The following is a 72,089-nucleotide window of genomic DNA, read 5'->3' as shown; positions in this document are numbered from 1 at the left end:
ACGATAGGCATTGTGAACCCACAACAAAGGACAAGATAGATGACTTCCCTTTTTGTCTACTGGAAAAAATAGCCAGGGAGGATGAACACAATTAATGAGATGAAAAATTAAGTAGTAAGCATTAAAAATAGAGTAGACTATATGGAGAAGAGGATTAGTGAGATCAAAGATAGAAACATAGCAGCGATTCACATGGAACAAGAGAGAAAAATAAGATTTTAAATAAATGAAGAAATTCTTTGGGAGATATCTGTCTCAGTTAAGAAAAATAACATAAGGATTATAGGTATCCCAGAAGTAGAAGACAGGAAGAAAGGGGCAGGGAGCTTATTCAAAGAAATAATAGTCAAGAAATTCACAAACCTGAGAAAGGACCTGGATGTGTAAGTACATAAAGCTAATAGAACTTCTAATTGCCTCAATGCCAAAAGACTTTCTCCAAGGCATGTAATATTAAAACTGTAAAATGTCAATGACAAAGAACAAATATCAAGGGCAGCAAGAGAGAAGACAATAACCTACAATAGAACCTCCATGAGACTTTTGGCAGATTTCTCAGCAGAAACCTTAAAGCCTAGGAGGCTGTGGAATGATGTATTCAAAATGCTGAAAGACAAAAACCATCAGCCAGGAATACTCTTTCCAGTGAAATTCTCCTTCAGATAAGATGGAGAAATATAAGTTTTCCCAGATAAACAAAAGCTGAGGAAGTTCATCACCACTATACCTTCCTTACAAGAAATGATGAAAGGAGCATCCTACCTGAAATAAAAAGACAAAGGTTTAAGAAGCTTTAAGAAGGGAGATAAATAGACAGAATCATAAAATTGCAGCTCTATATCAGAATAGGTTAGGAAACATTTATTTATAACATAATGACTAGAGGGAAAGAAAGTATCAAAAATAATATAGCTACTTCAATTTGGTTATAAACTCAAAACACAAGTGACAACAAATACGTAGAAGGGGAAGAGGAAAAGGATGGAACCTGAATAGAATAATAGAGATGAGAGGCTATCAGAAAAAAGACTATTTCATCTAGGAGATCTTTCATACAAACTTCATGGTACCCACAAAACAAAAAACCAGAGCAGAGTAACAAATCACAAGTAAAGAGAAAACTGAGAAAAACATCACAAAAGATCACTGAGCTAAAATGGCAGACAGAAATACAAGGAAAAAGAAAGAGTTGGAATACAAAACAATCAGAAAAAAACAGATAAAATGACAGCATTAAGCCCTTATATATTAATAATCACTCTAAATGTCAATGGATTGATATCCCCATCAAAAGACACAGAGTGGCTGGATGGGTTAAAAAACAAGACTGAAGAATATGCTGCCTCCAGGACACCTATCTCAGCTCTAAAGATAAACAGAGGCTCAGAGTGAAGGAATGGAGGATGATACTCCAATCAAACGGCAACCAAAAGAAAATAGGTGCATATGTCCTTATATCAGAGAAAATACACTTCAAGACAAAAAGATAAGAGACAAAGATGGAGATTATATAGTTATGAAAGGGGCATTCCATCAAGAAGAGGTAACACATTAATATATATGCACCTAACACAGGACTACCGTAGTATATAAACCAACTATTAACAGACCTACAGGGAGAAATTGAAAGCAACAGAATAATAGAAGGGGATCCTAACAACCCACTTCTGTGAATGGGTTGATCATCCAGACAGTCAACAAGAAAACATTGGCCTAAGTGAAACACTAAAATAGATGGACTTAATAGATATTTATAGAATATTCCATCCAAAACCAGCAGAATGCACATTTATCTCAAGTGCATGTGGGACATTCTCAAAGATAGACAATATGTTGGAAAACAAGGCAAGCCTCAATAAATTTAAGAAGATTGAAATCATATCAAGCATCTTTTCCAACCACAATGGTATGAAACTGGAAATCAACTACAAAAAATAGCTGGAAAAGTCACAAATATGTGGAGATCAAACAACATGCTACCGAACACTATTGGATCAATGAAGAAATCAAAGGAGAAATTAAAAAATACTAGAGACAAAGGAAAATGAAAGCACAACTTACCAAAACTTATGGATGCAGCAAAAATGATACTAAAAGGGAAATTTATAGCAATACAGGCCTACCTCAAGAAACAAAAAATCTCAAATAAACAATCTTACACTATACCTGAAAGAATTAGAAAAGAAGAACAAGCAAAACACAAAGTCAGTAGAGGGAATGAAATAAAAATAAGAGCAGAAATAAAGAAAATAGTGACTGAAAAGCAATCAACAGGATCCATGAAACAAAGACCTGATTCTTTGAGAAGATAAATAAAATTGATAAACTATTAGCCAGACACTAAGAAAAAAAGAGAGGAGACTCAAATGGATAAAATTTAGAAATGAAAGAGGAGAAATTAAAACGGACATCACAGAAATACAAAGGATTACAGACTACTATGAAAAGCTGTACACTAAAAAATTGGGTGACCTAGAATAAATGGATAAATTCTTAGAATCATACAGCCTCCCAAAACTGAATGGAGAAGAAATAGATAATCTGAATAGACAAATCACAAGTAGAGAGACTGAAATAGTAATCAGAAACTTCCCCAAAATCAAAAGTCCAGGACTAGATAGTTTCTCTGGTGAATTCTACCTAACAGTCAAAGGGGATTTAATACCTATCCTCAAACTCTTCCAAAAAATTGAAAAGGATGGGAAACTTCCAAACTCATTTTATGAGGCCAACATTAACTGATACCAAAACCAGACAAGGACAACATAAAAAAAGGAAATTGCAGACAATATTGCTGATGAATATAGATGCAAAAATCCTCAAGAAAATATTTGCAAATTGAATACAACAATACATTAAAAGGATCATACACCACGATTAAGTGGGACTTTTTCCAAGGATAGAGGGATGGTTCAACATCTGCAAATTAATCAATATGATACACCACACTTATAAAACGAAGAATGAAAATCACATGATCATCCCAATACATGCAGAGAAATCATTCAACAAGATTCAATATCCATTTATGATGAAAATTCTCAATAAAATGGTTATAGAAGGAAAGTACCTCCACATAATAAAGGCCATACATGACAAACACACTGTCAACATCACACTCAACGGTGAAAACCTGAACGTTATTCTTATGAGAACAGGAACAAGACAAGGACACACTCTCGCCACTCTTATCCAACATAGCACTGAAAATTTTAGTCATAGCAATTAGGCCAGAAAAAGATATGAAAGGGGTCCAAATTGGAAAGGAAGAAGTAAAACTGTCACTATTTGCAGATGACATGTTTCTATAGACAGAAACCCCCAAATAACCCACAAAAAAGCTGCTGGAAATAATCAGTAAGTACAATAAAGCTGCAGGATACAAATCAACATACAAAAATCAGTTGCATCTATACACTAATAACAAACTTGCAGACAGACAAACCAAGGATACAATTCCACACAGAATTGCAGAAGTAAGAATAAAATATCTAAGAATAAATTTAACCAAGGCGGGGAAAGACCTATACACAGAAAGCTATAAGATGTTATTGAAAGAAATCAAAGGAGAAAGAAAAGAAAGTATTCCATGTTCATGGATTGGAAGAATAAATATAGTTAAAATGTCCATATTACATAAAGCAATCTACAGATTCGATGCAATCTCCATCAGAATTCCAATGTCATTCTTCATGCAAACAGAACAAAGAATCTTTAAATTTACGTGGAACTAACAAAAGACCCCAAATAAGCAAAGGAATCCTGAGAAGAAAGATCAAAGTTGGAGGTATCACACACCTTGAATTCAAAATATACTGCAAAGCTATGGAATCAATATGGTGGAGAAAGGAAAGTCTCCTCGATAAATTGTGTTTGGAAAACTGGGCAGCCACATGAAAAAGAATGAAAGTAGACCATTATCTTACACCACACACAAAACTTAACTCAAAATGGATTAAATATTTGAATGTAAGACCTGAAGTCATAAAACTTCTTGAATAAAACATAGGCAGTTCACTCTTCGACATCAGTTTTAGCAGTAGCTTTTGGAATATCATATCTACTCAGGCAGGGGAAAGAAAAGAAAAAATAAATAAATGAGACTACATCAGATTAAAAAGCTTCTGCATGGCAAAGGAAACCATCAACAAAACAAGAAGACAATCCAACATCTGAAAGAAAATATTTGCCAATCGTATAGCATACAAGGGGTTACTTTCCAAAATATATAAAAAACTCATACAGCCCAACCAAAAAATGAACAACCAAATCAAAAACTGGGTTTAGGGGCTAGCCTAGTGGTGTAGCACTTAAGTTTGCACACTCCACTTTGGCAGCCCAGGGATCGCCGGGTCAGACCCCAGGTGCGGACCTACGCACCACTTAACAAGCCACATTGTGGCAGGCGTCCCACATATACAGTAGAGGCAGATGGGCCCAGATGTTAGCTCAGGGCCAGTCTTCCTTAGCAAAAAAGAGAAGGATTAGCAGCAGATGTTAGCTCAGGGCTAATCTTCCTCAAAAATAAAAAACACAAAAAAACTGCATTTATTTGGTGCTGTCTCCAGCTCCTCCTGCATGGTGGACCTCAAAACCTTCAACAACAACAGCAAACTGTTTAGTTGTCACAAAACGGTCGACATTGTGAAGCCCCCAATAGAGGGCAAGATAGATAACTTACCTTTCTGTCCACTGGAAAATATAGCCATGGAAGATGCAATGACAGGTATAAAAGTGGTGTGAAAGGTAAATTAGGGAGTTAAGAGGGCCTGTGGCAAATTTTACAATGACAAGGACGTTTTAACATGAGACTCAATTTGGCTGCAGGACATCAAAATGGGTGTGTAGGTTAGAGATTTAGATCAGGAAGGGGACTAAATGAAGAATTGCTTGGATTATAGTTCAAAGCTTCATTTATACCAGAGGGGCATGAAAGGTCTGGCAACTGAGCTTGGTTCTCAGCTGGCTTCTCTTAATAGAAAAATAGGGTTTTTTTTTTCAGGAAGGAGAGTAATTTTCTGAGAGCCTTTATTCTGGTTCTTCGGCCAGCCTCTTTCAGAGAAATCTTGGAATATGTTGTGCTTCCATGAATGAGATGCCTAAAATTAAATCTGAGGACAAATTTAGGGGAGATCTTGATGTTGTATGATTTATACCCAGACTCTACAACCCGGCATTATACAATGGCTCTGCCACATGCTAGTCATATGCCTTGTGGAAGGAAACAGGACATATCTAAATCTCAATCTCCTTGTTATTAAAAAGTTGAATAAGGATAAGAAGATGTGGCAACCTAGCAAACGGAGAAGATATTTGCAAATCATATGTCTGATAAGGAGTTAATATCTAAAATATATACAGAACTCATACACCTCAATAGCAAAAACCAAACTATATGATTAAAATGGGAAGAGGATACAAACAGACATTTTTCCAGAAGACATACAGAAGGCCAACAGGTACATGAAAAGGCGCTCAACATCACTAATCATCAAGGAAATGCAAATCAGAACTACGATGAGATATCGCCTCACACCTGTTAGCATGGCTGTCCTCAAAAAGACAAGAAATAACAAGTGTTGGTGAGTATGTGGAGAAAAAGGAACCGTTGTGCATTAGGGGTGGGAATGTAAATTAGTGCAGCCACTATGGGAAACAGTATGGAAGTTCCTCAAAAAATTAAAAATAGAACTTCCATATGATCCAGCAATTCCACTTCTGGGTATTTATCTGAAGAAAATGAAAACACTAACTTCAAAAGATACATACTCCCCTATGAGCATTGCATTAGTATTTACAACAGCCAAGACATGGGAACAACCTAAGTGTCCATCAATGGATGGATAAAGAAAATATGGTATGTATGCATATATAGATACAATGGAATATTATTTAGTGATAAAAAAATATCTTTCCATTTGAGATAACATGGATGGACTTTGAGGACATTATATTGAATGAAACACAAGTCAGAAAGAGAAAGGCAAATACCATGTGATCTCATTTATATGTAATCTAAAAAAAAAAAAATACTACAACACCAAGCTCATAGATACGAGGAACAGATTAGTGGTTGCCAGAGGTGGGTGTTGGGGGAGTGGGAAAAATGGATGAATGGAGTTAAAAGGTACAAACTTCCAGTTATAAAATATATAAGACATGGGGACATAGTCTACAACATGGTGACTATAGTTAATAATACTGTACTTTATATTTGAAAGTTGCTAAGAGATCTTAAAAGTTCTCATCACAAGAAAAATTAATTTTGTAGCTAGGTATGCTGACAGATAACTAGAATTATTGTGGTGATCATTTTACAATATTGACAAATATTGAATTGTTATATTGTACACTGAAACTAATATAATGTTATATGTCAATTATACCTCAAAAAAATAGAAGAAAATGTAACAGAATTAGGATCAAGAGAAGAAGAAGTAGGAGGAGAAAAAAATAATGCCTCTCTCACAAGGATTTCCAAGGCATGCATGAGGTCACAAATGTACATATGGAATTATGTCTAGCACAGATCAGGCAATTATTGATTTATTAATTATTCAAGTAATATTAGCTCCAATCTCTTCTCATCTCTACGAATGAAACAATACCATGAAGCTCATTAGAGAAAATTCAAAGATGAAGAGAATTCAGAGAAATGAAAGGCCACCCTTCCTGGACATCTGGGGGAATCAACAGATTGATATTGACATAACGTGGGGCAGCTTTAAGTTAGAACCGTCTGGAGCAGATGTGTTTGGCAATCCATCAGATGGAGATTTAAACAGGACTAAGACAACAAGTTTCCGAATTATCTTACAAAATAAAAGAAAATCAAATGATGGCTTCTTAGCTACTGATTCATGAATTTCAAGTTAAACCACATTTTAACTGCTACTCGTGTGTCATGCTTTCTTTCTTCTCCCTGGCACTGAGGTGATTGTCAGCTGCCATTCACCTTGATTATGCTTTTTTTTTTTTAATTTCAGCTGGTATCATTACTTTTGTATCTGCCTGGCCCCTGTAAGTATTTACGCTCTCCTTCGTGGATTGGGGCAATCTGGTAGGCAAAATACTAGGTATGTGCTTGGAATCAGATAACTCCTGAGAAGTTAGTTGGTCCAAAAGAATTTTATATAATTTAGGTACATATTGACACAGTAGAAGTGCCATCAAGTTCCACCTAAATTTCAAGGTTCACCCCCATCCTTTTTTTTTAACATAATCAAATGTTTTCCCCATCATATCAGGGACACTCATGCCATTGTGTAATTGCTTCATCTCTGGGGAAGACTTCATTTCTCTCCACCATCTTCACTGGGATCTAAATTCTCAAGAGCATTATTCGAAATCTTCTAAAGGACTTCTGCTCTTTTCTGGAACTATAAGAACTTCCATCAGATGTGCCATTGTATATGTTTCCAGAAATCTTCTATTCCTCCTTTTTGAATGGCTACCTTCTAATCTTCTCCTTTATCAATTAAAAGAGAGTAGTTTTTTTCCCTTATATCCATTAGCATTCTTTACATTCTCTTATCATTTTAAATATTTGGATTTAAAAATGTCTATGAATTTATCTCTCATATGAATGTGGAAGCTCTTTGAATGCTGGGAGTCTAACTTATTCTGTCATTCACAATCTAGCACAACACATGGTACAATATAATTTTCCAGTAAGTACTTCATATATGTGCATGACATGAAGAATGATTTAACTGGTTATGCACAGCAATATTTGCCTTTGATATCTGGGATGAAAAATAAGAGGTAAAAAGTATTCTCTGAGGTATTTCCACTCAGTCATGCTCTTGGAAGTTGTAATAATGAGAATGTAAACTCCACATGAGTTTGGACTGTTGTGGTCACTGCCGTGTTTCCAGGTTTAGAACAAAACCTGCCACAGGTCAGCACTCACTAAATATACCACGAACGAAAGTGCGTGGGTGAATGAACAAATGGGAGAACCTCTTTATGCTCCGTTCTGCATGGTCACTAATCCTTCTACTGGCCTTACTGTTCTGAAAAATGGTCAGAATTGGAAGGGAATGGATTACTTTTTGCTACTTTCTCTTATACAGAGTGAGACCAGTATACAATGTTTTTAAAAGAATACTTTTTATTTAATTAATTTTTGAGGTAACATTGGTTTATAATATTATATGAATTTGGGGTGAACATCACTATATTTTGACTTCTGTGTAGACCACATTGTGTTCACTACCCAAAGTCTGTCATCCATCACCATACCCATGGGCCCTTTTACTCATTTTGCCTTCCCCCTGCCCGCCTTCCCTGCTGGTAACTACCAAACTATTCTCTGTGTCTATGTGTTTGTTTGTGGTTCTTGTTTTTGTATCTTCTACGTATGAGTGAAAACATATAGCATTTGGCTTTCTTCATCTGAGTTATTTCACTTAATGCCCTCAAAGTCCATCCATGTTGTCCCAAATGGCCAGATTTCATATTTTTTTGTGACTGAGTGGTATTCCATTGTACATTAATATTCCATAAATATATATGTAGAGTAGCATTAGTAGTATACTTTAGTGTATAGTGTATATATATATTTATATTTATACCACATCTTCTTCATCCATTCATCCCTTTATGGGCATTTAGTTTGCCTCCAAGTCTTGGTTACTGTGAATACTGTGCTGCAATGAACATCAGGGTGCATATATCTTTTTTTCGTGTTCTTTGGATAAATATTCAGAATTGGAATAACTGGTTCATATAGTAGTTCTATTCTTAATTTTTGAGAAATCTCCATACTGTTTTCAATAGTGACTGTACCAGTTTACATACCCACCAGCAATGTGTGAGAGTTCCTTTTTCCTCACATCCCCTGCAACACTTGTTATTTCTCATCTTTTTAGTAACAGCCATTCTGATGGGTGTGAAGTAATTTCTCATTGTATTTTAATTTGCATTTCCCTAATAATTAGTGATATTGAACATCTTTTCATGTGCCTCATGGCCATCTGTATATCTTATTAGGAAAATTATCTGTTTATGTCCTCTGCTCCTTTTTTAATTGGGTTGTTGGTTTTTTTGTTGCTGAGTTGTATGAGATTTTTGTATATTTTGGATATTAACTCCTTATCAGATATAGGATTTGCAAATATCTTCTCCAAGTTGTTAGTCTGTCCTTACATTTTGGTTATGATTCACTTTACTGTGCAGAAGACTTTTAGTTTGATGTAGTCCCATTTGTTTACTTTTTCTTTTTGTTTCCCTGCCTGAGGAGACTTGATATTCAAAAAGATATTGCTAAGACTGATGTCAAAGAGTGTACTGCCTATGTTTTCTTGTAGGTGTTTTAAGGTTTCAGGTCTTAAACATTAAGTTTTTAATCCATTTTGAGTTAATTTTTGTGTATGGTGTAAGATAGTGGTCTACATTCATTCTTTTCACGTGGCTGACCATTTATTAAGGAGATTTTTCCTTTCTCTATGGTATGGTCTTGGCACCTTTGTCAAAAATTAGGTGTTCATAGATGTGTGGGTTTATTTCTGGGATCTTGATTCTGTTCCATTGATCTGTGTGTGTGTGTTTTTCTGCCACTATCACGCTGTTTCAATTACTATAGCTTTGTAGTATATTTTTGAAATCAGGGAGTTTGATACCTCCAGCTTTGTTTTATCTCAAGATTGCTTTGGCTATTGGGAGTCTTTTGGTGTTTCATGTAAATTTTAGGATTCTTTGTTCTATTTCTATGAAAGATGTCATTGGGACTTTGGCAGGCATTGCATTGAATCTGTTGATTTCCCTAGGAAGAACGAATATTTTAAGTCTAATTCTTCCAATTTATGAGCACGGAATATCTTTTCATTTCTTGTCTTCGAATTCTTTCAACGTTTTATAGGTTTCAGGTTATAGGTCTTTCACATCCCTGGTTAAATTTATTCCTAGGTATTTTATTCTTTTTGTTGTGATTATAAATGAAACTGTATTCTTGATTTCTCTTTCTGGAACTTCATTCTTAGTGTACAGAAACACAACTGATTTTTGTATGTGGATTTTGTACTCTGCAACTTTACTCTATTATTTTATCATTTCTTATAGTTTGTTGGTGCATTCTTTAGGGTTTTATACAATATTTAAAAAGTTATCTGTTGAGATACTTTCCTTTTAAACCCTTTTATTTAAGGTTTTATCATAAATAGATGCTGTATCTTGTTAAATGCTTTGTTGGCATCTATTCAGATGACCATGTGATTTTTGTTCTTCATTTTGTTAATGTGGTGTATCACATTGATCAATTTTTAGATGTTGAAGCATCCTTGCACCCCTGGAATAAATCTGGCTTGATCATGGTCTATGATCGTTTTAATGTGTTGTTATATTCAATTTGCTAATATTTTGTTGACGATTTTTGCATCTTTGTTCACCAGTAACATTGGCCTGTAATTTTCTTTTTTGTTTTTTTTTAAAGATTGGCACCTGAGCTAACAACTGTTGCCAACCTTTTTTTTTTCTTTTTGCTTTTTCTCCCCAAATCCCCCCAATACACAGTTGTACATCCTAGTTGTGGGTCCTTCTAGTTGTGGCATGTGGGACGCTGCCTCAACATGGCCTGATGAGTGGTGCCATGTCTGTGCCCAGGATCTGAACTGGTGAAACCCTGGGCCACTGAAGCGGAGCACATGAAGTTAACCACTGGGCCAGGGAGCCAGCCCCTGTAATTTTCTTTTTTGTGCTCTCCTTCTCTTGTTTTGGTATCTGGGTAATGTTTGCCTAATGTTGGCCTAGATGGAGTTAGGAAGCATCTCTTCCTCTTCAAATTTTTGGAAGATTGAGTGAGATAGGTATTAAATCTTCTTTGAATATAACTTCTTTGAATAATGTAATTTACCAGAGAAGCTATGACTTTTGTTTTTTAGAAGGTTTATGATAACTGTTTGGATCTCCTTACTAGTTATCTGTCTATTCAGATTCTCTATTCTTCTTCATTCAGTTTTGGAAGATTGCATAATTCTAAGAATTTATCCTTTTCTTCTAGACTATCTAATTTGTTGGCATATAGGTTTTCATAGCTTCTTCTATAATCCTTTGTATTCTATGTATTGCAATTTCTCATTTTTTCTAACTTTACTTACTTGAGATTTCTCTTTTTCTTTGTGAGTCTGCAGTTTTTATAATTGTTAGTACTCAGTCCTTCCTGCCTCCATTGAGTAAAATTCGTGTCAAATACTTTCAGTAACAATATGCCCTTTTCTAATGTTAACCCAAATGATGTTGACACTCAACTAATAACAAGAACAGTGAGGTCAGAAGACCCATAACCACTCCTAAGACCTTACCTTGCTTGGATACTGACTAATGTAGATGTCAAGTCATGTGTTCTCTACAACCCATAACCAGCTCCCATCCTTCTCACCTCCAGGGTTAGGGTGTCTTTGATATTCTTCTTTCCATTTCTGTGTGCAGCTTTTCTGAGTTCCCTTAAGCCCTCCTGAGGCTTGTTGGTGATAATCAGCCACCGAGCAGACTCCATCAGCCAACTGATCAAAGGACAGAACAGAGGTGCCGTTAACTCTCATTTTCCCATTTTTCATGTTATCTTTGTCCAGAAATGGGAAGCAGCTCTGAACATGCCACCCAAAATACGCTGCTTTAACACATTGATTATTTGAGCTGAAGGAACTTGGGAAACAGCAGATGCAGGAAGATCTCTCTGTCTTCCCTTTCTACCTAAGAGAGTTGTAAAATTTACCATGAAAAGATGCCCTTCTTGTGCCAGGAAGAAAAGAACATTCTAATCATCAGAGACTGGGAGTTGACATCAAAAAGAACCTATACAAACAAACTTACCAAAATAACTGTTACTTTCCCTTAGTTTCCCCATATATTTCTTAGTCTTGGTCCCACAAATTCCCACCCCTAGTCCAGGCCAATGTGTCTTATCGCATCTACACAATTTATAGTTTTCATTGTGTATAAAAATGTAAATAAGCTTTTGGGCCTAATGGCTTCTTTGGGTCTTAATTTTTCTTCTGAAGACGTATACATATAAAATATTAAATAAATTTCTGTGCATTTCTCCTGTTAATTGTCTTGTGTCAGTTTAATTCTTAGGCCATCCACAGGACCTACGAGGGTAGAAGGAAATTTTCCTCCCCTGCTTATGCCTTTCAACTCTAATGTAATATCCACCACTGTTTGGTTATACCAGAAAATATAAACTTACTTTCTCTTATATTATAACTAGGAAAATATGAGGATGACACCTTAATGCAGTACACTTTCACTACTTGGAACACAGACTTGGAATCATATTGGCTTCACTCTTATTCAGGGGAAATGCCAATATTAGTAACTATAAATAAAGTGTGCCTAATTAAATTTGTATTCAAATAAACAGTGAATAACTCTTCAGTATAACTATGTTCCATGCAATATTTGGGGCACACTTGTACTAAAATATTGTTTTCTATTTACCCAAAATTTGAATTTAATGGAACATTCTGTATTTTTCTACTTAGCACATGAAAATACAGACCACTCAGATAAATAGAAATTTCACAAAAATGAAGAATTTTCAGTGTAATTGTGTGCCATTTAACCTTTGGGATATTATTATACAAAAATATTTGTTGTTTATCTGAAATTAAACATAATTTCATTTCCATGATATAATCTGGCAATGGTGTCTGTTGAGCTTCTGGAATTACACAGATTAGTAGAGTACATGCTCAAGTGTTGACCAAGGATCACAGAGAATTCACGTCTCTTGATTCCATGCATCTCTCATTCCAGGATCCTCTAAGACTAGAGAGAGCTTGTACCTTGAAGACAGAAAGATGACAAATACCGGCACAGAAACCACCAGCTGGAGGGTGCGCCAGTCTCGAATGGCATAAGCCAGTCCTCCTGATATTATCTGTCCAATACTATGAGAACAGAATGCAAGTGTTGTTCCCATGGCTTGGAATCGGGGCACTGTCCATTCTACAACTGAAAGAAAACACAAACAGGATTTTGATTTTAAACAACGGTGGAATGTCTACATCAAAGTCAAGGCTTAGAAAATGTACAAGATCAAAAGTGTTGACTTACTGAGCATGGTGCTATTTAACATGATGGTCATGACAGAAAAGCCAGCCAAGAAGCGTAGTGAGCAGTAAATGAGGAAGGTGGGAGCAAAGGCTGCACAGGTGTCAGCAATGGCGAACTGGAGCAAACACCATCTGAGTATCAACCTCCTCCCAAACCTGAGAAAGAGGTACAGGTTAGATCAAGGAACAAGAACTACCCAGTGTAAAAATAACTATGAGAATGTAGCCACGTTTTGAAATTTAGGGAATGTTTTTGCAAGTGTCAGTGCCCTCTTTGTGCTGCTTGTGCCTCCGAGGATGCTGGTGCCTTGCTGTTTAAAATGTTGCTTCAGTTTTGGGTGTTGCCTCCTGGGTCACCAGGCTGTAAGCATCATTGCTGATTCTGGGGTCACCTGGGTCTCCTGCTCCCTCACTGACTTTCTGTGGGTTTTCCACAGCCTCAGGTGCTGATGCCCCCTGCAAGACCGGTGTTGCTTTCTCCTAGGTCATCTGGGGCTGTAGGCAGCACCACTGCTGGGGGCTGAGTCATGGGTGTTGCTGCCACTGCCAGGGAGTCTTGTATATGTCACCTGTTACTGATAAGGCCGGTGTCAGAGGTATTGCCACTGGGGGTTGGGTCAAAGGTTGTATTGTGATTTGTGAAGCCTCAGGTCACAAGTGCTACCTGCCACTGCTGGGGAGGGGTAGGGCTCAGCCACAGCACTGCTGCTTCTCCTGCAGACTCTGTCTCCAGCACTGGTGCACTTTTTGAAACCTCAGGTCAGGGCACCATTGCCTCTGCTAGAGGTATTCACATTTTGGATTGCCACCACTGAGGGAGGGGGCGGAGCTGGGCCACAAGCACCAGTGTGTTTCTGGAATCATCAGATCATGGGTGCCCTCTGCCACCACTGAAAGAGGGAAAGGGGTAAACCTAGAGTGTTTTTGCTGCTTTTGCAGCCTTGGTCTCTGGTGCCATTGTCTTTTTTGAAATCTCAGATCAGGGCACCACCACCAAATGCTGGGGGTATCTGCCTTTTGGATCACTGCCGTCACTGGAGGGGTAGGGGGCTGCTCACCTAGTTCCACCACCTCCTAGAAGTCCAGTCCACCCACCTTCAGATGTACAGATGCATGGATCTCTCAGACATTCTGATGTGCTGTGCAGGGAGTCCTTTGACGGCCAATGGATGCCGTACATCTTGCAACTTAGAGGGGAGAGACAAAGGAGACAACTGACCCTGCCACGATGCTGATGTCACTCCTCTAGTTTTCTTCTCTTGCAGTGTCTTTTTCTGGCTTTGGTATCAGGGTAATGCTGGTCTCATAAAATGACTTTGGAACTTCTCCCTCTGATTTTTTCGGAAGAGTTTGAGAAGGATTAGTGTTAATTATTCTTTAAATGTTTGATAAAATTCAGCAGAGGAGCCATCTGGTTCTGGGCTTTTCTTTGTTCAGAGATTATTGATTACTGATTCAATCTCCTTGCTAGTAATTGGTCTGTTCAGATTTTCTGTTTCTTCCTGATTCAGTCTGGGTAGGTTGTTTCTAGAATTGTTTTCATTTTATCTTGATTGCCCGGTTTGTTGCAATACAGTTGTTTATAGTGGCCTCTTGTCTTTCTGTGGTATCAGTTGTAATGACTCCTCTTTCATTTATAATTTTGTTGATTTGGGTCCTCTCTTTTTTTACCTGTTACTCTAGCTAAAGATTTGCCAATTTTGTTTATCTTTTCAAAGAGCCAATACTTAGTTTTTTTAATCTTTTTTGTTGTTTTCCTGTTCTCTATTTCATTTATTATTTCCTTTCTTCTGCTAAGTTTGGGCTAAATTTGTTTTTTGGTTTCTAGTTCCTTGAGGCATTGAGTTAAGTTTTTTATTTGAGGTCTTTTTTGTCTCTTAATGTAGGCATTTACTACTATGAACTTTTCTCAGAAATGCTTTTGTTGCATCCCATAAATTTGGGTATGTTGTGTTCCCGTTTTCATTTTCTCAAGATACTTTTTAATTTCACCTTTAATTTTTTGCTGGATCCATTTGTTGTTCTGGAGAGTGTTGTTTAATTTGCATTTTTTTGTGAGTTCTCCAGTTTTTCTCCTGTTGTTGTTTTCTTGTTTCATACCACTGTGGTCAGAGAAGATATTTGGTATCCTTTCAATCTTCTTTAATCTGCTGAGATTTGCTTTCTGGCCTAACATATGATCTATCCTAGAAAATGTTCCATGTGTACTTGAGAATAATGTATATTCTGCTGTTGTTGGATAGAATGTTCTGAATATATCTCTTAGGTCTGTTTGTCCTCAGTGTTGTTCAAATGCTCTGTTTTCTTATTGATTGTTTTTCTGGATGATCTATCCACTGTTGAGGGTAGGGTATTAAATTCCCCAACTATTATCATATTGATGTTTGTTTCTCCTTTTAGCTCTGTTAGTTTTTGCTTTATATATTTAGGTTCTCTGATGTTGGGTGCATAAATATTTACAATTGTTGTATCTTCTTGATGTATTAACCACTCTGTCATGCTGTCATGACTTTCTTTGTCTCTTTTTACCCTCTTTAGTTTAAAGTCTATTTTGTCTGATACAAGTATTTCTACCCCTGCTTTTTTTGTTGTTTATCATTTGCTTGAAATATCTTTTTCCAGGCCATCATCCCAGTCAGTTGTGTCTTTAAGGCTAAAGTGAGTCTCTAGTAGGCAGCATATCAATGGATTGTTCATCTTGTTTTATTGTTGGATTTTTTTTATCAATTCAACCATTCTGTCTTTTGATTAGAGAATTTAATCAATTTACATTTAAAGTAATAATTGATAGGTAAGGACTTACTATTGCCATTTTGTTAATTGTTTTCTGACTTTTTTGTAGACCTTTTCTTCCTTGTTATCATGTTCTTCTTATCATGTTCTCTTTTTGTGTTTTGATGTTTTGGTATCAATATGCTTTAACATCTTCATCATGTTCATTTGTGTAATCACTATAGGTTATTCTCTGGTTACCAGGGAAAAAGCTGAACTCATAGAAACAGAGAGTAGAATGGTGGTTTCCAGGGCTGGAGGATTTGTGGAAATGAGGAGATGTGGGACAAAGGGTACAATCTTTCAGTTATAAGATGAATAAGTTCTAGGGATCTAATATGTCTTGGAGACTATAGTTAACAATATTCTTGAAAGTCATTAAGGAAGTAGATCTAAATGTTCTCACCACACACACAAATGGTAATTATGTGAGGTGATGGAGATGTTAACTAACCCTATATTGGTAATCATTTCACAATATATATCTGTATAAATCATCGTATTGTACACCTTAAACTTACATAATGGTATATGTTAATTATGTCTCAATTAACCTGGAAAAAGGAATATGAAGCATTCTAATAGCAAAACAAACCTGATGTAAAAGCAACATCTGTGAAAAAATATACCAAAGTTAATGAAAGTTTGCATAAGAACTATTCTCTGCTGAGTGTGGGTTTGCAGATATTGGACAACATGCTTCCTCTTAAGCATGGTAGAAGAGAGCCACAATACAGACAGAGAAACTCATAGAAAGTTCTCAGAGGAAAGAAATTATGTAAGATGGAGAATGAATAACTAGAATACAGTAAGGTTAAAAAAATAAAAGGGAAAGAGAATTCTATGTTTCACAGATTTCTGGAAAAAGGTGTCTTTCTGTGGAATAAGGCCCCTGTGCTGATTCTATATGACCATTAATATTAACAAATGGACAAAAATTGGACTGGGCAACTGTTCTATAATCTTTACTTCACTCACACTATACTTATAATACAACTGTCAAATATTTTATAGTCTGAGTTATTATACAATATATACTTTATTCTTATATTTGTGTTTCAATTCAGAATGGTATGGAATCTATATAAAGAAGTGCTATGATTAAGGAAATTATGTAGTGGTGATTATTGGAAAGCCTGGTCAGTCAAAACAAAAAGTAGTTATATATAATGATATATAATGTACTCAAAGGAAATGGTCACAGGTAAGTTTTTTAAATGTAGGGAAATTTGTGGTATCAGGTCTTTGGAGGCAATCTGGCTATCCTTTCCCAAAAGAGGGGTTAAGAACAGTGTGATGGAACCACAATGTGCAGCAATATTTAGCAACTAGGAAAATAAACTAGAAGTATACATAAGAATGTGTATGTATCTAAAAAACATAGTGGTGATTGTACAAACAAAAAATAATGAGAAAATATATTTACATAATATGTAAATTACCATATATGTAAATGAAACAATGTCACTTGTTTTGTGAAAACACACATAATTTTAAAATGGTGTAATCCACACACTATAATAATCCCTACATTTGGAGGAGAGAAATGGGAGTAGAGCATGGAGAAAAAGTGAAACAGATATATACATATGCATATGAGGGGATTTCAAGACCAAATTAATGAGAACACTGTCTTATGTAATGAGGAGTATGATAATTCAACCATCTCTTCTTGACATCCAAAAAAAGGGAAATCTGTGTTGTGCAAAATATAAACATTGTTTCATTATCAATTATTGTGTGAACTGGCTAGATGCTCACCATTGCTTCTCTTTTTTTCTGGACACGGAGGAAGACTATACTTCCCAGTCTTGTAATTAAGTATGGTCCATTCACCTTTGTGTTGACCATGGGCTGTGGACAGAAATGACGTAGACCACTTCCAGCTCTGTCCATATGAAATCAATCTTGATTCTACCTATTCCATCTGACAACATGGCTGGAAACAAAAACTGCTTGATGAAAATTCACATGATGGAAGGAATTGTTTCCTTAGTCATTGTCTAGAAGATGGGGGCCTGGATCCCTACTTAATCCACACCAAACTATGACATGAATGAGAATCACTCTTTTATTCAGGTAACCAACTAGGATTCTGGATTTTTTACTGCAACCAGTTATCTTGAGTAATATAGTAATGCTGTGATTACAACGATGTTTAATGAAGATAAGTGGAGAATCTTTGTGTGTATTTCTTTTTGTCTTTGTTACAAAATTTATTTGAAAAAGTATTTTATTTGAAAAGAAAATGTGATATATATCTATAAACAAATATGTCAAAAGAGGTTACACAATTGTACATAACATCACATATATCCCAACTTTACTTAAAACATATGTTTGTGATATATGTAAATATAACAAGATGATGTTAATGTTGGCTCTCATTTGGGTGGATTTATTCCCAACTACTCTTTATTTTGAAAGTTTTCAAACATGAAAGACAGTTTAAATGAATACTGTAGCGAATCCTGGTATAAACCTCAATCAGGCTCACTATGAGATATCATTTTGCTGCATTGGCTTTATTTCTTTGCATGTATGTGAACACACACACACACAAACACACACTTTTTTGTTGAATCATTTGAAAGGCAGTTACAAACCATATGACACATCACTCCTGAAGTTTTTACCATACTTGAGTTAAGAATAAGGACAGTTTCCAATCTATTATAATTCCATTATCACACCCAAGAACACTAATTCCATCCTATCAGCTATTAGACTATATTCAAATTGTTGCAAAGGTCCTCAGACTCTCTTTCTAGCTGTTATTTTTATTTATTCCATCTATAATGTAGTTGGAGTTTACAGACTGCATTTTGTTCTTACATTTTGTTAGGGTTTTTTTGAATCTAGAATGATTACTCCACTTATTTTTTGCATGACATTCCTTTTTTGAAAAGTCCAGGTCAGCTGTCTTATAGAAAGTGAATTAAGGACAATTTAAAATGTTTTTTGGGTGATGGCCCAGTGGCATGGCAGTTAAGGTCGCATGCTCCACTTTGGTGGCCCTGGGTTCACTGGTTAATATCCCAGGCGTGGACCTACACACCACTCATCAAGCCATGCTGTGGTGGCATCCCACATACAAAACAGAGGAAGATGGGCACAGATGTTAACTTAGTGACAATCTTCCTCAAGCAAAAACAGGAAGATTGGCAACAGATGTCAGTTCAGAGCCAATCTTCCTCACTAAAAAAAGAAAATTCTATTTGGTTCCATTTTAATAATTTATATCACTTTGTAGATATTCTCATTTTGTTCACGTAGTATTTTCCTGAGTTATTTTAGTTCTTTTTCCATGCTTTATTTCATCTTTTTGAACATATTTAAGACAGTTGTTTTAAAGTCTTTGGATGTCTGACTTCCAAGCTTACTCATGAATAGTCTCTATCAGGGTTTTTCCTCTTTTTTTTTTTTTTTAAAGATTTTTTATTTTTCTCCTTTTTCTCCCCAAAGCCCCCCGGTACATAGTTGTATATTTCGTTGTGGGTCTTTCTAGCTGTGGCATGTGGGACGCTGCCTCAGCATGGTCTGATGAGCAGTGCCATGTCCACGCCCAGGATTCGAACCAACGAAACACTGGGCCGCCTGCAGCGGAGCACGCGAACTTAACCACTCGGCCACGGGGCCAGCCCCAGGGTTTTTCCTCTTTTTAAAGGGTCGTGTTTCCCTGTTTCTTTGCATGCCTTCTGATATTTTTGTTGTTGTTGCAAATTGGGCATTTCACTACTATATGTTGTAACTCTGGAAGTCAGATTTTCCCTCTTCCCCATTGTTGCTCGTTCTTTTTTTAATAGCTGAAGGGTTAAGTAGTCTATTTTTCTGAGACTTTTCCAAACTGTTTTGCAAAACTATTAGTTCATGTTCAGCTAAGTTTTGACAGACATTTCCTTGAGTGTCTGGAGATCTCCCAGTGTTTGCGGATTGCATCTGTTTCAGGGCACTCCTTAAAGCCTTAGCCAGGTTTGTGCTAGGGTAGGCATCAACCTGAGGCAAAAACTTTATATGTTCTCATGTGTTTTCTGAGCATGTGTGTTGCCTGGCCTCTTGCATGGCTTTCTGAATTACACCTTATGTATGGCTGCTTTTGAATGTCTTAATCTCCAAAAAAATCTGAACTAGGCTTCTCCTTCAAGTATTAGATGGTCTATAGTATGTCTTCAATAGCACTTACTATCTTTCCAAATAAAATATTCAGGAAACCAGAAACAGAAGAAAACTTCTTAAAACTCATTAAAAGTATCTACCATTATCCTCTATCCCATATTATACTCAAGAGTGAAAGGGTCAGTGCATTCTACCTAAGGTCAGATGAGGCAAGATTATCATCTCTCACCAATTGCATTAAGCATGATACTGAATGTTCTAGCTATTGATAGAAAAAGAGTAAAAAGCAAAAGAAATGAAAATAATAAGTAAAGCTATCTTTACTGGCAGATGAAAAGATAGAGTAGTAGGAAACTTCAAGGAATTCACAATAAATCTACCAGTAGTAATAAATAAATTTATCAGGATGGCAGTTGGTAGAATCAATATATAAAAATCAGTTGCATTTCTACGTATGTGCAATGAATGATTAGAAATTAAAGTTACGAAAAACAACTTCATAGCCTCATAAACCAAGTTAAATAGAAGTAAATTTTATGGAAAAAAATGCACGACTCTTCCCACAAACCATGAACACTGAAAAAGGAAATTTAAAAATATCTAAATTAATAGCTCCATAATATTCTCAGATCACAAAAATCAGTATGTTAAAAATGACAATCTAACCCAAACTGCTCTATAGTTTCAAGACAATCACAGTAAAATTCTAAAGAGAGCCAATTTTCCGACTTCCAACAACTTAGTATAGCTTGCCTGTTTTTGACTCTACCTAAAAGTATAATTGTCTGATATGTAATCATTTGTATTTTGCTTGTTCTGCACAACTGCATGATTCTTATATTCATTTGTGTTACTGCACAGAGTAGTTTGTTCACTCCCTTTACTGTAGATGAATTTATTATATGAATATCCTGCATCTTATTTTATCATTGATAGACTTCTAGATTGCTTCCGGTATTGCAATATTATGAATAGTTGAGAGTGTTATTTAAAAAGTATCAATTTGTTCATGCCCCTTTCCTACACATAAACTTTTAGTTTTTCCTCTTAGCTTGCTGATGAAGTTCAAAATCCTTGGATTTTTCAAACTACCTCAATTTCAGCTAGTCCTCCACTGTTATCTGCTACTAAGCCTTTTCCATCCCTTGCCTCTACTACCATGTAATCCATAAAAATTGATATATCTATAATTTATCATGACACTGTCACAGGAGGCCATGTTACTGGACTGTTGAAAATGAAAACTCTGGCTCTGAACTCTTTTCTATGTTACATTTACTGTGATATATTTAGCGTTCACATTTCTCAGCTGAGACAACAGTAAATATTATGCAGGTGAATGGTAAGGGGCACCTCATGTGCTCCACCTCCCTCAGGAGAGACATGGTTGAGTGTTGGCAAAGATTTCAGAGTTAAGTCTATATGAGAAGAGGTACTGTCAGGCACAGAATTCCCCAAACTTCTCACATGAAAAATGTGACAGCAGTTATTCTTAGATTAATTACTTTAAACGATTGCAAAACTTACCTTTAAAAACCTGTTTGTGCAAAACCAAAAACTAAGGTTACTGGCATAATTTTTTAACACACCACCAATGATGCACTGCTCTATACCACACAGGTTTTATAAGAAAATCTATCCATCACAGTAGGGCAACTAGAACCTGATGATCATTTTCTGGGAAGCCACAATTCAGCTCACAACGTCCAGAAACATGACACCCCTGGACAAGGCCAGCAAAGCAATTTTCTATATCTGAGTCTTCAAACAGGCCAAATCTCATGCCATGAAATATTTTCCTCTCCATTCCCATAGGTATCGCTTTCTCATGTTTCTAAACTACAAGTTATAGCACCTCTTTTCTGTATCCTGTCCTAATATGCTTCCAGATTAGATGGAAATGCCATTACTGAGTCCTGTACACAAAGCTCAATGCTGAAAAAAACAGCACTCAGCACAATGATTAATTCTCTATTTGTATTTCTAGAACACTGGAGACAAAGGCAGCTCCAGAGGACTGTAATTTGCAATGTTTATTTCCTAATGATGGAATGATTCATGAAATCATGAAAATACCCAGGAGTAAAGGGAGCTGTGATCCAAAGACACTCACCTGTCTGATAAATGGCCATATATGATGTTTCCCACCAGCATTCCAGCTATGACTAAGAATTTAGACACTGAGATCAGTGACTGAAATTCACATACCAGGTCCCACTGCAAGAGAAGGAAACTTGCAAAAGAGAGCTCCACAGCAGTTTATAACCCCTCATTGGAAACAGCTTAACATTACTTGCAAATTTTAGTATATTGGACTCCTATCTTCCTTTCCAGCTTCCCTTTCTAAATTAGCTGATCTTCTCATTCCGATCTCAGCTTATACATAACTTTTTTTGGAAGCCTCCTTTAAAATTGTAAGTTTTGGTAATGCTCTGTTTTACTCCATGCTAACTGGCCATAGAGTTCAATTATTTGAGTTTTAAAATTTTTTCATGACTGAATTTCATCACAGACCTTCTTATAGTATTTCTCTGGGGTACAGTCTGAGCATGGAGGTTTTCATCAATCTCCCAAAAATTTATAATTTGCAACCAAAAGGTAAGCATTACTGACTTACAATAACATTTCTAACACATTACATAAATTACTTGTTTAAACTCTGGTCCTTCCAAGAATAAAAGCACTGTGATAGCAGGGTTCACATCCATTATTGAATTCATTAGTCTTATTATTTATTTAAAAGTGAAGCATTTAATAGAGAAGCAATTAATATCTACTGAAAGAATGAAGAGTGGTTACCTATGTAGTGACTAAAGGCTGGAAGCATCTTCATTATTTTTCTACCTTTAATACCCACACCATGTACTCACGAAAGGTGAATGGGGCCTCTTACCTCAGACACAATGGTGGAGGAGTAGGAGATTCGGTCATAGACCCAGCCATCGACACAGGGTTCTGTGTCTGGTTCACTCGTGTTAGGGAAGGTGCCATTCAGGTGAAGGAGCTGCCACTGGGGATGGACGTAGCGATGACACTTCTCTGGCTTCAGGTTTGAATCCAGTGGGATAGAGATTCTCAGGAAAGCATCTTGGCTGAGGATACCAGTGCCATTAGAAGAGACAGTGTCATTGTCAAGGATTTGGACCCAACAGCGGTGACCAGGGACAGCTGCAGTGAAGTTCTCCAATAGAACATGAGGGTATGCTATCATGGTGCAGATACAAAGGAAAGCTGTCTGAAGGATCTGGAATCTCCCCAGGCCTCCAACTTGATCCAGGAGGTCCTTAAAGGCCATGGAGGCTGAAGAGGTGATCCCCGAGATAAGGCAAAATGACTGTATATAGAAAAGTTCAAGCGGAGAAAATGCTTCCTTCCACACTAAGTGTGTGATGAACACAATTTCTCCTCAATTAGCCCTGTCTCACCTCCAAAGCAGGGCCCATAGAAGCTGTTTCTCCAAATTTTTTAGGGTCAAGTAGGTAGCCGTTTTCCTTAGTTACAGAAAGAAATATTTTGCTGAGTTACTTCCAGCAGTTGACAAACCAGTTAAAGGTGTACTTTGTAAAAATTCTTGTCCTCAGCAGCACATCAAAGTCAACATTGGACTTTGATCTACAGAATCTGAGTAAACAATCTAATATAAACCTGCTACATTGTTTGCAGTTCTTTGCAGAAAATCTACTTGGGGAGGCTCATAAGTGAAATGCTTTTTGATTTTCCTTTGAAAAGAAGAGAAAGCATTTTGCTTGGTTAGTGCTGAATTTTGATTAAAAAAGTAATGAAAACAATCCTGAGTTAAACTAAAGCAAGTGAAATATGGCGCAATCATCCCCTTTCGGTAAGTGACATTCTGCTTCAGTTCAACTCATACCACAAATTCACACTGAAAATGAGTTACCTGAAATGGGGGCAGAGTGGGAAGTGATGGAGGCCAGAAGGGTAAACCGGTGGTAAGCTCCTATAGAGGTTTATATTTATTGGTTTATTGATTCATCCAGATAACATTTGTGGGAACCCTTTCTACGCTAGTTCTAGGAATATAGCACTATGTCAGACAAGGTCTTCATGACTCTAAAGTCCAGTGAGTAAGGGAGGAATAAGTAACTAATTACACTCAGATCTCATAAAATTGCTCTCTGGTACATGCACAATATGCCAGGGAAGAAATGAAGAGAAAATATGGGATAAAATGTCATAGCATTATTAATTTGCACAAAACATCTATTAAAAATTTCTTTTTACGGCTTTAGTGAGATATAATTCACATACCATCTGTTAAAAAGCAAAATTCAACTGAGTAAATATGAGGATGTAATTGGCTTTCTTAAGCAATTCATGAATCAAGCAGCGTCCCATCCAGCTGATAGAAGGGCACTATGAGGAGGCATACAAGATGGAAAGTTTTTATAGGAAGGAGGGTGAGGTCAGGAAGTAACTAGCAAAAGAAAAGATAGGGTTATTTTCAGCCAGAACATCTTTATTGGGGGAAAGGGAATTGGCATGGATTTTATCATGCAGGTTACCTAACTTGTGCAACTCAGGAAATTTCAGATTGACTGTTTAAAGGTCACATCCTGGGAGGCCTGAAACTGCAATTAATTCTTGGTTTGCTGTCATGGGAGCCATTTGGGGATTGTTATTTCTTTGTTTTAACAATCCCTTCCATTTGATTAAAACTCTCAGCCAAGCTGAGAGATGTGATTAAAAAAAATTTCTGCATTAGCATCACTCAGTCAGTCCTCCATAGTTCTTAGGGCTTTTCATGGTCTTCTGAGTGATACTTGCAGGTCGTGATTGTTTTGCTCAATCCCTGTTTTACTCACAGGCCGTGTCTTCTGGTTCACATTCTTTCAGTTGGTCATTCTTTGTTCCCTTTCCGACATTCCAGTCTCAGGGAGATTACTTCGCTATTCGGAGCTAAAAATATGCAATTAAACTTTTTGCAAGAACACAACATGCCAGAAAGATTATTATAATTATAATACGGAGGATAATTCCCAATGTTTGAACTGCACTTCAGAGCCACGGTCCCTAAGACTCAAACCCATGAAAGAAAGATCTCGTTGAAGGAGTAAAACCTTTAAAGCCAGACTGCTTACTCAATGATCTAATGTAACTGAGTTTCAACTTCTCTAGGAGTGTTAGTCTAGGTACGACAGGTGGTGTTGCCCACCGCACAGACAGCTCTTTGCTCAGCTGGAAGAAAATCAAGGGCTATCCTACTATCAAGAGCAACCAGAAAGTCTAAGGAGTTTTCTTGGGCAGCTATTGCTTTAGCATTGGATTCTCAATATTTTTAAGAGCTAAGGAGAGGTTTCTGATCATAGCCTCATTACTGTTTACTCCTAACTGAGGAAATAGGGATCTGAAAGTGAGTTAATTTTGAATTTATAAATGCCTCCTGGTAGGTCCTTTCTAGAGCAGTGAGGGACACAGTTAGATAACCTAAGAGGCATTGCCAGCTGTGTGCCAGCCATCTAGGCATTCATAAGTCCAAGGAAAATTATAACCAGACAAAGATAAACCCTGTTGGGGCACAAATACATCCACCGAGGTGGCACTATTAATCGATTCATTCACAGGAATTGTCGTATTTGACTTTTTAAGCCAAGAGTCAGTTAGATTTTCTCCTAGCCTGATATAAAAAGTTGTTTTAAATTCCATAGTTTACCTACCTTAGCAATCACCTGGGAGGTAGAGATGAGGGCATTATTTTTATAGGTCAATGTCAGAATAAAGGAAAGAAAGAAATGAAGAAAAAGATTTCATGTTTAATTAAAATAGGAAGGTTTTTTCTGCTGTCTTGGGTAGAAGCAGTCTACACCAATGTCAGCTACTTCTCTTCCTAGTCAATTTGATATGGAGGTCTCCAGCATTTGTACAGAATACATGTTATCCTATACAATGCCTTCCAGTTTTGCCCTTCCAATGGGCCTCAAGGGCTCTCTTTCTCTGATGATGCTTCCAGAATGCCCCGTCATCAGGCTCTAGACGGTGACAAACAGGATCCTTTAAAATCAGATCCTTGGAAAGCTTCTTTAACCTGTTGATGATAGGCTTGAGCATAAGATATTAGAGACTTACAGTAACTGGTCATACTAGCATGAAACAACAAGGGATCAGCAGAAAGTGAAATACCGATAAACATTTGTCTGCCAGTGACTATCTTGTGTCTGCCAGTGACTATCTTGTGTAGAGTGTGTTTGTTTTCCTGAGGGGCTACTGAGAGCAGTCAGCAAGAAGCAAGAACAATGACAATACCTTAGGCCAGGGGAGCCCAGTCTACAGGTTAATTACAAAACCTCAGAGAAAATTAACAGGCCTAGAATCTAATATCTTCAAAGTTGCAAACATAATTTTTCTCTCTGCAATTACTTCCATCCTTTACAAAAGATAAGCACGGTAAAATTTTTTTTATCTTAACACTTGGCCTGATTATTTATATAATTGAAACAATACTGACTGTCTCTGAATTCTGAGAGATCAGATAGACAGAAAAGGTAAATGTTTTATGTGTTTTCACAAGCGTGTATCTTACCAAATTGCTAATATGTTAAATGAAAAGATTTGTTTGAATGTGGAAAAACATTAAAGCCATTAGTTCTCTTGACCTTGCCTGATAATTGAAAGGGACAACAGTGATAATTCTAAAAGTTTGCAAGGTTTTCATTAAGGCTTGTATGATTTTCCCAGCGATGTGGGTGCCTCGATCACTGGAGATTGTCAAAGGTATACCCTAAGTGGAATAGATACTTTCTAACAGTTTCTTTGCCACTGTGAAGGCATCAGCCTTGTGGCATGAGAAGGCTTCAAACCATACAGTAAACATTATATGATAACAAAAACATATTGGTAACCCATGCTAAGTGGCACTTGAATGAAGTCCAGATGCAGGTATTCAAAGAGTACAGAAAGAGGAGGTCTGAAGCCTCCGGGGACAAAAGTAATTTTTCTTAAATCCAGTATGGTGGGTGAAAGAATGTAAAAGCTGAAAAATGAGGTTGCCAGGGAGCTGGGAAGAATGGAGGGGTCATCTTGTGTTTCCCACAGCCCTGACTGTTTAATTTACAGCCATTGTTTACCCATCTTAATTTCTCTGATTCAGACGCAGACTGCTGCCGTGTTAGAAGGACATCAGGCTGGCAAAAGCCTGGCAATGAGGGTTCAATTTTTGCAGAAGCAGAATGGACTTCATCCACATGTGCCACTATTTTTTTAGATTTTGTTGCTGCTGCCTTTGTCTGAAAGTCAGCTGGGGTGTTTTCCTGATACTCAGATTCAGTCCTTTTAGTGTGGACCTCGATTTTGATGACAGTAATTTCAGAAGGTAAGAGAATGGCACTAAGAAGATCATTTACTTGTCGCCCCTTTTTGATTGAGCTCCCAGAGGATGTCCTACAACATTTAAGATAATGGCTAGAATTACAAGAATTACAACATCACACCAGGGCATATCAGATTTCCAGAAATTTCACACAATTTCTGGAACCCTTATATACCTATGCAAATACAACAGAAAAAAGGCAGAGTACGACTTCTTATTTGACAGTGCTTCCTATGCAATTTAACAAATCAAATAAGCATAATTGGTTTAATAGATCTTTAAAAATGTTCCAAGTGTTCTCTGGAAAAGTCTCGGTTTCTTCCAGGTCAAAAAGATTTCAGTTTTAGATTTTGATTTTGGAAGTTTGTCAGGGTATAAAAAGGTCTGGCCGCTTGACTAAATAGGATCAGAAATCAACATGAAACAATATTTAATTACCTATTAGCAAAACAATTCTTTTAATATTAAGAAGACTGTTTTACCTATGTAATTAAAGACCTGATAAAGCACATAAAATTATTTTGATAAAACACTAAATCTTTGCTTTTCTTTTATAATCTCTTATCAGGAGAGGACATAACAGTCCGAGAAAACTGTGTCCTTTAGCAGGTAAAAGAAAATTAAGGTCTAGTTTTACACAAGTATGCTATTGGTATTAAAGGTTAATTTTTAAACCGTTATAAGTTTCTAATTTTTGTCAGTCTGATCACACAATAAAAAATCCTCTTTCTCTCTTTCTTGCTATGTACATTTAGTTTGTCCTTCATTTTTCTCCTTCTCATTCTGAGACAAAATTATTCTCATTTCCCTTAACAAATGCATCTTCATATTAGAAATTTTAACCTTTAGAAACCTTAATTTCTCAGAGAAAAACAAGACAATAAACAATTATGAGCTGTCTCTTATTTTTCGCATTCTGAGGATTGGCAGATTTATAAATATTTTTATAATTTTCAGAAACACATGCTTTTTCATAGAAAATTTCTCAGTGTGACATAAAACATGTTTACTAATATACTCAAATTTATCTTTTGTTTCTGCATAATAGGAAGCCAACAGTTGATAAACCTATTTTCAATAATTAATGTTTCATTATTTTCATCTTATTTGAAAATGATCTATATATTTAATAAATTTCTCATCACTTAATTTAACTTAGCAAACTCTAAAGTTTCAAGTTTCCAGAAAAATGTTGGATGGTATTTTTAAGTACATATGCTGTAAAATGTGATTGTTGCTAAAAAGCTTATCTATAAACTTTTATCATAATTACATCTATCTAAACTATTTATCCCCATCAATTACATTTAGATTACTCACAAAAACTTTAGGAGACATTGGACAAAATCAGCCGTTATTTTATGTTATTTTTTGCCGATAAGTTTTGCAATAGAGATAACATAAATTTCACTAGGAAACATGCGTGGGATAAAAGTTGTTTATGTGCATTGTTTTCAACGTTGGTAACTTTAAAGTATTTTTTTAATTAAACCACCCAACTTAAGCTAATTTTTATACCTAACATTTCCCCAGACCACTTGAAGTTGAAAAGAATTTGGGTTAGCTTGAAATATATTTCTGAAAACTTTAAAATGCCCAATCCTTACAAGTGCTTGGCCTTTAACCCAATTAAATAGAGCTCTTTTGCTAATTTATTTTAGCAGTGCCATCCGGAGGTAGAAAATATCACAAATCTACAATATATACATATATAGATGTACAGACAGACATACAGAGAGACTCAAAAAGACCTTATAGTTACTCATTTTTGTGGAGAAGATTTGTAAGATTGCTCATTAGTCCAATTTCAAAATACTTTCTCTTTCCTTTTATTTTGTTCTGATGAGAGACATTGCATCTTAAGAAATGACTCTCAGGTCATAGTGAAGTTAGGGGTAGAAAATCTACATCACAAAGGCACAGAGAATATATCCAAGTGTTATTCATGAAGTTTTTGAAGCATATTTAGAGGACAAATCTATTTCTAATATCCCAATATCTATAAGTATTTTTTCTTTGGTGGAGAAGATTAGCCCTGAGCTAACATCTGTGGTCAATCTTCCTCATTTTGCTTGAGGAAGGTTGTCACTGAACTAACATCTGTGCTAATCTTCCTCTATTTTGTATGTAGGGCACTGCCACAGCATGGTTTAATGAGTGGTGTGTAGGTTCATACCCAGGATCCAAACCTGTGAACTCTGGGTTGCCAAAGCAGAGCATGTGAACTTAACCACTGTGCAACAGGGCTGGTCCCTACAAGTATTTTGAGATGAATAGGGAAAGTGTTGGGATTGGCAAAATGGACTGATACATCCATCCACCTATTGTTGGAATGTTTCTTTCCCTCTGGGTACATAGTTTCATTTTTACTTAGGGGAAGAGGCCTACAAAAAATTCCTATCAGGCTCTAAATATCTGTTTTCAATTTGGCAAATTTCTGGTCATAAATTTATTAAATCCTTGTAAATATCATGTCAGGTTTCAGCTAAACGGTAAATATAACTGGCAATATTGGACAACTATACTAACTATAATTTTAGTTTCTGCTTGGCTGTTTATGGGAACAAGATAGCAGTTTACCAGGAATCTCTCAGAGTACTGCCAACATTGGTAGGAACCTATATGGGGGTCCTTTTTCAAAGGTAGATATAGGGTGTCTGTAAGGTCAGTAACTTAGCCAGCCTGAGTTTATGGTCATATTGTCTTTTCAGAGCAAGTCAGACAGATTACTAATATACGTATTCAAGTAGAGGAGGCAGTAAGTGGTATGTCAGTGTTACATCAGTCTTAAAGTCTTTTGTTTTAGGTACCTCTTACCTCTTTAATTTTTTATGAGTTTTTTGCAGTGAATCTTTCAATGCTTAATTTTGATACTTTTCTAAGATTCTGCATTGATTTTATCTAATTGGACTATTCCCTAGAATGACTATTATAATTCTCAGTTGTTTCTAGTCAAATTTTGCCCTTTTTTTTTTTTGCAGATATCTACCACTGGTCTTAGGTATAAAATAAACAGATGTGCTAGAAGGTGGTGCATTCAATTCTTTGAAACTTGAGGATCTCATTTTTTTAGCCATGTCTTCGGATTTCTCTGAACCAAACTAATACCTACGAGGGACTTGCCATAGGGTTGGGAGGTGGCAAGTGGTTTAACAGCATTTAAATGTTTGACCCAGGCACACCAATTATGTGGCATTTTTTCCTTCATAGATTCCCATTACCAATTAGCCCTTATTTAATATTCACCTGAAGCCTCCAAGTGGACTCAGTCCAGCTTAAATCGGACCCAGTCCAAACCCAGACTCCACGTGGTTCCTAAATCAGACCCAGCCCAACTCTGGCTGGTAACCACCAACAATTCCCAGGGAACTTTGTGCTGGGGAAAAGTATTGAGCCAGCAAACCAGAAACAATGGACACTGTGGACTGATTATAAACAAAACGGACAACTGCGGCTGTCACCAACAGTTCCCAGTATGGGATCTGGAGACTGATTGGAAACAAATGGGGAATTGCAGACTAAACCATCAGTCGGTCCCAACATGGGAATCTGGAGTTGGTGTATTTGCCTCCCCCAGGTCAGATAAGGCTTTGGTTATGTAGTTTGTCTTGAGATCTGGCTTTGCTTACAGAGAATAGAGCCAAGAGCAGATGCTCTTGCTCTGGGAATGTTTCTAAATAGTTACATTGCCCCTCTTCCTAACGGAATAAAGAGAGGATTTTCCTCGGATCTTCACAGTAAGAACCTACCGAGCCTCCAAAAAAGCATGCTGTCCCCCTAAGACTGCCTCCTCCTTGAGTTTTTAACTCTCAAGTTAGCCCACCCTGAGTCTCCAGTAATTTTTCAATTACATTCTAAGTGGACCCTCCTTAGTTCCACGGTCTCCTGGAAGAACAGTCCACCCATCTTCAGTAGTATAGATGTATGGATCTCTCAGCCATTCTGACGTGCTGTGCAGGAAGTCTTCGGTTGGTCAATGGATGTCATACTGGTTGTAACTTAGAGGGGAGAGACAAAGGTAAGAACTCACTCCACCATGATGCTGGCAACACCCTCATGAACTTATTTTTAAAACGAATGTGTAGCTGGGTCCACAGATGCCTGGGACCAACTGTGTAACTAGAGTTCTCCAAATCAATGTCCATGTAGAATTTATATTCAATAAATAAGTAACCAAAATGTGTTAATTTGAAGCCTACAGATATATTATTAAAACTTAACAGTAACCACATCAATTGTTTAGAACTTAGACCAACAAAATATTTTTATGAGTTGGTAGGAAGATTTTATCACTTACATTATTTAATATCACTGAGGCCTGGTGATAACAAAACAGAGACTGTTAGTAAGTTTTATTATTCTTTTCATATTTTCTACATAAATGCACCTCATTATACCCTTGGTTTTCTACTGAGTGAGAGAGTCCGTTCTCTCCATTTTGAATAGTGGGGCACATATCCTTATCAGATTTCTTCACCAGTTTCTACCCTCTTTTTATTTTCTCTCAGATACTCCTTCCCCAGCTCAGAAGATCTTTAGCTAGTGTTGGGGTTGATAGAATGGCATGGAGGACAGGACTAGGGAAATAAGCTGTCTTCCTAAATCATTTTTACATTTGGACAAAGATTTTTTAACTCAAAGTAAAGATTTGCTTGCTTCATTTGACAATTTCCCTCCTATGACATGATGACTTGACTTGTGATTAGGTTTAGTGATTCATTTCTGCTATTTGCCATGAAAAGAAAAGCCTTAGGTAGGATCATAAAAATGAAACAGAAGCACTTTTGGTAATGAAAGTGGACACTCAATAATTCTGCCAACATAAACAGTGTAAACTGAGGCCGTCCTTGGAAACCAGGATGTATGATCACACTAGTGCATAAGTGAAGAAATTAAATAAAAGGTCCTATGTGTGTGTTTGGGGTGGAGAAAACATAAATCACATTTGGTATTACTGAAAAATATTGTCTTGTTCTGCATACAAAAATATGATATAACACTGCTAAATACCCCAGGCCTTTTGGATACATTTTGATGATATAATTCTAGCATTTCACATATCATTTTAAGTTATGTTCTTTCTCTTTGCATTAAATATAGACTCTTCTGGCTTAAGCCAAAGTATCACCTAACGTCAACAAAAAAGACTTCTAGTTTTTGAGAATTCCAGATGATTTTCTTCTTTTCTTCAGCAATAACTTTCTGAGACTCTATGTTTCTTTTTTACTACGTACCAGCATTTTTATTGTTATGTTTTCCACTCACTCAAGAAAATCGTTTGCTGGCTTTCCCAGCATTGCTCAAGAAAGTCATTAACCATTTTTAGTAAATAAGTCCCTGATTTTACTTAAGCTGAAGCTCCCAACCAGGATTTGCCCTGTGAAAAGCAGCCGGATTTCAAATTCCAACACTTGTCATTCAGAGCATTTGTTTTCCTGCCTTTCAAACTGAGATTACAGTCATGCATTGAATAATGATGTTTTGGTCAAAAATGGACAACATATACAATGGTGGTCCCTTAGATTAGTACTACATAGACTCAGTGTGTAGTAGGCTCTGCCGTCTTGGTTTGTGTAAGTACACTCTGTGATGTTTGCATAATCATTAAATAGCCTAACATTTCTCAGAATGTATCCCCATCGTTCAGCAATTGTATTCATGACTGTATACTTTCAGTTATACTTGAAATCACATTGTTTTCTCTGTCTTTGGGTTCCTTTGGGCTTCAGATCCTACTGCTTTAGAGAGTGAGACGGCCCGTGGCTTTGAGATGCTTCAAAGGTCTACCAAAGAAAATTTTGGACCTCTAAATTGTCTATATTTTAAGTCAGACCATTCCCCAAATAAATTCCAAATAAATTCCAAATTTAATAGAATCAATCCATCAGTTTTGTGTGATGTTTTTATACACAGACAGAAGGTAGCTTTTATTTATATAGATAAAAGTATTTCAAAAATGTCAAATATAAGTGCAGAAGGTGCCTATATAGATAAAGATGATGATGCTGTCAAAATGGAACTGTTAGTCTGGTGGGCAATATAACAATTGTTAGACATCTCAGAATGTTCATCCATTGGTATTTGAACTGCAGCATGTAAAAGTGACTTGGGTCATTAAAGTAATAATACATAAGATGCAGATTGTATAAAACTCAAGTATATGAAAGACAAAGCTGTTCCCTTCATCATAATAGCTACCTAGAAATACGTTATTCTTCTTATATACAGGAGTGACAGAATGGCATTTATGCAGAGAAGAGTCAGTTCCATTTATCCTTGGCCATCTATGAGTAAACTTGAGTGAAATGGACATATCTCTGCCCTTGGATGAATCATTCATGGCTGGGGAGGCAGGGATGGGACACACACAAGGTTGCTGGAGAATCATTCTGAGTGAACAACTCTCTCCTGAGAATTTGAAACTTGCCTGAAAAGATGCAGAGAAAGGAAATTGTTGTGGCTGAGTCATTTTAACATCTTCAGACAGAAGGTTGCAGGTTCCTGCTGCCCAGGCTCCAGCAATTCCCCTGTCACTGTTTTCCTGAGACCTCCAGGTCTTCTTTTGATTTTCTAAGCTGCCCCAATATCCTTTCACAATACTCTCCTTTTTTGTATAAGCTAGCTGGCTCTGTTGCTTGCAGTTTAAAGAACCCAAACAAGCATAAACCACATTTGGTTTTCAGGAATTCTTTTTCAGGCCAAGATGAATCAAAAGTCAGTGAGACTCCAATTCCTTACTTCTGGTCAGAAAAATTGTAGCCTGTGACACACGGTGATGAATCAGTTTGTGGTTGTCTGTTCTATGTTTTCTTTGAGAAGGAAGGAGTTATGTAGACCCACTGTAAAGAGGATGAAGGAGATCCTCTGGGTTGGAGTAGTGGATTCTAGCTTCTTTGCGTACCTAATAATGAGAGATTAAGAGAGTCAAGCCTTGATGTGATAAGTCCATGGAACAACATGAAACTCAGGGCCATTATGCAATCCCATTGAAGTGTCTCTTAATTACCATCAGATAATTGAAAAGAGGAGAACTTCGTGTTGTGTATCAGGATTCTCCTCTCACTTATTAAGAGCCAGAATTTTAATTACCACAAGCTCCCTCACTAAACTTCAAGCTCTCCAGAAATACCCAGGGCTCAGGGAGATGGGGCAGGATCAATGATACTGTTGCCCACCACAGAGAGGGAACCCTCTCTTTGTCCATTGCTGGCCCTCCAATTGGTTGTCCCTTCTGGTCTAACAGCACTTAAAATGTGGAAGAGACATTGGAAAAGTGTGCAAACAACTCATCTTCATTTGGTCATCTCTATTGTGTTATAATTTACATAAATACAAGTTAGCAATTTTAAGTCTATCATTTGATGAGTTTTGACAAATGTATTCTGTCATGTAACCATAATCACAATCAAGATAGATCACATTTCCAGCACCCAAAAAATTCCCTGTTTTTTCAGTTCTTATTAATGTGCAGAGTACTTACCACACTCCTTGGTAGTTACTACCTGCTCAATAAATGGCTGCTGAATTCATGAGTGTTTATTTCATAGCTCTCGGTAAGATGCCAAACTGTGTTTTTAGCAGCTCTCTAACATGAATTATTTTATAATTCCGTCATCAATCAATGAGTTTCTATTTAAAGTGAACTCTCACCAACCTTGACTTGAGCACACTTTAATTAAGTTGGTCTTTCATTTGAGTTTCTGTGTCTTTAATTTCTAGTGGATGTGTACAGGTTTTCATAAATTTATGACCTATGTGACTTTTTCTCTTGAAAATGACACGTTCTGCTTTTTACTCTTTTTCTACTGATTTATTATCTTTGGGGTAGATATGATGAGAATTCTACATATTAAAAGTATATTTTTAAAACTTTATTTTGTCATTTGCTCTTTCATTTTTGACATCTTATAATATTTGAAAATTTGACATATTCTTTGTTTAAGCTTTGAATACAGAAACTTACAAAGAAGAAAGTAACAATCACTTAAAAGTCCACCAGCAAAGGTTAACTGCTTTTATCATTTTGGTAAATATTTTTCTAGTTTTCTTTGACAAGTTATTAGGATTTAGCCCAACAGAGACTTTAGATGGGTATTATTCAAATCCACCTGCCTTTAAATTTCTGACATTTGCTTTACTATTCAAACCCTTTTTATCCCAATACTTTGTATCCAAATTTTATAATGAAAAGTTTAGTTTTTTTATTCCATTTAACATTTATTAAAGCAGAATATTTTTCGATGTAGAGTATGAAGTCACATCATTAGTCATTTGTTTTTAAATGTTATTTACGCTATTTGTTGCATAATCCTGTCTTTTGCCCTGTGACTTATGATGCCAAAATTATATATTCAGTGTTACATTTACTATAGTCTGTTTCTGGATTTCCTTTTATATGTAAATGGATCTGCTACTACTATTTTGACTACTGCATTTATAATAAAGTCCAGCATATGCTACCCTATATGATAGCCAGCCTCCTCTCATTCCATAGTCCTCTTTTTAGGAATCACTTTATTGTAATTTCTAGATAAACCTATAACTATTTTTTAAATTCTTCTGAAAGTATGTAGTTTTTCATTATAATTACATCAATTATTATACCAATTAATTAGGGGAAAAATTGTTACTTTTAGTACTAATCAATCTTCCTATCCAGAAATATGCTGGTTATCCACAATTATACAAACGTTCTCAGTTTTTTGAAAATGTTATGATTTTCTTCACATTTCTTATTATGATTAATTATAGGTATTTTATCCTTAGTAATTGAATATTGCAATTAGAAAAAAAACCATTTTTCCATTAAATATTTTTATTTACTTATTTTACAAATTTTCCCTTGTGATAAATTATTTCATTTTTCCCATTTATTTTGCACTTCAATCAGCAGTTAGTTAGCTCCGGGAATTCCTTAAAATGGTGTCACTTTCATGGAAATTTCTTCCTGTTTTGCTTTCCTCCAGTCTTTTCTCCTGGTAAAAATACAAGGAAACAAACAAACATAAAAAATGAAAAGATGTGGAATAAACACAGATGCCCTGCATTCTTTAGAGCAAGCTTATCCTTCACCAACTAGCGTTACTATAAACCATGAACCCTGCCCCAGGGGTTTGAGTAAATCTTGTAAAGAGAAAGACCCAGGTCCCAAGCAGGATCTGGGAAAGCAGCTTTCATAGTTTCTACTGTCACCCTTGGACACCATGGCATTGGAAAGAAGGGTTTTAGAAGAGGAAAGGGAAGCACAGAAAAGTTTTAGAATCCTTTCCCAATCTCTATCATTTTAAAATCTCTATTCTCAACACTTTCATTCCCAGTGAAAACCAGTTGGTCTGAATCTCACAGGCAGCACAACAGGACACTTTTCCCTGAGAAATGTTGTCAGCTGTGGGAGGGGCTCTTGTCCTCTCCCTGACCTCCCTCAGATTCGTCAGTGACCAGGGCAGGACTCAGGTCTTGTGATGGTGAATCTTGTATGTCAACTTGGCTAGGCAATAGTGCCAAGACATTGAGTCAAACACCAGTCTAGATGTTTCCGTGAAGGTATTTTTTAGATGTTGTTAGTACTTAAACCAGTAGACTGTCAGCAAAGCACATCACTCTCCATAATGTGAGAGGGGCCTCAGCCAAGCATTTGAAGGCCTTAAGGGAAAAAGACAGGTCCCGCAGAGGAAGAATGAATTCTGCCTCGAGATTGCCTTTAGAATGGAGAACACTTTTCTTCCTTCAGCTCTTCCCTAGGTCTCCAGGCTCCTCCCTGTTTACAGATTTCAGACTTGCCAGCTCCCACAATACTGTGAGCCAATTCCTTAAAATAATTCTGTCTCACTGTATATATATGCATCGTATTGGTTCTGTTTCTCCGGAGAATCAGAATCAAATTATACAGGCCTACAGGAACCAGCAGTCTCAGAGAGCTTACCTGCACTCCCTGGGCTGAGGGCTGCCAGGGACAAGGGGATGAGAACCTGGTGTTTGAATCTGTGCATGTTTGTGAAATAACTTCAAGGCTGTGTGTGTCACACTAGGGCACCTAATTTTGGCCTCTTCGCCACTAAACCTACTGGTTCAGCCTGGGTAGAGCAGATCTGTGTGATCTAGGGAGGCTTGGGGGAGTCTGAGATCACTGTGGGGGAGGGATGAGGTTGGAGCTGAACCAAAGCACTGACCACATGGCAATAGTCTGGGTCTCAACATTCCCCTGGAGATAATGACCCTGAATGGTGTTCTGCCCTCCTCGTCACAGACCTATAGTGCGCAGCAACCCTAAGGGACAGCTAAGAGGTCTACTCACTCATTCTCCACATCCTGGATGGAGTCAGGCAGGGGCTGATTCCTGGTTTCAGGAAGGAGCCGGACAGCAAGGGCACTGAGGATGGGGGAGACTCCATAGATGATCCAGGGCAGGTGGGGGGAATACACCGTTAGGATCATCAAGAGGGGGGCCACGGCTGCCCCAATATTAGCAGCAATTCCAATGACTCCTACAGCTACTGCTCTTCGGGTGCAAACAATAATACAAAAAAATCTAGTGAAAATCCACACACGTAATTTGTGATTTATTAGTTTGTTTTTGTTATGGGAGACAGCACATCAGTGTGTTTAGACATGGAAATTGATGCCATAGTCTTGTTTTGGACATTTTCTCTCTTATTTGCTAGCAATTTTTTTCAAGTTCACATATGCATTAAAACACAATTTGATCATTGAAAAAATATTGTTACTCATAACATTTACCCTTCATGTAGTTCAGAAGATTACATGAGAAGAAACATAAAAGGATCTATCTCCGTTCAGGGCAAAAAGTCAGCTTTTGATGATATTTTGCTATAATTTTTATTATTATTATTACTATTTTCATTTACTTTTTTTCCCAAGTAATTTTATTGGGATTACGATTGTTTATAACACTGTGTAATTTCGGGTGTACATTATTGTTTACCAGTTCCTCAATACACTTCATCCTGCTCACCCCCGGTAGTCCAATTTTTATCTATCACCATACATATGTGCCCCCTTGTCCCTTTTGCCCATCCCTCCTTTTGATAACTAACCAGTCTTAGTTTTCCTCCACCAATAAGTGTCAGTTATCTAGGAAAGGCGTATTTTGATCCTGACAGATCATCCATGAGATCTGTACCTGACTACAGTGGGGATTAGTTCATTTCCATGGGTAGCAGAACTGGTGCTGGCAGCAGAAGAAACTCCTACTCCGAAAGTTGCCAAAGCCACACGCAAGCTCTGCATTTCTGGAAAGAAGAAGACCAGCGAGATTCAGGAAATCAGAGCTGAAGGAATCAGCATCCCTCAAACTACAACTGAAGAAGACTCTATTGGAGGTGTTTGCAAGGATAACATATATGGTAGAGAAACTGCACAGAGGCAGAAAATGTGCAATGTCTAATCAGGTGATAAATGTGACTTATCTGCATATTATGACTTACAAGAATAAAAGAATTGAGTTATTTCATCAACTCTCCATTCATAGCTGAGATTTGCCAGAAACAGAGAGACAGAGTTAAGTCCAACAGGTGCTGTCTTCCATTAATTCTGTGCTGTATCCCCTTCGTCCTTAACACAGAACTTAAGACTGTCATGTGGGCAATTACTGAGGGTGTAAGATCCATCCATGTCTCTGAGAGTTTAAAACCTAGGAGTTACACAATATTGACAAGGGGCTAGTCAAGCAGAAGAGACGAACAAAATAACAGAACTCCTATGTTAATAGATAAGCTGGAGATCATTATTCTTGATCAATCAATCTGGTGGAGCTGGTGGAAATGGCACCAGTTTCCAGATACTTCTTGGATATAGTGAATACATCATATATCAGAGCCAACCTTAATTGAACTTGAGCTCCTTTCCCAAAAATTTGATGGCAAAATATATGCTGAACTTTCAGGTTGGTTTCAGAGAATTTTTAGAACCTAATCTGCATTTCCTTAGGGCTTTGAATAGGTGTGACCAGTACAATTCATGAGGAATGCAAGGAACACATCTTCTCTGGGTGCTTCAACGTGTGCTCTTTTCTCACCTTCAGGCACAAATGTGGTGATCAGAATGGAGATTCCCAGCAGGAACAGGAAAAGCATCTGGCTGACTCGACGGCCCAGGTGATTCAGTGCCAAAAGTGCAACATAATTGCTTGGAAGTGTGACTACACCAAAAAGAACCTGGGACAGGAAAACATTTTTCCCCAAGTGCTGGACATGGAGATTCAGGCCAAAATAGGGAAGGAAGGTTGTAAATCTGTGGGGAACAGGAGGAAAGAAAGATATCATGGGGTTTAGATTCTCTGTCCTACAAGTGATATTATTGAGCCAGGAAACTAGGGGTAGGTGTAAAGAATAAATGCATAGTCTGATTTGTAGAATATTTCTGTGTTGACTGTATTCTCTTATTTTATGTATTTTTGATACTCTGGTATTTAGGGCCTTGATACTCGAGAGTCTGCTTTTTATGGGGCTAGATAATTCCTAGAGATAGCAAATGACCCCCCTGTGAAAGTACCTTTCATATGCAAGCCAACAATCCATAGCTCACACCCCCAACCATCTCTTTTATCAAACTCACACACCAAGCCAATATCCCCCCTCCCCTAAATCACCCCAGGGTGAGGTACTGGACAACTACAGATCACCAGTACAGCTCAGAGTCCCCTAAAATTATTCAAACTATCGAATCCTAATCTAATTCAGGTTACCTACTCTCTTCTCACATTCCTTCCAACAAAAAAAGCCAATAAAGTCTCTTATCCATGCTCTTTCTTTCCTTCTCTCTTTGGCCTTCTAACTGACCCTGCTGCCTCCCTGAATGGCCCTGTGTGCTGTTTCATGCCTCCTCTTTCTAGGGATCTGTGGTATAAAGTTCCTTCATGACAATCATTCCTGAGTCTGTGTGTCTTACCATACATGATTAAAATAAACATTGGGTATATTTTATATGCAAGTTCCCTGCAAGTTAATGATTTAATAATTATCATAAAATAATGATATGATAATGGAGCTTATAATTTTTGCTTAGTTTTTTTGGGAGGTAGAGAGTGTTTTTGTGAAGGATACTTGAGGGAGGCCTCCTAGGGTTTTAGAGTTTTCTGTATCCTGATCTGAGTGATGGTTATATACTCACATATGGAAACATTCATTGAGCTTCATATATTTCAGCACTTTGCTGTTTGTAATTTTCTCTCAATTAATATGAAAACAAACAAGTGAAGAAACTTAAAGTCAAACTCTGTGCCATGACTGAAGTTCTCAACCTCATCTCCAATGATAAGCCTGGTAGAGTGATGTGATAACAAAACTCCTAACTGTACAGTTAGTTCTATGTTGGTCTTTTCACAACAATTTCACTACCTCCAGACATAGCAATTATCTTTATTGCTTTCTCTTGTTTTATCTCAAGTCTGTCCCTACAGCATGTTATATTTTTGAAATAAGAAGTAGAATCCTGTCTCCACTATTTAAAGTTCCTCACGCACTGTGTGAAGCCTACCTCATAAAGGACAGTACACAGATCCTTTTACGCAGGTTGCGTGTGCGGAACAAGTCATACACAGGAGGTTTGTTCTGTGCTGCCTCCAGCTCCTCCTGCGTGGTGGATCTCAAAACCTTCAACAACAACAGCAAACTGTTTAGTTGTCACAAAATGGTAGATATTGTGAACCCCCAACAGAAGACGAGATAGATGATTTCTCTTTTTGTCCTTTGGAAACTACAGCCATGGAAGATGCAATGACAGGTGTAAAAGTGGTATGAAAGGTTAATTAGGGAGTTAGAGGGGCCTAAGGGAAATTATGCAGCAACAAGGACATTTTAACATGAGACTCAATTTGGCTGAAGGACATCAAAACATGTATGTAGGTTAGGGATTTAGATCAGGATGGGGACTAAATGAAGAGTGGCTTGGATAACGGTCCACAGCTTCATTTATACCAGAAGGGCATGAAAGGTGTTCTCAGCTGGCTGCTCTCAGTAGAAAATGTTTTTTTCAGAGAGGAGAATAATTTTCTGAGAGCCTTTATTCTGGTTCTTGGGTCAGTGTTGTTCAGAGAAATCTTGGCATATGTTGTGCCTCTATGCATGAGATGGCTAGAATTACATCTGAAGATGAATTCAGGGGAGATCTTGATGTTGTATGATTTATACCCAGACTTTATAATCTGACATTATACAATGGCTCTGCCACATGCTAGGCATATACCTTGAGGAAGGAAACAGGACATCTCTAAGCCTCAATTTCCTTGTCATTAAAAAGATGAATAAGAATAAGAAGATGTGGCAAGCTGCCAAATGGGAGAAAATATTTGCAAATCATATGTCTGATAAGAGGTTAATCTGCAAAATATATACAGAGCTCATACAACTCAAGAGCAAAAAACCAAACAGATTAAAAATGAGCACAGGATCTGAATAGGCATTTTTCCAAAGAAAACATACAGAGGGACAACAGGTATATGCAAAGGTGCTCAAAATCACTAACCATTAGGGAAATGCAGATCAAAGCCGCAATGAGATGTTACCTCACATGTGTTACAACGGCTACCCTCAAAAAGACAAGAAATAACCAGTGTTGATGAAGACGCAGAGAAAAGGGAGCCCCTGTGCGCTGTTGGGGGGAATGTAAATTAGTGCAGCCACTATGGAAAACAGTATGGAAGTTCCCCAAAAAATTAAAAATAAAACTAATATGTGGTCCAGCAATTCCACTTTGGGGTATTTATCTGAAGAAAAGGTAAACAGGAACTTCAAAAGATATATGCACCCCCATGTTCATCACAGCATTATTTACAACAGCCAAGATATGGAAACAACCTGTGTTCATCTATGGATGAATGGATAACGTTATATATATATATTATTCAGCCCTAAAAGAGAAATCTTGCTATTTGAGATAAAATGGATGGACCTTGAGGACATTATACTGAGCAAAATAAGTCAGACAGAGAAAGACAAATGCTGTATGATCTCAATTATATTTGGAATCTAAAACAACAAGCTCATAGATAGAGAGAACAGATTGGTGGTTGCCAGATGTGGAGAATGAGGGGATAGGCAAAATGGGTGAAGGGGATCAAAGGTATAAACTTTCAGTTATAAAATATATAAGTCATGGGGATGCAGTGTACAGCATGGCAACTATAGTTCATAATATTGAATTGTATATTTGAAAGTTCTAAGACAGTAGATATTAAGAGTTCTCATAATAAGAAAAACACATTTTATAACTATTTATGTTGATGGGTCATAACTAAACTTATTGTGGCCATCATTTTACAATATATACAAATATTGAATTGTTATGTTGTACACCTGAAACTAATATAATGTTAAATGTCTATTATACCTCAAACAAAAAGGAAGAAGGAAATGTAAAAAAATCAAGATCAGGAGAAGAAATAGTAGAAAAAATAATACCTCTCTCACAAGGATTTCCAAGGCATACACCAGGTCACAAATGTGTGTATGGAATTACATCCAGCACAGCTCAGTCAGTTATTGACTTTTTAATTATTCAAATAATTTTAGCTCCAGTCTCATCCCGTCTTTATAAATGAAACAATACCATGTAGCTCATTAGAGAAAATGTCATGATGAAGGGAATTTAGAGAAATGAAAGGCCACCCTTCCCAGAGATCTGGAGTAATCAACAGATTTGTATTGATATAAAGTGGAGCAGCTTTACATTAGAAGAATTATCTGAAGCAGGTGTGTTTGGCAATCAATCAGATGGAGGTTAAAACAAAACTAAGACCACAAATTTCTGCATTATCTTTACAGAACAAAAAAAATCAAATGAAGGCGTATTAGCTACCCATTCATGAAGAGAATCCTTTGTGTAAACCACATTTTAACTGCTGCTCTTGCCATGCTCTTTTTCTTCCACCTGGCAGTAAGGTAATTGTCAGTTGCCATTCACCTTGATTATGCATTGTTTTTTTCCTGATTTCAGTATCACTCACTTTTTCCTGCTTTCAGTATCACTTACTTTTGTATCTGCCTGACCCTTGTAAATATTTAAGGTTTCCTTCTCTGGATTGGGCCAATCTGGTAGGCAAAATACTAGGTAAGGGCGTGGAAGCAAAGATAATTCCTGAGATGTTAGTTGGTCCAAAAGTATTTTGTATAATTTAGGCATATATTGACACAGTATTGAACTGCCATAGAGCTCCACCTAAATTTCAATGTCCACCTTCATCCTTTTTTTTTTTTTTTTTTTTTTTTTAAGGCACAAGCCAATGTTCTCCCCATCATATCAGGAACGCTCAGTGCTATTGTCTGTGTAATGCTTCACCTCTGGGGAAACCTGATTCCTTCCAGCCATCTTCAGTGGGATCTGAATTCTCAGGAGCATTATCTGAAATCTTCTAAAGGACCTCTGATTTTTCCAGGACTATAATATCTTCCATCAGTTGTGCCATTGTACATGTTTCCAGAAGTGTTTTATTCCTTCTTTTTGAGTGGCAAGCTTCTAATCCTCTCCTTTATTAATAAAAGAAGGATGGACTTTTTTTCCTTATCTCCGTTAGAATTCTTTACATTCTGTTATCACTGTAAACCTTTGAACTTAAAAATGTCTATGAATTTCTCTCTCTCTCACATTAATGTGAAAGCTCTTTGAAGGCTGGGATTGATTCCGATATTCACGAACCGGCATCATGCCTGGCACTACATAATTTTTCAATAAATAGTTTATATATGTGCATGACATGAAGAATGATTTAACTAATCATGCACAGCAATATTTGCCTTCCATACCTGGGATGGAAAAGAAGAAAAGGAAAGACTTCTCTGAAGCATTCCCACTCAGTCATGTTCTTGGAACGTGTAATAAGGAGAATGCAAATTCCACACAACGTGGATTTGGACTTTTGTGGTCACTGCCATATTTCCAGGGATGGAACAAAACTGGCCACAGGTAGGCACTTACTAACTACACCATGAAAGAAAGTGAATGGGTGAATGAACAAATAGGAGAACCTCCTTATCCTCTATTCCGCGTGGTCACTAATCCTTCTACTGGTGTTACTGTCCTGAAAAATGGCCATCAGAACATTAACTGGAAGGGAATGGATTAGTTTTTATTACTTTCTCTTACACAGGGTGAGACCAATATACAAGCTTCTTTTAAATAATTATTTTCATTTACTTAATTTTTGAGGTAACTTTGGTGTATAACATTATGTAAGTTTCAGGTGTATATCACTATATTTTGACTTCTTTGTAGACTACACCACATTCACTACCCAAGTCTAATTGCCATCCATCACCATACCCTTGTGCCCTTTTACTCTTTTTGCCCTCCTCCCTTCCCCCTTTCCCTCTGGTAACCACCAATCTGTCCTCTGTGTCTATGTGTTTGTTGTTGTTGTTTTATCTTCCAGTGAAATCATATGGTATTCGGCTTTCTCTGTCTGACTTATTTTGCTTAGCATAATGCCCTCAAAGTCCATCCATGTGGTTGTAAATGGCAAGATTTCATTTTTTTATGGATGAGTAGTCCTCCATAATATTCATATATGCAACATCTTTATCCATTCTTCCCTTGATGGGCACTTAGATTGTTTCCAAGTCTCGGCCATTATGAACAATGCTGCAATGAACATGGGGATGCATATATCTTTTCAAATTAGTGTTTTCATGTTTTTTGGATAAATACCCAGAAGTGGAATAACTGGATCATACGGTAGTTCTATTCTTGATTTTTTGAAAAATCTCCATACTGTTTTCCATAGTGGCTGCACCAGTTTGCATTCCTACCAGCAGTATATGAGAGTTCCCTTTTCTCCACATCTTGACCAATACTAGCTCTTTTCATCTTTTTAATAATAGCCATTCTGACAGGTGTGAGGTGATATCTCAATATGGTTTTGATTTGCATTTCCCTAATAACTAGTGGTATTGTACATCTTTTCCTGTGCCTCACGGCCATCTGTATATGTTATTTGGGAAAATATCTGTTCAGATCCTCTGCCTATTTTTTAACTAGGCTGTTTGTTTTTCTGTTGTCGAGTTGTATGAGTCTTTATATATTTTGGATATTAATCCGTTATCAGATATATGATTTGTGACTATCCTCTCTCAATTGTTGGGTTTTCTTTTTTTTGTTGTTGATGATTTTCTTTGCTGCAAAGAAGGTTTTTAGATGGATGTAATCACACTTGTTCATTTTTTCATTTGTTTCCCTTGCCTGAGGAGACATGATATTCAAAGAGATAGTGCTAAAACTCATGTCAAAGAGCGTACCAGCTATATTTTCTTTTATGAGTTTTATGGTTTCAGGCCTTACATTCAAGTCTTTAATCCATTTTGAGTTAATTTTTATGTATTGTCTAAGATAATGGTCTGCTTTCATTCTTTTGCATGTGGCTTTTCAGTTTTCCAAACACCTTTTATTCAATAGAATTTCTTTCTCCATTGTAAGTTCTTGGCTCCTTTGTCAAAAATTAGCTAACCATAGACGTGTACGTTTATGTCTGGCCTCTCAATTCTGTTCCATTCATCTGTGCATGTGTGTTTTTCTGCCGGTACCAGAGTCTTTTGATTACTATAGCTTTGTAGTATATTTTGAAATCAGGGATTGTGATACCTCCCCTCTTTGTTCTTTCTTCTCAGGGTTGCCTTGGCTATTTATTTGGGATATTTTGTTCCATGTAAATTTTAGGATCTTTGTTCCATTTCCATGAAAAATGTTTTTGGGACTTTGATAGGAATTGCATTGAATCTGTTGATTGATTTAGGAAGAATGGATGTTTTCAGTGTGTTAATTCTTCCAATACATGAGCATGGAATATCTTTCCACTTCTTCACATGTTCCTCGATTTCTTTCAACAAGGTTTTATAGGTTTCAGGGTACCAGTCTTTCACCTCCTTGGTTGAATTTATTCCTAGGTATACTATTCTTTTTGTGGTGATTGTAAATGGAATTGTATTTTTGATTTCCCTTTCTGCTACTTCGTTGTTAGTGTATAGAAATGCAACTGATTTTTGAACATTGATTTTGTACCCTGCAATGTTATTGTTTTTGTCAATAATTTCTAATAGTTTTTTGTGGATTTCTTTAAGGTTTTCTATGACAGTTGAGACACTGTCTTTTTATACCCATTTATCTAGAATTTTTTTATCATAAATAGATGCTGTATCTTGTTGAATACTTTCTCTGCATCTATTGAGATGATCATGTGTTTTTTATTCTTCTTTTTGTTAATGTTCATCGAACATAGATTTTGCACTATCCTTGTGTCTCTGGAATAAATCCCACTTGATCATGGCGTATGATCCTTTTAATGTATTTTTTTGTATTCGATTCACTAATATTTTGTTGATGATTTTCACATCTATGTTCATCAGTGATATTGGCCTGTAATTTTCTTTTTTGGTTTTGTTCTTGTCTGGTTTTGGTGTCAGGGTAAGTTTTTCCTCATACACTAAGTTAGGAAGCCTCCCCTCCTCTTCATTTTTTGGAAGAGTGAGAGGGATAGGTATTAAATCTTCTGTGAATATTTGGTATAATTTGCCAAGGAAGCCACCTGGTCCTGGACTTTTGTTTTTTGGGAGGTTTTTAATCACTGTTTTGATCTCCTTACTGGTGATCCATCTGTTTAGATCCTCTATTCTTTTTGATTCAATTTTGGAAGGTTGTATAAGTCTAAGAATTTATCCATTTCTTCTAGATTATCCAATATTTTTTGCATAAAGTTTTTCATAGTTTTCTCTTACAGTTCTTTTTATTTCCTTGTATCTGTTGTAATTTCTCCTTTCTCTTTTCTGATTTCATTTACTTGAGCCTTCTTTCTTTTTTCTTGGTGAGTCTACAATCTTTATAATTGTTAATATTCAGTGCTCTCTGCCCCCATTGAGTAAAATATGTATCCAGTACCTTCATCAACAGCATGTCTTTTCCTTAGGTTAACCTAAACGATGTTGACACTCATTGAGAACCAGGACAGTGAGGTTAGAAGACCCATAACCACTCCTGAGATCTTACCTTCAATTCCTCTCATGGGTATTGACTAATCTAGATGTAGGTCACATCTTCCCTACATCCCATATCCAGCTCCCATCCTCCTCACCTCCAGAGTTAGGGTGTCTGCAACATTCTTCCTTCCATTTCTGTGTGCTGCTTTTCTAAGTTTATTTAAGGCCTCCTCAGGTTTGTTGGTGATAATAAGCCACCGAGCCGACTCTGCCAGCCACCTGAGGAAAGAGGAGAAGTGCAGTTAACTCTCACTTGCCCGTTTTTCACGTAACCTTTGTCCAGAGATGTGCAGGAGTTTGGAATATGCCACTCAAAATTTGCTGCTTTAACATATTGATAATTTTGAGCTGAAGGCACTTGAGAAACTGCAGATGCAGGAAGATCTCTCTGAAGTCTCCCTTTCTAGCTACAAGTAGGTCCTAAAATTTCCCTTATTAAAGATGCCCATCCAGTGCCAGGAAGAGAAGAACATTCTTATCACCAGAGACTAGGGGTTGGCACTGAAATGGACTTGTATAAACAAACTTAGTAAAATAACTCTTATTTTCTCTTAGTTGCCCCACATATTTCCTAGTAATTGTCCCACAAAATAATGCCCCATGCCCAAGCTACTTTGTCTTGTCACGTCTCCAAGGTTTTTTTGTGTGTGTAAAAATGTATATAAGTCTTTGGACCCAATGGCTTTTTGAATCTTTGTTTTCCCTCTGAAGACTCATGTGTACATGTAAAAACAGTAAATAAATTTGTGTGTGTTTCTCCTGTTGATGTCTTATGTCAGTTTAGTTCTTAAGCCATCCAGAGAATCTAAGAGGCTTAGAAGGAAGTTTTTCCTTTCCTGCAGGTGCCTTTCCATCCTATCTAATAAGTACCACAGTTCGTTTAGGCCAGAAAATAAATTTACCTTCTCCGGTACCATAAGTACAAAAACACTTCGTCTGCTGGGAACACAGGCGTGGAGTCATGTTGACTCCCCTCTTATTCAGGAGAAGTGCCAATTTTGTAAACTAAAAATTCCCTGTGCCTAGTTAAATTTGTATTCAAATAAACAGCAAATCACTTTTTAGTATGTTTTATGCAGTATTTATGCAATATTTGGGACATACTTATGCTAAAATATTATTTGCTATTTATCCAAAATTTGAATTCAATGAGGCATTCTGTATTTTATCCTCCTAGCACATAAAAATACAGAACTCTCAGATAAATAGAAATTTCACACAAACCATGAATAATTTTCAGTGTAACTATATGCCATATAACATTTGCTATGTTATTATACAAAAATATGTGTTGTTTATCTGAAATTCAAATTTAATTTAATGTCCACGATGTTATCTGCCAACCCTGATTGCTCAGCTTCTGGAATTACACAGATTAGTAGAGCACAAGCTCAAATATTGACCAAGGACCAAAAAGATCCATGTGTCCTGGTTGCATGCATCTTTCATTCCAGGATCCTCTAAAACCGAGAGAGAGCTTATACCTTGAAGACAGAAGGATGGCAAATACAGGCACAGAAAACACCAGCTGGAGGGTGCGCCAGTCTCTAATGGCATAAGCCAGTCCTCCTAATATTATCTGTCCAACACTATAGGAACAACCTGTCAGTGTCATTCCCAATGCTTGGAATCGGGCCAATGTCCATTCTACAACTGAAAGAAAACACAAACGAGATATTGACTTTACACAAAAGTGGAATGTCAAAATCAAAGTCAAGGCTTGGAAAATGTACACGATCAAAAGTGTTGACTTACTGAGCATATTACTATTTACCAGGATGCTTATGAGAGAAAGGCCAGCCAAGAAGCGTAGTGCGCAGTAAATGAGGAAGGTGGGAGCAAAGGCTGCACAGGTGTCAGCAATGGCTAACTGGAGCAAACACCAGCTGAGTATTAACCTCCTGCCGAACCTGAGAAACAGGTAGGTGTTAGATTAGAGAACAAAAACAACCTATTGTAAAAGTAAATGTGAAATAGGAGGCACATTTTGAAATTTAGGGAACGTTTTCACAGGTGAAACTTTGCACTTAATGCCTTAAAGAATCAACAGATAATCAACAGTAGATCCTCTCAGAAGCAGCTCTCCCTGTTTGTAAACAGATACTAAGTACAAAAAAGCTTCTTATCTAATCTTTTACCAGTAGATCTTTGACACCAATTGGAACAAAATAAGACAGGCTGCAATACTGGAAATATTAATAGATCATAAATATTCCTTGTACTACGACATTCATTTAGCATGGTAGAAAGTCTGTGTAGTGTCTAGAATGCAATGGATCTTAATCTCTACTTGGGACTCTAGGGTCTTGCAGGCTAAGGCTAAAGTTATGTGAAAAGTCTCCTTCTGTTATTGATTTCCAGTTTCATACCATTTTGGTCAGAACAGATACTTGATATGATTTCAATCTTCTTAAATTTTCTAAGAGTTTTTTTGTGACCTAAGCTATGATCTATGCCAGAGAATATTCCATGTGCACCCAAGAAAAATGTGTATTCTTATTATTCCTATCTTGCCTTTCCAGTTGATTTGGATACTTCTCATAGAATTTCTTCACTTTTAAAAAATCTTATTTCTCTCTGCTCTTCCACCTGAATCATTTCTAGATTTCTATCTTTGAGCTCACTAATTCTCTTTTCCACATGGTCTGCTCTATTTCCAATGCCTTTTAGTTTATTTTTCAATTCATTAATTGTATTCTTCATCTCCAGATTTTTTTTTCTTAGAACTTCAATCTCTTTCGTGAAGTACTCCATTTTCAATAGTTTTACTGCTGAGCTCTTTGAACTTTTTGAGTTTTCTTGTACTCATTGAGTTTCTTCATGACAGCTGTTTGGAATTCTCCATCAGTTAGATTGCAATCTTCTGTGACTTCAAGTTGGGTTTCTGGAGAGTTGTCATTTTGTTTCTGTTCTACCATGTTGCTGCTGCAATTATTCACGGTGCTTGATGAGTTGATCCTCTGCCAGTGCATGTGTGGTAGTACACACCTTTCTTACTTGGGTAAGGCTTTGGTTACTTTGATTCTGATATGCTTCTGGTTGTATCTGAGATTCTGCACTTCCCACCCATCACTGCTTGTGCCCCAGGCAATCAGTACCCTCCTTGTTCTGCATATGCCTTGCTGCTTATGATGTGGCTTCATTCTCGGGTGTTGCCACCTGAGTCACCAGGCTGTGAGCACCTCACTGCTTCTGGGATCTCTTGGGCCTTATGTTCCCCTACTGGCTTTCTTTGGGTTCTCCCTGGGTTCAGGTGCTGCTTTCCCATGCACCACTTGGGTTACTGCTTCTCCTGGGTTATCTGGTTGTGCTGACAGCACCACTGCTGGGGGGCTGTGCTAACAGGTGTTGCAACCACTGCCGGGGACCCAGGGTCTTGTATACATCACCTGCTGCTGGTAGGGCTGCTGTCACTGGTGCCAAAGCTGGGGGCCGAGTCATAGATTCTGCTGTGGTTTGTGAAGCCTCATGTCTCAAGTGTTACCTGCCTCTGCTGGGAGAGTGGGAGGGGCTCAGCCATGAGTGCTGCTACTGCTCCTACAGACTCTACCTCCAGTGCTGGTGTGCTTTCTGAAACCTCAGATCAGGAGACCATTGCCTCTGCTAGGGGTTTCCACATTTTGGTTTGCTACCTCTGGGGAAGAGGGAGGGAGCTGGGCCATCAGCACTGCTGTGCGTACTGAAGCCTCAGATGGTGAGCGCCCCCTGCGAGTACTAAGGGAGGGCAAAGGGTAAGCCATGTGTGTTCTTGCTGCTCCTGCAGCCTCTGGTCTCTGATGTCATTGCAATTTTTGAACCTCAGGTCAGAGCACTACTGCCTCTGCCAGGGTGCTCTGCATTTTGGATCACCATCACCACTGGAGAAGGAGGGGCTGCTCCTCTGGTTCCCCTGCCTCCTGGAGTTCCAGACCACCTACCTTCAGACATACAGATGCATGGATCTCTCAGACATTCTGATGTGCTCTGTAGGGAGTCCTTTGTTGGCCGGTAGATGTCCTACTGCTTACACCTTAGAGGGGAGAGACAAAGGGAAGAACTCACACTGCCATGAGGCTGATGTCACTCCTCTAGTTTTCTTTTCTTGTATTGTTCTTTTCTAGTTTTGGTATCAGGGTAATGCTGGCCTCATAAAATGACTTTAGAAATTTCCCTCCTCTTTGGTTCTCTGGAAGAGTGTGAAAAGCATTGGTGTTAATTTTTCTTTAAATGTTTCGTAAAATCAGCAGAGAAGCCACCTGGTTCTGGGGTTTTCTTTGTTCATAGAGTATTGATTACTGATTCAATCTCCTTACTAATAATTGATCTGTTCAGATTTTCTATTTCTTCCTGATTCGGTCTGGGTAGGTTGTTTTGTTCTAGGAATTTTTCCATTTCATCTTTTTTGTCCAGTTTTTGGCGTACGGCTGTTTATAGTGCGCTCATGTATTTCTGTGGTATCAGTTGTAATGTTTCCTCTTTCATTTAAAATTTTGTTGATTTTGGCCCTCTCGTTTTTCCCTTGGTTACTGTAGCTAAAGGTATGTCAATTTTGTTTATCTTTTCAAAGAACCAATGCTTAATTTTGTTAATTTTTTTATTGCTTTCCTGTTCTCTAGTTCATTTATTATTTCCTTCCTTCTGCTAAGTTTGTGCTTAATTTTTTTCTTTTTCTAGTCCCTTGAGGCATTGACTTAGGTTTTTTATTTGAAATCTTTCTTGTATCTTAATGTAGGCATTTATTACTATGAACTTCTCTCTTAGAACTGCTTTTGTTGCATCCCATAAATTTTACTATGTTGTGTTTCCATTTTCATTTCTCTCAAGAAACTTTTTATTTCCCCTTTAATTTCTTCTTTGACCCATTGGTTGTTTGGGAGAGTATTGCTTATTTTCCGTGTATTTGTGAGTTTTCCAGTTTTTCTCCTGTTTTGATTTCTAGTTTCACACCATTGTGGTCAGAGAAGATGCTTTCAATCTTCTTGAATTTTCTAAGACTTGTTTTGTGGCCTAACATATAGTCTATCCTAGAAAATGTTCCATGTGCACTTGAGAAGAATGTGTGTTTTCCTGCTGTTGGATTAATGTTCTGCACGTGTCTGTTAGGTCCATTTGGTCCTTAGTATTGTTCAAATTCTCTGTTTTCTTATTGATTGTCTATTTGTTTCATTATTAATTTTTGCTGGCTAGATGCTCACCATTCCTTCTCTTTTTTTTTTTTTTTTTAAAGATTTTATTTTTTTCCTTTTTCTCCCCAAAGCCCCCCAGTACATAGTTGTGTATTCTTCGGTGTGGGTTCTTCTAGTTGTGGCATGTGGGACGCTGCCTCAGCGTGGTCTGATGAGCAGTGCCATGTCCGCGCCCAGGACTCGAACCAACGAAACACTGGGCCGCCTGCAGCGGAGCGCGTGAACTTAACCACTCGGCCACGGGGCCAGCCCCCATTCCTTCTCTTTTTTTCTGGACACAGAGGAAGACTGTCCTTCCCAGTCTTATAATTAAGTAGGGTCTATATATCTTTGAGTTGACCATGGACTGTGGACAGAAGTGACATAGGCCACTTTCAGGCCAGTCCATATAAGATTTATTTTGATTCTACACATTCCATTTGACAACATGGCTGGAAACAAAGAACTTGTTGATGAAAAAGTCACCTAATGGAAGGAGCTGTTTCCTGATTCATTGCCTAGAAGATGGGAGCCTGGATGGCTCCTTGATTGACACCAAGTTATGACATCAGTGAGAATCATTCTCTTATTCAGGTAACCAATTATGATTCTGGATTTTTTTTACTGCAACCGATTACCTTGATTAATACAATAATGCTGTGATTATAATGATGTTTAAAAAAGATAACTAGAGAAGGTTTGTGTTTATTTCTTTTTATATATGTTACCAAATTTATTTGAAAAAATATTTTACTTGAAAAGAAAATGTAATATATATCTGTAAATGAATGTGTCAAAAGAGGTTATACCATTATACACATATCACACATATCCCAATTTTACTTAAAACGTGTATTTGCGATGTATCTAGATATATCAAAATGATGTTAATGTTGGCTCGCAGTGGGTGGATTTATTCCCAACCACTCTTATCTTGTTTTTAATTTTAATTAATTAATTTATTTATTTTTGGATGTACATCATATTTCGAATTCTGTGTAGATTACATCATGCTCACCACCCTAAAACTAATTATAGTCCATCCACTCATGTGTGAGCTTAATCACCCCTTTTGCCCTCCCCTCTCCCCCCTTCCCCTATGGTAACCACCAATCCAATCTCCAATGCTATGTGTTTTTTTGTCGTTTTTATCTTCTATTTATGATTGAGATCATATGGTATTTGACTTTCTCCCTCTGACTTATTTCACTCAGCATAATACCCTCAAGGTCCATCCATGTTGTCACAAATGGCCGGATTTCATCATTTCTTATGGCTGAGTAGTAGTCCATCGTGTATAAATACCACATTCTCTTTATCCATTCGTCCCTTGATGGGTGCCTATGTTGCTTCCAAGTCTTGGCTATTGTGTATAATGCTGCAATGAACGTAGGGGTGCAAGTATCTTTATGCCTTTATTTTGAAAATTTTCAAATGTGAAAGGCAATTTAAATGAATACTGTAGTGAGTCCTGGTAAAAACCTCAATTGGATTCACCACTAGATATCATTTTGCTGCATTGTAGGTATTTCTTTGTATAGACAAAAACATACACACTCTTTTTGTGTTTTGTTGTTGTTGAATCATTTGAAAGGCATTTAGAAGTCATATGACACGTCCCTCCTAAAGTTTTAAACATGATGTATTAAGAATAAGGATAGTTTCCAATATTATTACAATTCCGGTATCACACCTAAGAATGCTAACAATAATTCCTTCATATCAGCTATTAGACCATATTCAAATTACCACAAAGGTCCAAAAAAATCTCTTTCTAGTTGTTATTTTTCTTTATTCCATTCATGATATAGTTGGGGTTTACACATTGCATTTTTCTGTTATGTTTTATTAGTCTTTTTAAATCTAGAATGATCACTCCACTTATTTTTTTTCATGATATTATCTTTTTGAAATATCCAGGTTGGTTGTCTTATAGAGTATGAACTAAGGACAATTTAAAATGTATTTTAAATTTTTATCTATATTCTAATTTTTACATGGCACATTTTTGGTCAGAAAAATAACAAAAGGTTAAAAATGTAAAAAATATATTTGCATTTTCTTTGCCGATGTCTTTGAGAATCCTTTTTTAAATAGACTATTTTTTAGAGCAGTTTTAGGTTCACAGCAAAACTGAGCAGAAGACACAGAGGTTTCCCATACACCTCCTTTCCGTCCACCCCCACATGCATAACCTCCCCCATTACCATATCCCCCACCAGAGTGGTCCATTTGTTGAACTGACAAACCTACACTGATATGTCATAATAATCCAGAGTCCATAGTTTACATTAGGGTTAACTCTTGGTGTTGTACATTCTATGGGTTTGGACAAATGTATAATGTATAATGTATCCACCAATATAGTATAATACAGAGTATTTTCCCTGCCATAAAAATCTCCCATGTGTGCCTATTCATTCTTCCCACCCTCCACCCAAACCCCCGGCATCCACTGATCTTTTCACTGACTCCTTAGTTTTGCCTTTTCTAAAATGTCATACAGTTGGAAGTGTACAGTATGTAGCCTTTTCTGATTGGCTTCTTTCACTTTGTAACACGAATTTAAATTTCCTCCATGTCTTTTCATGGCTTGATAGCTCATTTCTTTTTAGCGCTGAATAATATTCCATTGTCTGAAGAACCACAGTTTATGTATCCATTCACCTACTGAAGGACATCTCGGTTGCTTCCAAGCTTTATCAATTATAAATAAAGCTGCTATAAACATCCATGTGCAGGTTTTTGTGTGCACATCACTTTTCAACTCTTTTACTTTGGGTAAATACCAAGAAGCATAACTGCTAGATCATTTCATAAGAGTAGGTTTAGTATTGTAAGAAACCACTAAACTGTCTTCTAAAGTAGCTACACCATTTTGCATTCCCTACAGCAATGAATTAGAGTTCTTGTTGCTCCACATTCTCAACATTTGGTGCTTTCAGCGTTCTGGATTTTGACCTTTCTAATAGGTATGTGGCAGTGTCTCATAGCTCTTTTAATTTGCATTTCTGTGATGACATATGAGATGGAGGATCTTTTCGTGTGTTTCATCGCCATCCATATATCTTCTTTGATGAGGTCTCTATTAAGGTCTTTGGCCTCTTTTTTAATCGGGCTATTTGTTTTGGGTTTTTTTATTGTTGAGTTTGTATTTTTTACCTAAAAATTCTTTATCAGATACATTTTTTGGAAATATTTTTTCCCAGTCTGTGGTTTGTCTCTTCATTCTCTTGACAGTGTCTTTTGTAGAGCAGAAAATTTGATTTTAATGAAGTCCAGCTTATCATTTTCTTCTTTCATGGACTATACCTTTGGTGTTGTATCTAAGAAGTCATCATCAAACTCAAGGTTACCTAGATTGTCTCTTATGCTATCTTCCTGCAGTTTTATAGTGTTATGTTTTACATTTAGTTTTGTGATCCATTTTGAATTCATTTGGTGTAGGGTGTAAGGTCTCTGTCTAAATGCACTTTTTTGCACATTTATGTCTAATTGTTATACTACCATTTGTCAATAAGACTATCTTTGTTCCATTGTATTCCTCTGCTCCTTTGTCAAACATCAATTGATTCTATTTATGTGGGTCTATTTCAGAGCACTCTATACTCTTCCATTCTTTCACCAATACCACACTGTCTTGATCACTGTAGCTTTATAGTAAGTCTTGAAGTCAGGTAATGTCAGTCTTCCAACTTTGTTCTTCATCTTCAATATTCTGTTGGCAATTCTGGGTCTTCTGCGTCTCCATATTAACTTTAGAATTAGTCGTTGATATCCACATAATAATTTTCTGGGATTTTGGTTTTGATTGCATTGAATCTATAGATCAAGCTGGGAAGAAGTAACATCTCGAGAGTCCTCTTAATATGTAGTAGGAATAGGGAAGGCTTTTTGTTACTGACATTATGCAAAGAGCCACCAATAAACAGTTTCTACTCTAAGACAGTGAGTATGACTTATCACTTCCTCCTCTTTACCCCAATTATTTAATACTTCTATGATCCTGAAAGAGGCTAAGCAGAAAAGAATGTGATGAAATTCTATATATTCTCAAAGTCAGTGGCCTAGATAAGGGTTCATAATAACTTCATTATCAAAAGGCTTGAGTGCTGTAGCAATGATTGCCTTTCTCCAACTTCTGAAATATAGGAGTCCTCTTTTCTTTCCATCATGAATAAGTAGAGTTACCATAGAATTTTCATCCTCAATGGGGTACTTTGAGACCAAAAAGGGAAGTTATTCACAATTAAGTGTAGTGTGCCCAGGCACATGAGATGACTGGTCACTCAAGACTTAAGGAAAGTTGGGCTATAGCATTGGGTGTGCAAAGGGAAGGGATTCTAGGAACTGATGCTGAGCAGCTTTGTCTAAGCTCAGATTCGTGTTCAATTGGCACAAGACTGTGATTACTAAAGTAGCTGTCTGAGTACCAGAAGTCCATGCCTGTACCCTGTGTCACCCTCACCAAGAGTTTTTATAACTTGTTTCTACAAAGGCACCAGCATGAATCTTGCCCCTCAAATGGAGCAAAGGTGAGGTCTGGTTTGTTTGAGAAATTCAAACCATGAAGATTTTAGTTGTTTTATTTACAACTGGAAATTAAGATATTCAACTTTTTTAAGGAAGGAGTCCTCCTGAGAAAAGTATGAGACTGCAAATTTTTTAATTTTGGCGGAGAAGGACATTCTAATGGGAAGAAGGGATATTCCAAATTTTTAATAATCAATATATGAGGGTCACTTATCATTAATAATGGACATTGGCCTTAACACTTGAAGTGTTCACATAAAGTTGCCTGCTGGGCCACATAGCTCCCCTTTAGTGGATGGGTCATGGGGAGATGGTGAATATTTAGGATGCTTGGTATTTATGAGCTGAATATCAGCCTGGTAGACGTTATATTTGGGGTAAGTTGTTTTCAAGCAGGTAAATATTCTTAGTACTGCTTTCCCCAACTTGACATCTCCTGCTGCATGACCAATAGGCACTTCCAATTTATTATGTCCAAAACTGAAGTCTGGACTTTCTCCTCCAGGTAGTTTCCTTTTCCTGTCTTCCCTCATCTTATTTAATGGTATCAACATTCATCCATTTTCTTGGGCTGAAGATATAGATAAGATCCTTGATCTTTTATTTGCTGTATCAAAGGCTTCTTCTGAAAAATTTGAAACGTTTAGGAAAATTTATTGCATTCTACAGATAGCTTCCTAATGCAACTCCTTGTTACCATTTCCATGGTCCACTTCCTAATTAAAATTCCCACCATTTTTCCTTAGAGATATTTGATAGTCTCTTAAATGATATCCCCACACCAGTTTTGCTCCCTCAGTTAGTTATCAACGAAATACTAATAATGTAGATTAAAATTCCATCATAATACTTCTCCTGAAATCCTTTGGTGGGTGCATTTCAGGTTCCAGAAATAAAGGAATTTAACTCTATAACCTTCCCTCCACTCCCTCAGAAAAAAGTATAAAACCGTGCATAACACAAAAAAGCAACTACTCAAAGAAAGTGTATTGGAGAATGAAGAGAAGCAAGTACTCTGTGGTGGAGAGCGTATGGGCCCTCAGAGGAGAGCAGATAGGGAACAATATAAGGAAGATCCTGTTTCCATGGCTATACCCGGGAGTAGGGTACATTCCACATAGTAAGTACAGATTGCAGTGCGTGTGCAAAACCTGCGCTCTTGTAGCCTGGAGAACCAGATGATAGACTGTGGGAGACTGGGTACACTGAAGAGAGTGAGGTTTCCAGCCATGGAAAGTGGCAAAGGGAGGATCTTTGTGTGTGCTACACATCCCTGACTGGACCCTGAAACATACACTTGCAGGATAAGCTCAAAGCTGGTCAGCTAAAGACAAAGATCTGAACTGAGGGCAGTTGCATAAGAAACAAGTTTTTAGTTCAACCCCAGGCATGAGTATTACTCACTAAAATGAAAGAATTGGTATTACTGATGAATAATACTGGAATCCAGAGTCTCCACAACTTAATATTTATAATACTAAAGATATAATTCAATATTTTCTGATCTGTGAAGAACCAAAGAAATGAAATCCATTCTCAAGAGAATGGAAATAATTCAAATCTTCTCCTGAGTGAGACAAATTTTGAATTAACTAATAAGTATTTTAAGGAAGTAGTATAAGTATCCTCAAAGATGTAAATAAAATATGATTTAATAATGTATGAAAATCACAGCTGAGAAGTAGGAAATCCCAGCAGAGAAATTGACAAAACAAACCATAATAATAGAAATTCTAGAACTCAGAAAGTATGGTTTCTGATATAAATGTTCACTGTATAGATTTAGTAGCCATGTGGACACAAGAAAAAGACTATGTGAACTTGAAGATAGAGCAACAGAAGTTATAGAAGGTGAAGAACAGAGAGAAACAATGCTTTAAATAAATCAACGCAGAGCCTCAGAGTGCTGTTAAACCAGAGTAAGCAAATATTTACAGTAAAGACAGATAATTATTGTTTTATGCTTTTTGAGCCACATACAGTGTTTATCAATGTTCATATTTGTTTTTCCTTTGATATTAATATTTGTGGTTCTTTATTGCAATTTAATATATATAAAAGAAAATTTGCCATTTTTATCATGTCTAAGTGTATACACCCGTGACATTAATTAGATTCACAAACATCATTACTAGCAACATTGTACAGCAAACATCATTACTATCTATTGCCAAAACTTTTTCATCATTCCCAACAGAAATTCTGTGTTCAATAAAGCAGTAACTCCCTTTCCTCCCTTCCCCCTCATCTCCAGTCGCCTCTGCTCTACTTTTCTCCTCTGTGAATTTGTGAAATCATGTGAGTGGAATCATACAATATTTGTCCTTTTGTGTCTGTCTTACTTTACTTGAGACTTGTTTGTGTCCTAAACGTGGTTTACCCCAGAGAGTATTCCACGTGCACATCAGAATTTTGTGTATTCTGCTATTGTTGGGTTCCACATACTTTTGTAAGTTCTCGTTGTTTTAATAGTGTTAAAGTTTTCTGTTTCTCATTGTTCTTTGGTCTAGTGGTTCTGTGCATTACTGAAAGAGGTTTATTGAATCAGGTGACTGTTATTACGGAACTGGCAATTTTACTCATCAGCTCTGTCAGTGCTTACCTCGTAAGTTTTGGGCTCTGTTGTTTTGTGCACCTATGTTTATCATTGTTATATATTCTTGTTGAATTGAGTTTCTTAAAATATGAATTCCTTCTTTGTCCCTTATAACAGTTTTTGAGTTAAAATCTATCTTATCTGATATTAGGAATAGTCAACCAAGTGTTCTTTTGGTGACTGTTTACATAAAATATCTTTTTCCATCCTTTTTTTTTCAACTTATTTGTGTCTTTAGATCCAAAATGAATCTGTCATAGACTGCATATAGTTGGATCCTATTTTTTTAACCCACTCTGCCAATCTTTGCCTTTTGACAGGAGAGTGCTTTCCATTTACATATAAGGTAATTAATGATAAAAATAAACTTACCTCTGCCATTTTGCTATTTATCTTCAGTGTGTCTTATAGCATTTTTGTTTTTCATTCCCTATATTGCTGACTTCTTATTTGCTTAGTTGCTTTTTTTGTAGTGACATGCTTTGTTTTTCCTTTTGTGTATATTCTATACATATTTCCTCTGTGGTTACCATATAGCATCTTAAAGTTATGGCAATCTAGTTTGAATTGATAACTTCAATTGCATAAACGTCTCTACATATATACAACTATATGCTCTCCCTGTTTATAATATTGATATCAGAAATTACATCTTTATACATAAACATAGATTTAAAATTATTTTAATGCATTTGTGTTTTAAATCCTTTGGAAAATAAAAAGTAAACTTACACACCAAAATTGCAATAATACTTGTTTTCATATTTGCCTATATATTTATCTTTATCAGAAAATTTTTTTCCTCATATCTATTTCTTCTTTGAGTTACTGTCTAAATCCCTTTAATTGCAAACTGAATTTCTCCTTTGAGCATTTCTTGTAGGGTAAGTCTAGTGATGTTGAACTCCATCAGCTTTTGTTTGTCTGTAAGTATCTTAATTTGTAACTCATTTTTAAATGATCTTTTGCCAGATATAGAACTAACTCTTGTTTGATGGGTTTTTTTCTTTCAGCAATTTCAATATATCATCCCACTGCCGTATGGCCTCCAAAGTTTCTAATGAGAAATTTAGAAATGATCTCAATGAGGATGACTTGTATGTGATGAGTTTCTTCTCTCTTGCTGCTTTCAACCTTCTCTCTTTGAGCCAGCCCTGTTGGCTTAGTGGTTAAGTTTGGAGCACTGTGCTTTGGTGACCTTGGTTTGGGTCCCAGGCATGTACCTACACTACTCATCAGTGTCCATGCTGTGCTGGCAGCCCACATACAAAATAGAGGAAGATTGTTCCTCAGCACAAAAACTAAAAAAAGATTTTGGTTTTTGACATTTTTATTATAATAAGTCTCAGTGTGGGTCTCTTTGAGTTATTCCTACTTGGATTTCCTTGAGGCTCTTGGATTTGCAGATTGATAGCTTTCATCAAATTTAGGCAGTCTCCTGCATCATTTCTCACATAATGTCTCTGCCCCTTTTTTCATCTCTTCTTTTTCTGAGACTCTCATAATTAGTATGTTGGTTGCTTGCTGATGTTCCCTGACTCCCTTAGGCTCTGTTCACTTTCCCTCATTCTTTTTTCTGTCTGTTCATCAGACTCAATAATTTCAACTGCACTATCTTCATGTTCACTGTTTCTTCTACCTGCTCAAAACTGCTGAAGAATCCCTCTAGAGAAAAATGTCAATTTGTTATACTTTTCACCTCCAAAAATTCTATTTGGTTCCATTTTTGTAATTTCTATCACTTTGTTGATATTCTCTTTTTGTTCATGCAGTATTTTCTTGAGTTGTTTTAGTTCTTTTTCCATGTTCAATTTCAGCTTTATGGACATATTTAGGACAGTTGTTTTAAAGCCATTGTCTGAAAGTCTGAATTCTGGGATTACTAATAAACAGTCTCTGTCAGGTTTTTGTTTTTGTTTTTTTTCCTTTTTAAGGGCCATGTTTCCATTTCTTTACATGACTTCTGGTTCTTTTGTTGTTATTAAAAATTGAGCATTTGACTATCATAATGACCTAACTCTGGAAATCAGATATCCTGTCTTCCTCAGGGTTTGCTCATTCTTTTATTAATTGTTGAAGGGCTTAGTAGTCTATTTTTTTTCAGTCCTTTCCAAACTGCTTTGCAAAACTATTAGCTCATGTTCAGCTAAGTTTTGACTGAAATTTCCTTGATTGCCCAAGGGTCTCCCACTGTTTGTAGATTTGATCTTTTTGTGGGCAATCCTTAAAGACTTATCTAGGCTTGCACTGTCGGTAGGTATCAACATAAGGTAAAAGCTTTAGATGTTCTTCTGTCTCTCCTGAGCATGTGTTTTGCCTGGCCTTACACATGACTTTCTAAATTCCCCCTTATATATGGCTGTTTTTGAAAGTCTTAATTTCCAAAAGGGTTTCAGCCAAGCCTCTCTTTCAGGTCTTAGATGATCTATAATATGTGTTCAGCAGTGTTTGTTGTATGTCAAAATCTTTTCAAATAAAACTCTCAGAAAGCCAGAAATAGAAGAAAATTCCTTAAACAACTTCAAGGGTATCTACTATAATCCTATAGCTCACATTATAATCAAGTTGGAAAAGTACGACGTGTTCTACCTAAAGTCAGAATAAGGTAAGGTTTTATCATCTCTCACCACTTTCATTAGCATGATACTGAATGTTCTAGCTATTAACATGAAAAGAGTAAAAGGAAAAAGATAGGAAAATAATAAGTAAAACTATCCTTACTGGCAGATGAAAACATAATGCTGTAGAAAACTTTAAAGAATTCACAATAAAGCTACAAGAACTAAAAAATAAATTTATCAAGATGGCAGTTGGTAAGATCAGTATATAAAAGTCAATTTCATTTTTAAATAACAGCAATGAATAATTAGAAATTAAAGTTACAAAAACAACTTCATAGCCTCAAAAACTAAGTTAATTAGAAATAGATTTAATGGAAAAATGACATGCTTTCCACAAACTATAAATGTTGAAAAAGGAAATTAAAGAAAATCTAAAGTAATAGAGAGCTCCATAATGTTCACCGATCAGAAAATTCAATATGTTAAAAATGATAATCTAACCCAAACTATTCTGTAGGTTCAAGACAAACTCAATACAATTCTAAAAAGAACCAATTTTCTGACTTCCAACAACATAGTATAGCGTGCCTCTTTTGAACTTTGCCTAAGTGTAATTATCTAGTCTGTTAACCACTTATATTTTGCTTCTTCTGCTCAACTATATGGTTTTGATATTCATTTATCTTACTGCACAGAGTAGCTTGTTCATTCCCTTTACTGTATATGAATTAATTATGTGAATTTCCTGCATCTTATTCTATTATTGATAGACTCTAGATTGCTTCCAGCATTTGGATATTATGAATAGCTGACAGTGTTATTTTAAAAGTATCAGTTTGTTCATGCCTCTCTCCTACACATAATCCTTTAGTTCTTCCTCTCAGCTTTCTGATGAAATTCAAAATCCTTGGATTATCTTTCCCCCAATTTCAGCTAGTTCTTCACTGTAATCTGTGACTAGACCCTTTCCATCCCCTGATTGAACTACCTTATGACACATAAAAATTGATTTATCTATAATTTCTCATGATACCATCACAGAAAGCCATGTTACTGGACTGCTGAAAATGAACACTCTGACTCTAAACTCATTTCTATGTTACACTTCCATGATATATTTGGTGTTCACATTTCTCTGTTGAGACAACTGTAAATACTATGCTGGTGAATGATAAGGGGAACCTCCCTCAGGAGAGACATGGTTGGCTGTTGGCAATGATTTGAGAAGAGATCTGTTTCAGAAGAGGTACTATCAGCCATAGCATACCCCAAACTTCTTGCATGACAGACTGTGACAGCAGTTGTTATTAGATTAATTACTTTACATGATTGCAAAACTTACCTTTAAAAACCTGTTTTTGCAAATGCAAGAATTAAGATGCCTGGCATAATTTTTCAACACACCACCAAAGACACATTGCTCTATACCCCACAGGTTTTATAGAAAAATCTACTCATTATGCAAGGGCAACCAAGCCATAATGACCACTCCCTCAGAAGCCACAGGCATTCAGCTCACAGGGTCCAGGAAAGTGGCACCCCTGGCCAAGGGCAACACACAGTTTTCCATATCTGTGTCTTCAATCGGGCTGAATCTCATGCAATGAAACATTTTCCTCTTCATTGCCATAGCTAACACTTTCTCATGTTTCCAAACCAGATGTTATAACACCTCCTCTGTACCTGCTCTTATGACGTGCTTCCAAATTTGATGGAAGTGTCATTACTGTGTCCTGTACACCAAGCTCAATGTTGAAAACGTAGCACTGACCATACTGATTAATTCTCCACTTGAAATTCTAGAACACTGGAGGCAAATGCAGCTCTAGGACAGTGTAATTTGCAATATGTATTTCTGGAGGAAAGAATGATTCATGAAATGATGAAAATACCCAGGGGTAAAGGCAGCTTTGATCCAGAGACACTCACCTGTCTGATAAATGGCCATATATGATGCCTCCCACCAGCATTCCAGCCATGACTAAGAATTTAGACACTGAGATCAGTGACTGAAATTCACATACCAGGTCCCACTGCAAGAGAAGGAAACTTGCAAAGGAGAGCTCCACAGCAGCCTATAACCCCTCCATGGAAACACCTTCAGATTACTTGCAAATTTTAGTATATCAGACCCCTATCTTCTTTTCAAGCTTCCCTTTCTACGTTACCTGACATTCTAATTAAGACCTCAGGTTAAACATAGCTTTTTTCTGGAAGGCTGCTGTAAAATTGTGGGGTTTATTAATGCTCTGTTTTACTCTATGCTAACTCATTCTTAAACCTGGCATAGAGTGCAATTATTTGAGTTTTCAAATTTTTTTCATGCCTGAATTTCATCACAGACCACTTATACGACTGCTCTGGGGTACAGTTTGAGCATGGATGTTTTCATTAACCTCCCAAATATTTCTAATTTTCAACCAAATGGTAAGCATTACTGACCTAGAATAACATTTTTAACATATTACATAAATTACTTGCTTACATTTTGGTCTTTTCAAGAATAAAATCACTACAATAGTAGTCTATTTTTTAATTCATTAGTATTATTATTTATTTAAATGTAAAGCATTTAATAAAGAAGCAATTAATATTTGCTGAAAGATTTAAGAATGAGTACCTATGTAGTGACTGAAGGCTTGAAGCATCTTTATTATTTTTTCTACCTCTAAACACCCACAGTATGAACTCAGAGCACATCTACAGGGCTTCTTACCTCAGTCACGATGGTGGAGGAGAAGGAGCTTTGGTCATACACCCAGCCATTCACACATGGCTCCGTGTCCAGCTCACTCACATTAGGGAAGGTCCCATTCAGGTGAAGGAGCTGCCACTGGGGATGAAGGAAGCGACGACAATTTTCTGGCCTCAGGTTTGAATCCAGTGGGATGGAGATTCTCAGGAGGGTGTCTTGACTGAGGATCCCAGTGCCATTAGCAGAGACAGTGTCATTGTCGAGGATGTGGACCCAACAGCGGTGACCAGGGATGGCTGCAGTGAAGTTCTCCAATAGCACATGAGGGAACACTATAATGCTGGAAATACAAAGGCAAACAATCTGAAGGATCTGGAACCTCCCCAGGCCTCCAACTTGATACAGGAGGTCCTGAAAGGCCATGAAGGCTCAAGAAGTGATCCCCAAGATGAGACAAAATGACTGTATCTAGAAAAGTTAGAGAGAAAATACTTCCTTCCACACGTCACACTAAATGTGTGATGACCACACTTTCTACTCAATTGATCCTGTCTCTCTTCCAAAGCAGGGCCATGGAAGCTGTTTCTCAAAATTGTGTTAGGGTCGGGTAGGTAGCCGTTTTCCTTAGTTACAGCGAGAAATATTTTGCTAATGTACTTCCAGTAGTTGACAATTAAATCTGTTAAAGGAGTACTTTGCAAAATTTCTTGTCTTCAGCAATGCTTCGAAGTCAGCACTGGACTTTGACCTACAGAATCTTAGTAAACAATCTAAAATAAACCTGTTACATAGTATGCACTTCTTGCCAGAAAATCTAACCGGTAAGACTCAAAAGTGAAATGCTTTTTAATTTTCCTTTGAAAAGAAGAGGAAGCATTTTGCTTGTTTAATGCTGGATTTTGATAAAAGGTGTTAATGAAAATAGTCCTGAGTTAAGTTAAGGCAAGTGAAACATGGTGCAATCCTTTCCTTTTCATAACCAACATTCTGCTTCAGTTAAAATCATATAGAAATTCACACTGACAGTAATTTACTAGAAATAGGGGCAGAGTGGGCAACGATGGAGACCAGAAGGGTAAACTAGTGGTAAGAGCATACTGAGGCTTATTTGTATTGGTTTGTTGATTCATCCAGATAACACATGTGAGGACCTTTTCTGTGCTAGTTTGAGGAATAAAGCAATGTTTCAGACAAGGTCTTCATGACTCAAAGTCCAGCGAGTAAGAGAAAAAGCAAATAAATAATTACACTGTGATGTCATAAAATACCTATCTGGTACATGCACAGTATGCTACAGAAGAATTGAAGATAAAATATAGGATAAAATGTTATAGCACTGTAGATTAGCCCTAAATCATCTATTAAAAATTTCTTTTTTTACAGCTTTATTGAGATATAATTCATATGCCATCTGTTAAAAAGCAAAATTCAACTGAATAAACATGAAGATGTTTATTGGCTTTCTTAAGCAAGTCACAAATCAAGCAGGATCCCATCCAGCTACTAGAAGGGCACTATGAGGAGTTATACAAAATGGAAGGTTTTTATAGGATAAGGAAATCGCTAGTAAATGAAAGGGTTATTTTGGGCTAGAACTTCTTTATTTGGGGAACAGAACTGTTACGGGTTTTATCACACAGATTACCTTGTTTGTGCACCCCCAGAAATTTCAGATTGACTGCCTGAAGGTCACATTCCTTGGAGGTCTGAAACTGTAATTAAGTCTTGATGTTAGGTGTGCCATTTTGCATTTGATATTTTTTGTTTTATCAATTATCCCCCATTTGATTAAACTCTCGGCCTCAGAGATGTGATAAAAAATTAAGGCACTATTGCCACTCTCAGCCACCGCTCCATAATTCCCATTATTTTTTTCTCATCTTCTGTATGATATTCACAAGTCATGATGTTTTTGCTTGATCCCTGTGATACCTATAGGTCGCATCTTCAGGTTTAGAGTCTTTAAGTTGGTTATTCTTTGTTCTGTCTCTGACATTCCAGTCCTAGGGAGATCATTTGCTTGTTGCTCAGCAGCTGGAAATATGCACTTAAAACCTTCAAGAGAACATTACATGCCAGAGAGATTATTATAATTACAAAAGACAGAATAATTCACAATGTTTAGAGTACAGTTTGGAGCCATGGTCCCTAAGATCCAAACCCATCTAAGAAAGACCTCATTGAAGGAGTCACCAGCTAAAGGCAAGTGACTTCTTCAGTGATCTCATGTAACTGAGTTTCAACTTCCCCAGGAGTGTTGATCCAGGTCCAGCAGGGGGTGTCAGCCACAGCAAAGACACCTTGCTCAGATAAAAGAGAATTGAGGGCTAATCTATTACCAAGAACAACCAGAGAAGCTAAGGATTTTTGTTGAGCAGTTATTGCTTTAACAGTGGATTCTGTAATATTTTCAAGAGCTCAGGAGAGGTTTCTGATCACAGCCTCATTTATGTTTACTCCTAACCAGGGAACTAGGGATCTGGGAAAGGGAGCTAATTTTGAATTAATGAATGCCTCCTGGTAGGTCCTATCTAGAATAGTTATGGGTACAGTTAGATAACTTAAGAGGCTTTGCCCAGCTGTGTACCAGCCATCTAGGCATTCATAAATTCAAGGAGAATAGTAAACACTGTTAATGGATTCATTCACAAGAACTGTTGCATTTGTCTGATCAAGCTGGGGGTCAGTTAGAATTTTCTCCTAGCCTGAAATAAAAAGTTCTTCTAAACTCCAGAGGTTACTCCCCTTAGCAGTGGCCTGGACACTACAGCTGAAGGCATTATCTTTTCAGGTCAATACCAGAGTAAAGGAAAGAAAGAAAATAGAAAAGGGTTTCATGTTTAGCTAAAGTAGGAAGTTTTCACTGGTGTCTTGGGTAGCAGCAGTCTGCATCAGTGTCAGCTACTTCTCTTCATAGTCAATTTGATTTAGAGGCTTCAGTATTTGTACAGGATTGAATGTCAGACCTACAGAATGCCTTCTAGTTTTGCGGCATTGTCAGTGGTCAGGAGCACTTGGTAAGGTCCCTTCCAGTGGGGCCTGAGGGCTGTCTTCCTCTGATGAAGCTTCCAGAATATCAGTCACTAGGCTGTAGAGTGTGACTAATGGAATCATTTAAATGGGGATCTGGGAAAGCTCCTTTAACCTTGTTGATGAAAGGCTTGAGCATAAGATGTTAGAGACTTACAGTAGCTGGTCATAGTAGCATAAGACAACAAGGGATCAGCAGAAAGTTCTATACCAATAGACATTGGTTTGTCAGTGACTATCTAGAGTGAGTTTATGTTTTCCAAAGAGAGTCCTGCAAACAGTCAGCATGACCAAAAGAAATACCTTAGGCTGGAGGAGTCCAGGCTACAGGTATATAACAAAACCTCAAAGACAATTAACAGGACTAGATTTTAATATCTACAGAAGTGCAAACATAATTTTTCTCTCCACAATTACCTCTATCTTTTACTAAAGATAGTCACAGTAAAACTAATTTTTCATAATAAAACTTGGCCTTATTATTTATATAAGTGAAATAAGAATACCCTTTCTGAATTCTGACGGATCAAGTAGCAGAAAGAAGTAATGCTTTATCTCTTTTCGCAAAGGCACATCTTACCAAACTATTGATAGCTTAAATGAAAAGATTTCTTTAAACCTGGAAAAACCTTAAACCATTAGTTCTCTTGACCTTGCCTGATAATTAAGGGTTACAGGACAGTGATAAATCCAAAAAGTTTGCAAGGTTATAATTGAGACTTGTATGTTTTGCCCAGTGAATTGGGTGCCTTGATCACTGGAGATTGTGGAAGGTATACCCCAAGTGGAAAAGACACTTTCTGACAGTTTCTTTGCCACTGTGAAGTTATCAGCCTTGTTTTATGGGAGACTTCAACCCATCCAGAAAACATACATATGTTAACAAGAACATATTGATAACCCATACTAAGTGGCACTTGAATGAAGTCCAGCTGCATGTGTTCAAAGGGACTGGACAGAGGAGGTCTGAAGCCTCTGGGGACAAAAATAATTTTCCTTAAATGCAGTATAGTGGGTGAAGGAACGTAAAAACAAAAAAATGGGGTTTGCCAGAGAGCTGGGAAGAACCAAGAGGCCATCTTGAGTTTCCTTTAATCCTGACTGTTTGTTTAATTTACCACCATTGTTTACCCATCTTAATTTCTCTGATTCAGGAGCAAACTGTTGCCATGTGACAAGGACATCAGGATGGCAAAAGACGCAATGAGGGGTCATTTTTTGCAGAAGCAGAATGGACTTCCTCCACATGTGCCACTCTCTTTACAGATTCTGTTGCTGCTGCCTTTGTCTGAAAGTTAGCTAGGGCGTTTTCCTGATACTCAGGTTCACTCCTTTAGTGTGGGCCTTAATTTTGATGATAGCAATTTCAGAAGGTAAGAGAATAGCACTAAGAAGATCATTTACTTGTTGCCCATTTTTGATTGAGGTCCCAGAAGATGTTATACAAAATTTAAGATAATGGCTAGAATTACAAGTGATAACATTATGGTAGGACATATCAGATTTCCAGGAATTTCACACAATTTCTCGGACACTAAATAGACCTATGCAAATGCAACATAAAGAAGGCACAATATTACTTCTTATTTGACAATGTTTCCTATGTAATTTAACAGAAAAAATAAGCCTGACTAGTTTAACAAACCTTTTGAAATGTTTCAGAGATTCTCTGGAAAAATTCCAGTTTATCAAAAAGGCTTCCTTTTGAGAATTTGATTTTGGGAAGTTTGTCAAAGTTTTGCAATTAGATAGAGCTCCTTTACAAACTAACAATACTACCAGGAGATAGAAATTGCCGCACATCTACAATCCATATATAGAGATGTACAGAGAGATACCTAGACACACACAGAGAACTTATAGTTACTAATATTTGTGGAGAAGATTTGTAAGATTTCTCATTAGCCCATTTCCAGATACTTTCTCTCTCCTTTTTTTTTTTAGAAAATCTACATCACAAAGGTACAAAAAAAGTATTCAAGTTTTTTCAAGGTGGGGATTTTGAGGCACATTTGCAGGACAATTCTGCTTCTAACATCTCAATATGTACAATTATTTTGACATGAATAGGGAAAGTTTCGGGATTGAAAGAAGGACTGGCACACCCACCCCCTTGCTGCTGGGATGTTTCTTTCCCTCTGGGTTATAGTTTCATTGTAACTTAGAGGAGGAGAGCGACAGAAAAATTCCTATCAGGCTCTAAATATAAGTTTTCAATTTGGCCAAATTTCTGATCATAAAGTTATTAAATCCTTATAAATATCTTGTCAGGTTTCAGCCAGAACAACAGTAAATATATCTAGCAGTATTGGGTAACTTCATTAATTGTACTTTTAGTTTCCCCTTGGGTGTTTAAGGGAATAACAAAGCAGTTTACCAGGAAATCTCTCAGAGTCCTGTCAACATTTATAGGAGCCCATATGAGGGTCCATTTTCAAAGGTAGATATTGGGGTATCTGAAAGGCCATCAACATGGGCAGCTTTTGTTTATGGTCATGTGGTCTTTTCAGAGTGGAAAAAAAAATTCACCCAGAAGATTACTAGAATAAGTACTTAAATAGAACCAGACAGAGGAGGCAGTAGGCGTTAAATCAGTGTTACATCAGTCTTATAGTCTTCTGTTTTAGGTACCTCTTACCTCTTTAATTTTTTATTACTCTTTTGCAGTGAATGTTTAAATGCCGAACCTTGAGGTCTTTTCTAAGATTTTGCATTGATTTTATCTAATTGGAATGTTTCCCAGAGTGACCATTATACTTCTAGGTAAGTTTTTCTCTAGATAATTTTTACAGATATCTACAACTCATGAGACCACAGTTCTAAGGTATAAAGAGTTGTGCAAGAAGGTGGTACACTCATTTCTTTGAAACTTGAGGATCCAATTTCTTTTAGCTAAGTCCTTTGGGTTCCTCTGAGCCAAACTAATACCTAAGAGAGACTTGCTGTAGGGTTGGGAAGTGGCAAGTGCTTTACATGTTCAACCCACGCACGCCAATTTTGCAGCTTTTCTTCAGAGATCCCCAATACAAATTGGCTCTTATATAATATTCACATGAGGCCTCTCACTGGGCTCATTCCAGCTTAAAATGTACCCAGTCTGATCTCAGTCCCAGTGTGGCTCTTAAATCAGACCCAATTCAGCTTGAGTGGTAACCACCACCAATTTCCATGGAACATTGAACCGAGAAAAAGGATGAACCAGCAAACCCCAAAGAATGGAGACTCCAGACTGGTTCCAAACAAAATGTAAAACTACAGCTGCCACCAACAATTGCCAGCATGGAATCTGGGGGCTGAATCCAAATAAATGGGGAATTGAGGACTAAACTTTTAGCAGTTCCCAATGTGGAACCCAGGGACATAGCTAAGAACTGGGATTATCCAACCAAAGAATTGTGATGTGAAAGAGTAGGAGTTTGGCTCTTGGTGGAGCTCTGTGCCAGTTCAATTGGCTCTGAGCAGAATCCTCTGCCAGCTCAATTGACTCCTGGCAGAATTCTCTACTGGCTCAGTGGGCTCCAGGCAGAATCATCCACCAGCTACAAGTCACCTGCCCTGTAAAGCAAAGTCAATTAGTCTGTGAGTTTGAATGTAAAAATAAAGAGGAGCTCAGACTGAGAGGAACTGACCAGTGGCCTTCAGAAATGGTGAGAAAAACAGTGAACTCAAAATGGGGTTCACGGGTCATCATGCCTGTGTTTCTTGTCCTCAAACGTCATCCAGAAGTTCACTTCATTCCTGCCACAGTCACCAAATCTATTAAAAAACAAGATTTAAATGAGTATATTTGAGGATACAATGGACTTTACTAAGTGATTCATGAACTGAGCAGCATCCCACCTAACAACTAGTTATTTGGCAAAAAGACTTCAGCTGTTAACAACTAAACTGTTTAAGACTGTTCAGTCTTAGTGGCTCCTGAGAAGTCAATAGTACGTTAGGTGGAAATATACCTATTTGTGTATATTCTCCACACAACCTAAAGTAAACCTGTTCAATGATCTGCTCATATTTTCAGAAAAGAGATGTTTGGAGACTCAAAAGTAAGCTCTTTGTTATATCCTTGTACAAAGCGCAGACACCAGGGCTTCTTGTTGGTGAGGTTTTCATTTTTTATTAAAAGTTAGAGAGAAATATCTGTAGTTAAATTAAAGGCATAAAGATACTTGCACCCATATGTTCATTGCAGCTATGTGCTGGCCTCTGACTCTGACTCCAGGGAGCTACAACCTAATAAGAGTGCTTGATACATGAAATGGAAATTATAGTCTGGTGTGTTAAATCTGC

The 72,089-nt window shown here is 37.0% G+C and overlaps 2 protein-coding genes across 7 annotated transcripts in view; both read right to left on the bottom strand.

Moving 5' to 3' along the window:
- The window catches only part of LOC106822077 (organic anion transporter 7-like), a 32,686-nt gene extending 9,153 nt beyond the window's left edge, over positions 1 to 23,533 (bottom strand). For 2 of the 4 annotated variants that reach the window (XR_011495137.1, XM_044750357.2), the window contains exons 1-5: positions 22,837 to 23,383; positions 22,057 to 22,160; positions 13,057 to 13,211; positions 12,786 to 12,954; positions 11,378 to 11,501 (exon numbers count right to left, since the gene is read on the bottom strand). Coding sequence is in view for 3 of the 4 variants with exons in the window: in XM_044750357.2 (XP_044606292.1) it covers positions 11,378 to 11,501; positions 12,786 to 12,954; positions 13,057 to 13,211; positions 22,057 to 22,160; positions 22,837 to 23,238 (954 nt within the window). In the remaining variant the exon portion in view is untranslated. Of the gene's footprint in view, positions 1 to 11,377; positions 11,502 to 12,785; positions 12,955 to 13,056; positions 13,212 to 22,056; positions 22,161 to 22,836 lie in introns of all 4 variants that reach the window. The other 2 variants (XM_014827094.3, XM_070488047.1) reach the window with 2 other exon arrangements.
- An 11,522-nt stretch (positions 23,534 to 35,055) lies between these two features.
- LOC106822087 (organic anion transporter 7-like) lies at positions 35,056 to 65,510 on the bottom strand. 3 transcript variants are annotated; one of them, XM_014827108.3, is made up of 10 exons: positions 64,794 to 65,510; positions 64,007 to 64,110; positions 48,999 to 49,153; positions 48,728 to 48,896; positions 47,339 to 47,462; positions 40,762 to 40,877; positions 39,302 to 39,516; positions 38,408 to 38,516; positions 37,562 to 37,765; positions 35,056 to 36,242 (listed from the first exon to the last, which is right to left on the bottom strand). In XM_014827108.3, exons 1-10 carry the CDS (start codon positions 65,193 to 65,195, stop codon positions 36,182 to 36,184), a joined length of 1,659 nt encoding a protein of 552 aa, XP_014682594.1. In that variant the 5' UTR covers positions 65,196 to 65,510; the 3' UTR covers positions 35,056 to 36,181. The 3 variants fall into 3 exon arrangements, 2 of the variants coding, with proteins under 2 accessions (XP_014682594.1, XP_070344147.1); XR_011495136.1 differs by having other exon boundaries at positions 35,167 to 36,242; positions 37,562 to 37,760; positions 64,794 to 65,377; XM_070488046.1 differs by lacking the exons at positions 48,728 to 48,896; positions 48,999 to 49,153 and having other exon boundaries at positions 64,794 to 65,397.
- Positions 65,511 to 72,089: the final 6,579 nt, after the last annotated feature.

This window comes from Equus asinus, chromosome 17 (genome assembly GCF_041296235.1).
Source record: "Equus asinus isolate D_3611 breed Donkey chromosome 17, EquAss-T2T_v2, whole genome shotgun sequence".
In the NCBI taxonomy this organism is placed as follows: Eukaryota; Metazoa; Chordata; class Mammalia; order Perissodactyla; family Equidae; genus Equus; species Equus asinus.
This window is presented reverse-complemented; position numbering and strand designations above follow the sequence as displayed.

Coding starts and splice junctions, on each gene's coding strand:
- LOC106822087 (XM_014827108.3), bottom strand. CDS start 65,195: ATGGCCTTTCAGGACCTCCTGTATCAAGTTGGAGGCCTGGGGAGGTTC. Junction 64,111..64,793: donor CCTCCACCATCGTGACTGAG/GTAAGAAGCCCT, acceptor CTTCTCTTGCAG/TGGGACCTGGTATGTGAATT. Junction 37,766..38,407: donor CTAATCCCCACTGTAGTCAG/GTACAGATCTCA, acceptor TTGCACCCGAAG/AGCAGTAGCTGTAGGAGTCA.